The 60,948-nt window shown below is 40.4% G+C and overlaps 2 protein-coding genes across 5 annotated transcripts; one reads left to right on the top strand and one right to left on the bottom strand.

The window, feature by feature from the left end:
• The first annotated feature begins 410 nt into the window (after positions 1-410).
• podxl (podocalyxin-like) lies at positions 411-23,284 on the top strand. The gene is made up of 8 exons (XM_084346305.1): positions 411-933; positions 15,901-16,434; positions 16,600-16,970; positions 17,115-17,138; positions 18,709-18,838; positions 18,947-18,996; positions 19,079-19,198; positions 20,136-23,284. Exons 1-8 carry the CDS (start codon positions 891-893, stop codon positions 20,328-20,330), a joined length of 1,467 nt encoding a protein of 488 aa, XP_084202431.1. The 5' UTR covers positions 411-890; the 3' UTR covers positions 20,331-23,284.
• An 86-nt stretch (positions 23,285-23,370) lies between these two features.
• Positions 23,371-52,897, bottom strand: mkln1 (muskelin 1, intracellular mediator containing kelch motifs). Of its 4 annotated transcripts, none has more exons than XM_084346444.1 (18): positions 52,798-52,897; positions 51,548-51,617; positions 48,874-49,016; positions 46,649-46,737; positions 46,431-46,540; positions 45,166-45,385; positions 44,923-45,039; positions 44,603-44,668; positions 41,839-41,951; positions 40,901-41,113; positions 39,395-39,616; positions 39,107-39,236; positions 34,206-34,353; positions 33,231-33,345; positions 30,625-30,764; positions 29,619-29,721; positions 29,110-29,164; positions 23,371-28,435 (listed from the first exon to the last, which is right to left on the bottom strand). In XM_084346444.1, exons 1-18 carry the CDS (start codon positions 52,875-52,877, stop codon positions 28,314-28,316), a joined length of 2,256 nt encoding a protein of 751 aa, XP_084202570.1. In that variant the 5' UTR covers positions 52,878-52,897; the 3' UTR covers positions 23,371-28,313. The 4 variants fall into 4 exon arrangements, with proteins under 4 accessions (XP_084202570.1, XP_084202572.1, XP_084202571.1 ...); XM_084346446.1 differs by having other exon boundaries at positions 44,962-45,039; XM_084346445.1 differs by having other exon boundaries at positions 45,193-45,385.
• Positions 52,898-60,948: the final 8,051 nt, after the last annotated feature.

Genomic DNA, 60,948 nt, shown 5'->3' with positions numbered 1-60,948 from the left:
AATTCCCATCGTTACTGAGCAACACGAGGGAGATAAGTCCTCCTTTCTGCTACAGGTGCTAGGTCTAAAGCTCTGCAGGCGCTCGACAGCCACATGTTACACTTCTGCCTGTATTTGTGTGACAATGTTTGGAGGAGGTTAACATGAAGACAGCTGACTCTGGGACTGTGAACAGACCTTTCCTTTGATCAAACAACATCAGTGCTGATGTGACTTCACCCCGCGTCCTTGAGCAATGGACCATTTTAGGAAAGAATCAAAACCAGGGGAACACATTGTCTCACAGCTTCCTTTGTTATTCAAAATGTCCAGCAGAGAGTCCAGAGCTCTGGGATTGGACCAGACTGGGTCTGCCCTTGGTTCCTCATGATAAGGGAGGCAGGGACAGTTCGGGGGGAATGGGCAGTGCTCCTGGTCTGCCAAACTGGCTGCTAACAGCTGAACATACTGAGGACTGACTGAGCACAATACAGCACCAAGCTACTGTGTGTGTGTGTGAGAGAGAGAGAGGGAGAGCGAGAGAGAGAGAGAGAGAGAGAGAGAGAGAGGGAGAGACCAACAACAGTACCGCCAAGGAGACGCAGAAATACTCTCTCCCCCCCAAATCCCAAACTCTGCAGAGAGAGGAGAGAAAGAAGCAGCAGAGACAAACAAAAGCATTCTTGGCTTTCAGTTTAAAAGAAGAAGAAGAAAAAAGTGAACAATAGGCTGGGCGAGATCATTTACTTGAGATACAAATTCAAGGAGAAAGGCGTGACAGGACTCAGGACTCAGGACTCAGGACTCAGGACTCATCATCCCTAAAACGGCTCCAGATCCAAAGTGAGGATCGTAGAACAGCACTGCATGAAGGATACATACATCTGGGAGAAGAAACGAGCTGAAACAGGATGAGAGCGACTATGAGGATCACGTGGCTGCTGCTGTCTCTCAGTGAGTAGAGTTTAATTCGAAGTGCATGTACACCTGTGACGGTTCTCACAGTGCGTCAGGCTGCTTTTTATTCTGCTGGGACGCGCCGTTCCCCCTGGTTTTTGTGGGCTTTAGCATGCCTCTAAAATACACAATACACAAGGATGTATGGTTGTCTTTGGGGAGGGAAATCTTGAACAGCAGCAGCATCAGGGCTTAACTGATGCTTTCAAGGCAGAAATCAAGACAATGTGAGCGTCGGCTGTGTGATGCAGCAACAGGTGCCAGCAGAGTTCCCTTAGGGTAATTGGACTTTTTAAAAATCACAGATGGAAGAAGTTTTCAAATCTTTAACTGAGTGAAAGTAGGAATACCTTAATGTTAAAATACTTAATTATGAGTAAAGTTATGTATTTAAAATGTTGTTTTAATAGGAATGTATTAAAGCAGTGTGAGGCTGCTTCTTAAACTACCAAAAGTACTCATTATGCAGTTGTGGAGGGAGTATTAAGATCTTTTATTCAGTAAAATGACTAATAAAGCAATGTATAAATACTCCATTACATGTCATAGCCCTTCATTCAAAATCCAACTTAGTAATTAGTACACAAGTAATACATGTAAAGTAATGAAATTAATTAAAAATATTCTACTTTGGCTTTAATACAGCATGCAGTCTGCAAAGTAACTAGTAACTTAAGTTATCAAAGTGCAATATAATGTAATGTAGTTGAGTGGAAGTATAAAGTAACAGAAAATGGAATACAAGTAGGCTACCTTCAAACTGGTCCAGTACAGTACTCGAGTAAATGTAATCCTTTACATTCCATCACTGAGCAGAAGTGTGAAGGAGCATATGAAACATAAGAAGAATAAATATTACATGAAAAAGTTGGCATGTAAAAGATACAAAGAAAGTTTGTACATTTCATATAGAATATAAGCCGTTTATTGCAAAAAAAAGATTTTCAGATTTTTGACTACATTTGTGGACTAATTCAGGCCGTAAGAAGCAACAAGAAGACGAAAAAGCATCTGCAGATGCTTTCTGAGGAACAGCGCCAAACTTGAGACGTGCTTCAACCGGGACCGCCAGTCCAAGCCTCTTTGTCTTCCTCTTGTTTCTTAGTGCCTTCATTTGTGCACAAACTGAGGAGAGCAGAATCCTCTGCATTGATGAGCTCCACTACTTTTTTCTCCGAGTTACTGTTGACCTGTGTGAGAAGCTTACGCTCTCGCTGCTGCTGTGTGGACTGTATGAAGTCTGTATGAAACATCTGCGCCTCCACCCCCACAACCCCACAGTGAAGGAGTCCCCAATTCTCCCTTTTCTCCACACACACACACACACACACACACACACACACACACACTCACACAGAGTCCTCCAATAGCTGTGTGTGAGGACAGAAGGAGCCTGAATAATGAAGTGACCCTGACCTCCCTCCCTGGCAGAGAGGCGAGGAAAGTGTTTTTCTTTAATTATGCACCTGCCGCTCTCTCACCACTGCAGTAGGTGGATTCAGAGGGGAGGCTTTTATTTTTTTTGAGCGTGTGAAAAAAAACGCGTGACACAGCCCCAAAACTCAGCTTGATGGCTGTCAGCACTTTTTCTAAAAATAAAAGCCTGACACGTTTGTGTGTGTGTGTGTGTGTGTGTGTGTGTGTGAACGTGCATCTGTGTTTGTGTGTCTAATGCCCTGTTATCACAAGAAGGGTGGAAAGCCTCAACATGAATACAATATAGGAACTAAAGTGAGTCATTCTGATTCCTCTTAATTAATCATACTTGATAACTTCAGTCTGCAGTTTGGTGCCGTGGCTAAAAAACATCGATTTCAGGTTTTTTTTTAATCTCCTCTCTGTCACAGCGTCGTATATGAGAGACCTTTCTGATAGCAAAAGAAGTGACGCTGAAGGGGTAACGACAGTGTCAAACACTGAGGTGTCGGGCCACTGACCAGGCTGCTGTATTTGATGCAATGGGTGTGAGAGCGAGCAGCTTTTACTCACACAGCCTAGATATGAAAGCTCAAATAAATGTCTGTGTCATCACAGGGTCAAGAAAGGTGGATAAAGTGAGCAGTTTAAAGATATGATATGTAACATTTCTGCATCGAAATATCTAACAAACAACCGGACCTTTGTTATATCCGCAAGTTGACCCAAGGTAACGGTGCGTTTCAAGTGGGTGCCTGTGGATATAACTTCCTGGAGAGAGCCAGACAGTGAGGAAGGAAGTCAGAGAATGTGACTAAATGTAAAAAACATGACCTCATATGTAAACATTTCTCTATGAGTCACCTCAGATGGTGGCTGTTTAACGATGACGACAACAATCTCCATAATCCTACGCTACTTGTGTCTTTTGTAACCCCAGTGGCAGAAATGACATACTGTGCTTGGGGTGTTGCAATATTGCGATATTCACTATATTCACAATAACTGTGATATTTCATCTAGATATTGCGTGATGAAATCGTATGAATAATCCAGTGAAGATTTAGGCTCTGTGCATCTTTTGTTAATGAGTTCATCAGGTCACCTTTTCACTGGCAATTCAGTGCAATTGTTCTTTTTGTGTGCTTTGCTTTTTTTTTTAAGTTCTGGTTATAGACTCTATCTCCACCTCACCACACTCGTATTTTGAGGGTATTTTTGCCAAAAAGGAGACAAAACACACGGTAAACAAAGTTAAATAGATCTGGAGACAAAATCACAACTATGTTAGGCCAAGATAATCATGAAGTGAAAGTCTGATATCATGACAACATATACTGTGCTTTAAATTTTTGAAAAAGCCAGACACAAAGTTCTTAGGCCTAAACAAACTAAATAAACAAACCATATTAAGTTGAACATGCTGAATCCATTGTCCATACTTGTGGTGGTTGGGTGCATTCTTCTATTCTTCATAAAGACCACTGCCTAGTTTGGATGCCATTTAACTTTTTCCAACTCAAGCTCTTTTCTCATGTCACTTCAGATGCTGGCTGAAGTGACATGATAGTGATATGTCACCTGCAAGTGACGCTGAGTGTAGAAAAGACTGAAAAAAACGTAGCCGAGATGCTCAAATTAAAGTTTGACAATGTTTAGCTGAAGTAAATCATCAAATGCTTGAAGATAATTTCAGCATTTCAATAAATCGTATGATTCCTGGACTATAGGTAGAAGGCAGCATCATCAGTTATCAGTCCTCTCCAGGACTTCCTAACCCCTGTGGAGACCATCTGTCTTGTGCGTTGTGGGTTCATGACTTGTCCGTTTCCTATAAGATAACAGGCGGTCAGGGGCTCCGTCCGGACACCAGCAGCCCGGGGAGACGCTGCTTGCTTGGCACACTCGTGTGTTGTCTGCACTGGCTAGCGTACATGGGAGAGAACGGAGAACAATAGATGGGAAAAATCTTTATCAACATCCCAGTTCCCAAGGAGGGTGTGGCGGCAGGAGACGGCCTTGAGCCACCCTCTCCCACTCAGCCACAGGGAGGCTTTTCATCCAGCTGAATGAGAATCAGGCTGTTTGAACCACAGGCAGATTTTCTCATCATTTGAAGAGATTGTTTTCAGCTTCAGGAATAAAGAACTATAGCGAAGATATTTTTGCAATTTAATAAAAAAAAACATTTTGAAAGTACACCATCAATTTCTAGAGTAGTTTTTTTTTAATTCCCAGTCAGCCATTGGTTTCATACCATAAATGTATCAATTAGCAGAGACGTCAGTGTAAAACATCTCGATTCATGCTGTAAGTTATACAAAACGATTTTGAGCATTTGTTTTAAAACTGTCCATAATGAGTCCAACAGTGCAACACATATTTTGCAATACTGTTTTGAAATGTACACGGTCTTTACAAGGTACACAGTGTTTTATTTATCATTTAATATTACACAGGTTTGCATAACAAAATTAACCTTTGCAAACTCTGTAAAGATATTGTGGTGGAGACGGGTCTGGGCACGACAGACTCTGATATCACATTGTTTTGAGTCCCATTTTGTCCATTTCCTTTTCCTGCGATCAAACACAACCAGGGGCAACCTTGAACCCAGCTGGATTAGCATGGCTCTTGTTCTGACTCTCTTCCTCCTGGGGTAGGTCCAAATGGCCAGGCTGGATAGTCGAAAGACACCGTGGGCCGCGATGGTCTCAAAGTTCGCCGCTCTTAATCCAAAACACCCGGCTTCTTCTCCAGGGGTGATGACAGGGACGTTTAGCATGAGATGGTTAAAGGGGAGGAAGAGGAGAAGGACAGGGGTCTTTGCAGCTCTATGTTAAAACCAGATGTAAATAAAACGTGAAATGTACTGGCATGGTGTCCTTTTTATGTTTGTTTGGTAATTTAATCAAAATGAATGCTAGTGCTAGCAACAAATTGGAACAAGATTGTAATTTCAAGTAGTTCAAACAACAAAGCTGAATTTTGTTGCTAAAGTTTTTGTCATTCATTAAGTACAAACATTTTATTTCAATGAAAGGAAAATAAATTGAATGGAAATATTATCATTCATCCATAAATGTATGTGGCGTTCAAATAACACAATCAAGATCGGCTGACTTTACTTGATTTGTTTAGATTGAATATAAGTGGCTGATCAAATTACGTTGATCCAGTGAATTATTGTTCAGAGTGAGTCCAGATGCTGCAGATCTGGTTTTTAAAGGCATGGCTGGCATGTGGACGCAGGCTTCCTTCAGGGAGGAACCGCTGCTCTCTGTAAAGCCGAACGTTTCATCACTGTCTGATGCTCCAGATAAAGAGCCACTCGCCTTCACCTCTACTGTAACCCCACACTCCCTCCACTTACCCAGCATGCCACACCGCACAGCCAGGTGTCCATTAATCATGCCCGCGGCTGGTACCGTCATGGACTTTCACTCTCCTCCTCCTCCGCCTCCTCCTCCTCTCCCTCATCCAAAGCCTCATTCCTTTCCTCCCTTCATCTTTTCCTCCTCACTTTCTCAGCACTCTTTTCATCTGCCTCGACACTTTGTGTGAACTCCCCTCACGTCTCAGGTTTTAGGAAAACAGAAGACGGCCACTGCTCCATTATCTGAGAGCAAAGTTAATGTGAGTCTGTGCGTGTGTGTGACATGATACATGCCAACACCCTGAGCCTCTACTAATCTTCTCGATAGATTGGCTCTCCCAAAGTGCAAAATGTTTTTCACTTACCTTTAATGCTATCTAGCTGTGCAGATAGTTTATTGTCTTTTCGGTTATAGTCCAGGTTTTTCCTCCCATTGAGTTTTCTGCTTTTACTTGTCCAGAAAATAATGTTGTGGCTATAATTTCACTGATATATAGCCGATAATATACATTTTTTATTGTGCATTACTAATAATGACTTAAACTATCATTAAACAAGATTAACACATACATAAACCATTTGCTAAATCATGTACTGTTCATGGTATTTTATTTAATACATTATGAATATGCCTGTGTATCTCTAAATGATCACAGTAAGTAAGGAGCATGTCATACCACATTTCAGTGGACTTGACTGGAGACCCACTTCATTTAAAGGGTAACACCACCAATTTTACACATTGAAGTGTGTTAACAGGTCTTGGGGAATACTACGGCATATGTGAAAACAGTAGCATGAAGCCCTTTGTGGCTCCAGAGGGAGCTGCATGTAATCTGACAAACTGCCTCCAGTGATGTCACTCAGGGGCTTAATTGCAATGTGGGTCATTTAAGAGGTGTGAAATGAGTAAAGGCAGTCTCTGGTTGTGTTGTATGGATTTTGATCAATGTTTTCAAACTGTCTGAGTGCAATGCTAGACCACTGGACTGCTTTTCAAATCGCCCATTACCCACAATGCAACTTAGCCACAGAGTGACATTTCATGCAGCTTCCTCTGGAGCCACATAAGGCTTTATACTACCTTTTTTCCCTTTTGCATTAATACTTGCAAAAACTAGTAAACACAGTTTAATGTGTAAAATAGTTTACTTCTGCCACAGGACAGAGGTAACTATTGTGTACTGTAAAATGCATTATACAAGGTTGCAGTGATCATAGACAAAAACAGGCAGTTTGAAATGTTAATTTTTACTCTTGTTAATGTGTGATATGACAAAAAAACCAAAAAACAACCCACACATTTTCAATAATGAAGTGCAGGTTCCTATGATCTACTGTTTATATCTAAGTGGGATGATTAATGTCCTAAATCTGACCACAGATAAAATCCAACAACTGAAATTTCCAGATATCCTGTGTGTGTGTGTGTGTGTGTGTGTGTGTGTGTGTGTGTGTGTGTGTGTGTGTTGGGGGGTGATGGAGCACTAACATTGAACTTTTACCATTAGCGCACCCCACAGCTCGTATAAACACACATACCAGCCTGGTTTCCAAGGACAGGGAGTGTGTTGTTTGTGAATAATGTGCGCAAGGGTGCGAGTGTTTTTCTTTGTGTGTGTGTGTGTGTGTGTGTGTTTGTGTGTATGTGTGTGGTCAGTCATTTCCATGTGGCCGTTAGATTTACTGTGTCCCAGACCCCTCTTCACTTTCTCTCCTCTCACCCCCCTCCCTCTCTCCTCCCTTTCACTTGTCTCGCTTTTATTCCCGCCGAGTGTTTTTACATTCACAGCTCCTCACCTCCCTCCATTGGAGCACACAATGTAAAGCAAAGACCCCTCCCTTCCCTTCCTCACTCCCACACCCACACCCACCAGCTCCCTCCGTCTCACAGAGATGAATTACCTCTCTTAATGGGACAAGGATGGGGGCAGCTGAGCCCTAAAAGGCCCCGGCTGCAGCAGGGGTCTGCAGTGAGGCAGTAGTCCATGCTTGCATGGCCGCACGTGGGGCCAGAGGGGCCTTTGTGTGGGCTGTCACCAAGCTAACGGGGCAGCTTTGTACTGCCACCGCTCTGGAGCGACAGCTACATTTATTTATTTACTCTAGTCCGTTTGGCACGCATAGTGCAAATTCACGCTCAGACGCACATCAATCCAGGGTTACAGTCGGTGCCTGGCAAGCTGGATGGATAACTGGCTGGATAGCTGGCATGCACACACACACTCACACACAGTTGTGTATGCATCACTTCAGAGGACATAACATGGACTAGGATTGCATGGAGATTTACCCTAACCAGAACCCTGACCCTGACCCTCAACCTAAACCTTCAAGGAACTTCCCTTTTTTTGTTGATTCTGGCGACCCCCTTGGACGGAAGATGACGGGTGAAACAAAGTAAACTTTGTGTTTTGTCCCCAAACATAAGTCTAGTCTCAACACTGTCTGTCACAACATGAGTAATAAACATCCACATAATGCAAATCCAAAACAAAAAGCCCTCAATAAATACTGCCATTGTGTTGCTTACATTCGATTTCTGACATAATCCCAAACGGTTTGGCTTTTGTCCTGGATTGCATTATATTGTCTGGTGTTCCTGTTAATTTGTCCACCTCCTGAAGATATTTTTAGTGCACCTATTTGGAGTTTTATGACAAAAAACACTCTCATGTCTGTACCTTTGTTTTGAAGCTAGAGCCAGTTGGTGATGACAGACTTTCTACTGATATGGGTAACTTTTTACACAACTGGGCAGTAACAAATTGTTTTAGGTGGGCTGTGATAATTTCACCTACGCTTTTACACTTTTTTTTTTTTGCATGTTTCCAGCAATGAACAGTTAGGCTATATTCTGTTAATAATGCATTCAGTGTTTGCACAAAATGAATTTGAAGTCTGGACTTATCCAAAGTATGCAACAGCTTTGTAAGTCACAAGTGTTGGGCGCTGGATAAAAAGTTGTGTGCTAAGAAATAGTTTGTCACAAAACTCCTCCCAAAAACACAAATAGTCATTTCTACATGGTTTGTAAATGAAGTACTCAGTGAGCTTTACAGGTTCTGGTGGGCAGATTTTTTAAATTTGGAAAGAGTCAGGCCAACTCTCTCATTCTTTATGCTAAGCTAGGCTAATTGTCTCCTGCCTCCAGCTCCATACTTAATTCACAGACATGTCAGTGGTATCGATCTTCTCATCTAATTCTCTACTCCTATAATGTCACATCATACTGTGATATCTTAGACTATTTGGGTTTGTTCCCTTTCTGTTTCAATATGACAGCATCCCTATGCACAAAGCCAGCTCCATATAATGGGTTTCCTCAAGCCCCACCCGACCCCTTCAAGCCAGACCTTATCACCCAACATCAGTTGAACCTCACTAATGCTCTTGGGGCTGAATTTGACCAAATGATACCAATAGACAGAGCAATAAAAATGTCTCCTCTGTCCTTCTCTCCCTACACCCTTTCCCTCTCCATGTTTAAGTGTGTGTGGGGCCTTGTTCAGGGGGGCATTTATTTACAGCATGGTAGTCAGGAAGCAAAGACAATTCAGCCAGACTCCACCCTCTGGCTACACTGTCATTCTCCTTAATGTGTGCTCACACTGAACAGGATGGGGTTGACGCCTGCAGGAACCAAACAGTGGGACCTCCTGAAGGGAGTGTAGGCAGACAGAGAGCACCCTCTGACCTCCTCTGGACCTCCACTTAGTCTCAGTGAATACAGGCTAAACACTGTCACGCTCCACAGGTTCACTTTGGGAGCAGCTTCAAAGGCTTATCAGGTCACTAGGGACAGACTTTTGGCACAAATAGTATTTCCCTCTCAAGAAATCAGTAAAGCCTACTTCTTTATAACTGTACCGTTCAAACTTTATTCATTTCATTATTTTTATCAATGATTTCATCAGTCTGGTATCTTTTTAATCACCTTATTTTGGTTTTATTTTGGATACTATTTCAGCCCACTCAAATCAAGCATAATGTAAAAAGAAGGTAATAAAAGCATTCATTGTTATATATGTCATGAATATAATTTGACAAGCAGATGGTAACACTTTATATTAAGGTCCTTGTAGTGGTAGTTTATATGTTATAAGTCCCTTATAAGTCCTTATAAGATGCCTATTAATATTAATAAGACATAACATTAATTAGTGTTAATAATGGCATAATAAACATGTTTACTGTTGATCATAAGACATAACACATAAGTGACTAACACTTATGTAGTCTTATTGATGTTAACACAAATCTTAGAAGGACTTATAAGGGCTTATTACTATTACTTATTACTTTTTAACAGGTTATAGACTATGTAAGTCATTAAGGCTTAAATAGTCCGTCTTATAAGTGCTTATAAGGGTCTTATTACTTATTTACTAACGCTTATTACGAGGACCTTAATATACAGTATAGCATTACACATCCAGACACAGAGCAACATTACCATTCATCTGAAATCATGTTTGTGTCCACCTGATGAACATTAGTCCAATATTCAGTCTCCCTTTAGCTCTGGTTTGGTCTCCACCAGCTCCTGAGAAAAACGACTATTTAACTGCTGAACATTCGGCTGTGTTCACCAGCTAGTCGCCGAAACAGCTGTATTTGTGAACAAGGCTGATGACAGAGGTGAGATTACAACAAAACAGAAAAGTTGTTCAGACAAAAATGACAGAGATCACGCTTACCTTTTGACATTATAGGGCAATACATGTTCCCTCAGCCTAAAATGCTGTGATTATCTGCTATTTGTCTTGATAATAAGATGTCAGTTTTTCTTCTCTCTGTCTCTGTCTTACATAACGGCAATATTTAAAAAAATATATAATTTAAGAAAGATTTAGCATTTGTTGTTATCAACTTGCTGACTGTTGAGAGGTTCTCACGCAAATTCTCTCTTTCACAGGAAATAAGACATTTTAGGTTTCTGTTGACGTTGGGAAAAACTGATAATCCTGCTGAGTTCTTGTCGGATTAATGTTTTTGTTGAGCCAACCGTACCACAGCAATCAGTTTCTGATTTAGAAATACTGGTCGTGCCAACATCAACAGTACAACTGGAAATGTTTTTACCAACACTTAGCCATCAGACAAAAACAGAAGCACCACCTATATACGCTTAAAGTTCGTCAACGCGATATCTAAGGAAAGGATGTCTCACCAATGCCGTTTGATTGACAGGTTACATGTGGCACCTCACAGCATTTCACGAGGTTGTTCATGTTCATTCTTTTGCACCAGTTTCCTCCCGACACAACAATATATATGTTATGTATTAGGAACACTGCTGCGTGGAAGCGAGGAATATGATTAAATTGACGTTGAAAGGCTTGATTAGCGTCGGTCAAATCCTGGGACAAACGTTAACGGCACGTAATGGCTCAAATAATGTATACACAACCCCAAGTGAGAACAATGAAATCAAAAAAGTCTGCGTAGTTAAGGTGCAGTATAGTAAAAATTAGAATGACACATGCCCAAATCAGCAGAGCTGTTTCCTGTTACGAAGTGAGCCAAACAGTTGAAAGAAGAGCCAGGGAAAGGACAGAAAGTCAGTTCTCACACACTCTCACACGCGCTGTCTGACCCTCATACCTTCCAGTGGAGCAGGTCACACCCTGAGACAAACAGTATGACCATTACAGTGTCTACACTCTGCTGTATAGAAGACAGTCAGCTGGCAGGATGAGCTCCATACAGTCTGACTGATGGAGGTGATGGGCAGGCTGACATGAGTTTTGTTTTTGTTTTTTTGGTGCCTTTGCGTCCATGTTAGAGAGGTCATAAAGTTGTAGAATAGGTTGAAATAAAAAAGTTCCACTGTGTTCACTAGCTTTATTAACTTTTCTTTTGTTTGGTGATTGATGGGTACCGTGCAGTGGGAATATATTGATATTTTATCATCGTCATGTTGTCTCTAAGTGGTTTTAAAGGAAGGAAGAAAGGATTACAGAAAAGTCATGTAGGTTGTTTAAACTTAACAGGCTGTTCTACTTGTTTTAATACTTGCCTTTATCCACTTAGTCATTATATCCACATTACTGATGATTATTTTTTTATTATATCAATACAGAGGTATTTGGTCAAAAACATTGTGATGTTAGTTTTAGTCACCCAGTCGTAGCATTTATAAAGTGCTGTTGTATATACAATATACACATCATAGCCTAAAAATACTGCAGTATCATTTTAAGGCCATATCGCCCAGCACTACAGTGGGTTTATCAGAGCCTTAATGTTCAAAACAGCTTCTGCCGGAAGGAGGTTGTTGAGAACAATCAGAATTAACCAAAACATTAAAGCTGCAGTCGATGAAAAGAAATCAATTAGCGAATGCTGAACTCACATGGATCAGGCAAAAAGAAACAAACATGACAATGTGCTACCATGGTGATATGCACTGTAATGGTAACAAAGAATGGAATCAAATATTATTTATTTTATTTTATATAAAGGCATGTAGATAGAAAACGCAGATGTGTCTTAAAAAAATTAAGATGAATGTTAATATCCCTCCAAAACATAAAGCCATTCATTCATGTCCAACACGTATAGTAAAAGAATAACTGAAAAACACTAAATGATCAGCTTCTCTTTACTGAGTCCCATGTTTTCTCCTTGCTTGCATAACATCTGGTTGTTATATTCTGCCACAGAGGACGGCAAAAAGTTTAAATATTTTAACTTTTGTCTCACCATTACTGCTGACATCATCCTCTACCTGCCTCACCTCATTTTTACTGTCCTGCCACCGACTATCTGCCTGAATCCTGATGAATGCAACATGAAAGATGTTAAATCGCTCCATAGAGCTAAATGGCACTGTAATTCTAAAAAGAGTTACATTATTCTAAAAAGTTATTAACTATTACAGGAAGTCTCCTTAAGTAAACAAACTAGGACAAAATGGTTTATGTTGTGTTGAAATGATAGCGAGGCCAGGCAAGTAGATTTGACGGACTAAGTGTTGGTGTGTGTGTGTGTGTGTGTGTGTGTGTGTGTGTGTGTGTGTGTGTGTGTGTGAGGAATGTGTGGGTGAGGTAAAAACAGCCTTGGTGCTGATAGCAGCGGGATCAGCGGGTGCTGTCGCCCGCTAAGAAACAGATGCAACATTGACAGCTCGGGTCAGCGGAGGTCACGCTGAACAAGAGTACACACCTGGGGGAGGGAGAGCAAGAGAGACAGCAGGGTGGAAGGTGGAAAAGACGGATCGAGTTTGAAGACGTCTTGCTTGTTTCTTGTGTAACAGAAAAATACGATCACTGGAACAACTTGCTGCGTCAATCGCACGGCAGTCATTCATCATCTTTGGAAAAATATACTGAACCCCCGCCTATCAGCTAAATTCCACATAGATGATGTAATGTTGGAAAAGTTTCCAGTTCCATAAATCTACCAGTATCAACGTACTTTCAACAGCTTTTTTCAGATGTTAGATCCTGGATGCATTTCTGATACTGATACATGTAGTTGCAGAAAGCACCCCAGCATCCAAGCAGCTGTAGCACACCTTTCCCAAACTCCAATATGTTTCTTAACAGGTTGAACACAGCAGGTTCAGGGTCTCTACGCGTTATTCTGAGGAAAAAGCCCTCATGAAGCAGATGTTACATGCTGTCGAACAGCCTCAGAGCAGCACGCAGCACATGTACTGCAGAGAGAGCACTCAGCTCAATCAAAGGACTCCAGAACTTTGACAGTCTTCCTCTCTTAGTAACAGTGTTTATGGCAGCAGGCTACAGGCTGATAAGTGATGTGTCTGTGCTCTACAGAGACAGGACAGGCTTGGCTCTACCAGCCTCCACTTGACCAGAACAGACTCTTATCTGCTAGCCCCTGACACCATCCTGATGCTGTTTTCAAATGCCATGGGAAGGATGGTTAGAGAAAGCCATGAAAAGATCCCAAATGGTCTGACTTTAGTCGGTTTGCAAGAAACTTTTTTTATGTTGTCCAATATCTGAGCAAAAAGAAAGAAATTACTTTCAACCGTGCTGAGTGGGTGAACCTTTGATGCTTTAAGTCTTTCAGAGATTTGTTTTAATACAGATAAAAAAAGAGCGAGTTGGAGATATCAATTCATTTCTAGTGGATAGTCTAGATTTTGAAATCTAAAATAACAGTGTGGTTTACAAAATGACTGGTCATAAGGTAACATATATGTGATTTGCACTAAATAAGCTCCAGTATGTTAAAACACCATCACGGTGCTCTGAGAAAATATTACATAATGTACATGTCATGCAGAAGGGCTACGTGTAAGTGTCACCACACACGTATGCTGAAAATCCAGTGACTGTGTCTGGATGTGGGTGGAGGTCAGAAAGTGCTGGGGTGGGGGCGTAGTTAGGACCATTGTTTTCTGGCCGCGGAGTCTGGCAAGGATTGTTCACTGGGCACTCCAAACAGTCCGTGGCCGCTGGGTGTGGTGCTTCCAAGTTTATTGTGTGCAGCATCCTGTCCTGCTCACTATAAATAGAGGAACAGAAGAAGATGGAGCGCTGTGGCTGAGGCTTACAGCTGTCCGACCCACAGGAACTCCAGGAGCAGAGGTCAACGTAGCTCAGACTTCAGAGAGCTCCGTTCGCCTCAACTTTGAAAGAGACCATTATTTTAAATTCAAACGGCATTATTTTTATATTGACAATGATCAAGAAGACTATGTGTGATATGAAAAGTGGTCTTTGTAATGAGCGACCCACACAGACTTATCACCCAACTCTGCAGCTCACTCAAAGCATTGTAGCGTCCTTCAAGCTCAATTTTTTGGTTTATGACCTGCACCTTTACTATTATTGTCACTCTCACTGCTCTCATCAACCTCATTTCCAGCAGCAGAAAGCAAAAAAGCTGCAAATAAGCAGACATTTTTCTCAGAAGTTGATGTAAACCAAAAACAGAGCTAATAAACATCTATCAGATGACACAGACGCTTTGAATGCTAATGCTGCGTGTCTTCTGGATGTGTAAAAAGACGCTTGCTAACGTATTCATATCAACCTAATAAGGTGATCATGTCAGTGTTGTGTTTTCAGCTTGTCGTGCTGCCCCCAAGTGGCAAAGGAAAGTCATTTAAAGGAGCATTTCACCAAAAAATGAAAATGCAGCCATTATCTACCCCACATGGAAAACCGGGTGTAGTCTGTAGAACATTTCTGTAGCTTCACAGCCAAACAGCGCTGTAGCATTATTCTCAACAACTGACCTTTTTTTTAAAACATAAAAAGAAAAAATGCTTCCAAGAGATCCCAAATTGATTTGAAAAGATGTTACTTACAACCTTTTTCAAAGCTGAAAGCTTCACTATAGCTGCTAAACTAAAATCATTAGCATGCGCCCCGCCTGAGGTCAATCAATCAATCATAGATCAGTCAATATTTATTTGTATGGCACCAATTCACAATAAAAGTCATGACTCTTTCTAAATTGAGCAGGTCCAGACCATACTCCTTGATTAATGTATAATACAGAGCCCCAACATTTCCCCCATGAGCAAGCACTTGGCGACAGTGGTGAGAAAAACCTGCCTTTTAACAGGCAGAAACCTCGGAGCAGAACCGGACTCAGTGGTGGGCGGTCATCTGTCTCGACCGGTTGGGTTGAGAGAGAGAGGGAGGAAGGGAGAGAGAGATGTAGAGGGAGAGAGGGAGAGAGAGAGGAAGGGCGGTGAGGGAGGGAGTGCGAGAGGGGGGAGAAGCAGTGGGAGAGACGGGCGAAGGGGGATACAGCAGCCACAGCAGTAATAACAGCTTTGCTAATTGAGAGATGAATATTAAAAATCCTAAAAGTATCATAGTAATAATAATAATAACAATAATAATAACAGAAGTATAGAAGTGGGTGCACAAGCTCGACTGTACGTTGAGGGTGTGAACAACGTATTTTTAAAATCAATTTGGTATCTCTGACCTTGCTGTATGGAGCCATCTTGTGTTTTTTCTGTTGTTTTTTACATTACAAGTCCCCATCTACTTCAATTGTTTAGCAGAATGCTACAATACTGTTCGACATCAGGGAAGATAATGACTAAATTAAAATGTTTGGGTGAACTGTTCCTTTAATGCAGGTTTAGGTAAATCTTTGCCACCGGTGGGTTTGTTTTCATGGTACTTATTTAGCAGCATGATGTATGTAATAATGTGTGTTTTTCCCCTCCTTAGGCTTCCTATTTCACCGCGTCTGTTCAGATGATGCTGGGAGTGAAGCATCAAAGACTCAGCCGACTACTAACAGTAACCTTCTTACAACCGGAGCACCAACAACTGGTGACGATGGTAAGAAAGATTCAACTACACAAGCACCAACAACCGCAAAACCAACTGCTGTAGTCACCACAGCTCAAATCTCAACGGTTGCTACATCCGAGCCCACAGATAAGCCAGTCACCAGTCAACCACAAGTAACCAGTAACTCAGCAACTCCCAATGTCATCTCTTACACTGGCTCTGCTGAAAAGAATGATGTCAGCAAACAAGAGACCACAGCTCCAACACCAAACAGTAGTGGCACTTCAGCAGCTGCCAGTCCTGCTACTGCACAGACATCTGAAACCTCTGGATCCACGTCTGGGACTGAGGCGCCTGCTGTTTCGCCAAGAAATACTATCAATGATTCAACCAAGTTGCCAGACACCTCCACAGATGGGAAACCGTCCACGGCTCAGACCAACACCATGAGCCAGGAGGGCAACAAAGGCAAGTTCCCCTGTGAATCTCCTGTATATTAACATGGAAATAATATACCTGTTGGGGGACTTAATGATTGAGGGCTAATTTCAAACTTTGTCAAATAAAAACAAAAACAACCCCAAATGTTCTGGGGACAATATGTTCACTGTTGTCATATTATTTATGTTTCAGGAACCACCAGCACCAGCTCCAAACTGACCAAGGATGGATCTCCTGTAACAGTTCCTCCTGCAACCACATCCCTGCAAAACACCTCCACCCCCAACCCCGCCAAAGCTACCACCAACCCCGCAGCCACGGCTACCACCACCCCCGCAGCCATGGTTACCACCACCCCCGCAGCCACGGCTACCACCAACCCCGCAGCCATGGTTACCACCACCCCCGCAGCCACGGCTACCACCACCACCACCACAGCTACCACCAACCCCACAGCCACAGCTACCACCACCACCACCAACCCCACAGCCACAGCTACCACCACCACCACCACCAGCAGCAGCACCACAGCCACAACAGCTGCTCAGCCAAAGACGTTGTTGGTAAGACTTAACGTAGTGAAGCAGATAGTTTGCTTGCCTGTACTTTACATTAACATACAACACAAATGAATGTCACACTTTTACAGACTCAATGGTCACTGATGCTTTTTTGACTGACATTTATTTCCTGACTTTTGTCTGCAGTACTCCCTGAACAATGGACATAAGGTAAGATTTTACTTTATTTTGAGATTTGTATCTTTAAATCTGTCCTGGCATCAGACTGTTTCTATTCACACAAACAACACGTGTGATAATAAACACAGTTCATACACTGACTCCCATCACGCCTCTGCTATTGTCCTGTCAATGGGAGGCAGGACCACACCCTTTCTACTCCTTTCTTCACTGGCATTTACTCTCAAAGGTCCCTTTAGTTCAAAAATGTTGAATGATTGTGCAACATCCCGCAGGAAGAACAAGAATAAGACATGTTTTTGTTTAAATACTGTGCCATCATGTCCTCTTAGGGTTTCTACGGCTTTGACACAAGTCAGTACATGCCAATGCCTGCAGTGACTTTTACTGAACTTCTGCTTCAGTGTGAATTTGTTCACCTTAAGGAACAGCTCACCAACAAGTGAAAGTCATTATCTACTCGCCCCCATGGGGATGTAAAGTTGGGTGAAGTTTGGCAGTCCTCATTTCTGGAGCTTCACAGCAAAACAGCATTGCAGCGTTCTCCTCAAAAACTGAAGTAGTCTGGACTTTTACAAAATAAAAAACAACTGTAAAATCATGAAATGGCTCCATACAGCTCCACTGGCATGATCCAAATCTCTGGAAGCAGAAGCTTAAAAAAAGGGTGTAACAAATGTCTTCTCAAGTCAATTTGGGATCTCTGGGCTGATCTTTTTCATGTTTTTTCTTTTATGTTTTTTTAACAGTTTAAAACAAGTCGCCATCTACTTCAGCTGTTCAGGAGAAGGCTTGCCTGCTTGCTTTAATGCACTAGACTGCTGCATGGTAGATTTCAGAGATGAGTAAAATGTGACGGTATCTGATCGGAAAGACAACTAATAATAACGAAAACTGCAAAGACCATATTTTCCAGTTGACCATCTAAGATTGAGCTGATGATAAATGGTTTACATTTGTCCAAAAAGAAAATATTAAAGTTCTGTTCATAACTTTTATCAATGTTGGTATAGTTTGGGTGCAAAATCTTAATATTTAAACAAATCAAGGAAACGTTTTTGTTAAGACTGTAATAGAGTCAAAGAGCAAAATCTTCAAAAATGACAACTGTAAAAAAAAAAAAAAAAACGGAAAAGAATAAGAAAAATAAACAGAACCACTTCCCACCCCTGGAGGGGCTCTGGGTGGATCTCTGAGCCGTTTCCAGCAACAGACAGGACACAGCGAAGCACACTATGAAAAAATAGGATTTCCAATCACTGGGTGGAAAAAGTGTCTTATGGGAACCCTTCCTGCCTTTCACTAGTTTCCTACGTTCCCACACCGCTTCCATACACTCACCCTCTCTCTCTCCGACTGCCTACGCAGCTGTGCTGTTCCATAACACACCGAAAATAATCCACACATCACAGCACAGGAAGATATGACTTCAACGTTCACCTCTGACCTTCCTGTCCAAACTCTGACAGCATAGTATGGTAAAAGACTTGTCGACGGCTCATCAGCTCATGGATTATTTATAGAAAAGTAGAAATACGATGTTAGATTGATTGATTTAATATCTATATAGATGTTTACAGACGTGTTATTTCACCTTTAGAACGAGGAGAACGACCTGGTGGAGTTGTGCAAACAGCTGATGGACAAATTGAAAGAAGGAAACTGCAGCCTGACATGGACAAACAGCAGTGGCACCATAAAGTTTCACCGTGTGGAGATAAATGGAATGGGTAAAGCACTGTCCTCCCTTTATAGAAGCCTGATTTGCCAAAAATGAAAGTTAAACAGAATTTTCTATAAACCATCTGCAAACAAATGATTTGAAATGTATCTTACAGTGAAAACCGACGTGGCCTCCCAGCGTTTTGAAGAAATCACCAAGTTAAAGGTGAATGCACGGATGCTTTTATCAGTACACGTAAGCACCTGCAGTGGTTCAAAGTAATTATTTTGTTGTTTTCTACTTAAAGAAAGCGACAGATAGCACAACCCTGATAGCCATCCTGGCCTCCTGCGGAGCTCTACTCATCATGATCGTCATCCTCGCTGTTTGTGCCTCCCACCACCGCAAGCCGTACAATGAGAACCAGGTAGGTGGAAAGTTTTCCCACTCGGACACGATAAAGGGTCCCACAGGGGCTGATCCTTGAGGTGCCAAAGTGTTTTCTGTCAAGTAACCCCTTATTTTTACTTTTGGGGCCTGTGGGGACAGCAAGTGTTCCCCTGTACCATCAACGCTTGGTTCCTATATGATTGATATTTTTATCCATACTAGTGTAACATTATGAGCAAAGTCATTAAATGCCCCAAGCTAATATCAACCCAATAATATCAAACAGTTGTAATACTTCTCTTGTTCGTTAAGATCATTCCAATCAATCAAGGTTGACCTCAATCTATGTGGCCTTGCTGCCTTGATACTGGGACATACCGCATCAACAAATACCACGCTCAAAAATCTCACCTCCCACCTCTATCAGACGTTACAGCCGTCCTCTCCTTAACTGACACGACCTTGGAATACAGCTCAGAACAGTGGTCTGAGTCTCCTCCTGTTTCCTGTTTTAATAAGAATTACTTCACATTGCACAATAAAGAAATGTTTCATTGGCATTTAAGCTTAAACAAATCATGTTTTCACTACAAAAAGCACCTTCAAAACTTGATTTCACCTTCCAACTCTTAGTTTTAATATTCTCAATGGTAACAGTGATTTTACTTTAAACATAATATGTCACATTTCTGCTATAAAGTCTCTTTCAAACAACTAGACCACTGTTATTTTGTTAAGATGTGTACTTACATTATCCCAAATGTTTCCATGTTTAACCCAGAGGAGTCTTAATTTAATCCAAGTTAAAGGTGTGTTTCACCTAAACATGATGTTGGTCGTTTAACAGTCCCATGCTTCTTGTATCTTTTGTTTATTGGAGAGAACTCTGGTCGGGTTACATACTAAGCTTTTAAAAAAGGAAAATAGACGAAAAAGAGCTGTTTTGAGAGATTCTGTCCTTTTAATCTCTACAGCAACACCTGACGGAGGAGCTGCACACGGTGGAGAATGGTTACCATGACAACCCCACACTGGAGGTGATGGAGGTGCAGCCGGAGATGCAGGAGAAGAAGATGGTGCTGAACGGAGAGTTCAACGACAGCTGGATCGTCCCCATCGACAACCTGTTGAAGGAGGACATGCCCGACGAGGAGGACACTCACCTGTAGAGACGACCAGGGACAGAGAAGAAGAAGACAGCGATGGGACCTGGCTCTCACCAAAACAAAGAAAAGCATTCACACTTCTTGCTCCATGCCAGCCCTGCTCACCCACCTTATACTCCTGACCTTAGGATTCTGAGCCAGAGAAGACTTCCCCACAAAGAAATACATCCTGCAGAACAAACAAGATCCCTTTCTACTGTACGTTGGTATGAAAAAGTCAGAAGGAAAAAATGAGACGTTGGGGTTGAATGACACAGGAGAATGAAATTGTACGCAGTGGCCTTGGAAACGTGTTTAAAGTCCACTTAATCAATCACTGTTGTGCCTATACAGCTTTTTATATATACGTATTTGATAAGTGTGACTTCCTACAGAGCACAATTAGAAATTTCTCACTCTAAAAACTCAGAAAGTGCCCCAGATCCCAAGAGGATTGTGCCCTTTCTCTGATTTGTACACAAGCACCTGTAAATAGACTATTGTAATGTTATTTTCTGCAAACGAGAAAGAGCCGGGTGATGATGTTCACTGATCACTTTGCTCTGGAGGCCTGATAGGAAGAAGATCAGAGAGGTAGCAGCAACGTCAGCTGCCTCGGCAGTTCTAGAGTTACTTACTTAGATAGATGACCTCAGGATACTTCAGCGCATCCTGGTGATTTTCCACGAGTGCCTTTTGGCGATGAGGGAGCTGCCAGTAAGTAGTGCAACTGAGCATTAATCCTGTTCATAAAAGAAGGGAATGTCCACAAAGACCCTGCTTGAGGCAGATGGGTCAAATCAAATCAAATCAAATCAAATTTTATTTGTATAGCCCAAATTCACAAATCACAGTTTGCCTCAGAGGGCTTTACAATCTATACAGAGACGACACCCTCTGTCCTTCGACCCTCGATTCGAGTGAGGAAAAACTTGCCCCAAAAAAAGGCCTTTTATATAAAGGGTCTATATAAGGTCTATATAAGGTCTATAGTAATAAGACAAATGAAGGGTTTTAATCTGTAATGCTCATATTGACTCAAGGTTGTATGGAAAGCCCGAGGGGACATATAACAAGCATATTTTTTTATAGCCTTTTAGTTTTGCCTCTTGATATGTGACCTTGGCTTCAAGTTGTTTTCATGTGATTTTACAGCAATCAAGGGAAAAGCTCCAGCAAGATCTTATCATTTGAAGAAAAGCCAACCGTCCCCTTTGGCTTTTCATACTTGGCTCATGCTCAATATTCTTAAAAGAAAACTCAACTGATCACATATCTTAGTGAGCTGTTCCATCTTAAATTCAAAAAATAAAGTCACGTTATTTAAAATGCCTCGTTTTGATCAGTTTACTTCATCTTACATGTCATTTTTTAGTGCTTTCCATTATTTCTATCGGTTATAAAAACACTGTTCTCAGAAAAGTCATTACTAATATCTGGGAACACAATAACATGACTGAGCTGTAGTCTGATGGGGCAAGACATACAAGCAGTCAGGCAACAGTTTTGCCGGATGATCTCAACCTCTTTATTTCGTGGTGAAACTGAATGGCATCCATCCTATTTGCCTCCGATAATCCCTGATTGCAAAGCAAAACTCAATGGAGTCCATTTCAGACCGAGACCCATCCTCTAATCAAATTTTGTGGAAATCGTTCAGTAGTTTTTGTGTAATTCTGCTGAGAAACCAACAAATAAACAAACGGATGAAAAGCGGAAGTAATAACATATCCTTGATTACTACGGATTTTCCTGCTTTCCTTGCACATGCGGTTGCGACCAGCAGCACTGTGTGGCTAACTACCATTTTATGGTTTTATAACAAAAGTAAAACAGTAAGTAAATGCTGTGTAAGTCACCGGGAGATGTGTCCTTGTTGTGGTCAAATTCATCTCACTCCCAGCAAGTCACCTAATGAACTGTCTTTAAAGCAACATACTCAAGGGAATCTTGGGAAATGAAGGAAAACTTATTGGTTCATTATCCTGTAATTATCACTTGCCACCACCTCGACTGTGTGCACAAAGTCACAGAGTCTCATATCTTTAACTATGATGGACCTTGACAACAGAGAGTTTGCCTTTGTTGTCCGTATTAGTGTGGCTGAGCTGTCTGGTTGCACTGGACAATGTAATTATTATTATAATTATTATAATTATTATTATAGGAGTGATGACAAAAACACTAAAATAACACAGGTTGTAATAACATGGAGTCATCCTGAACTATTTTCTGATTCTATTTGTCTTATTGGATGCTACAATCATGTATTTTTATGGGTCAAGCTGCAAAACAAGTTGATATTTTCCAGTTTTTCAGGACCATGATGTGTATACTTCTTATACTTTTATTTTGACAACTGCATCGACTGTCTGTCCTTGGGAAAAAAGCACAAAAATTCTCCACAATTAAATTTTGGTAATAATACTGGACGGATGCTGACTTTGGCTTTTAAAGCTGATATTGCTGAAGATGGATTTGTCATTAAGTAACTTGGTGCACCTCTGAAGTAAAACACTGTAAATAGTTGTTGTTTTTGTCACTGTTGCTGGAGGGGTGGAGTCATCTAACATTTAAAGATGTCTTGACTTGATATTTAAACCCTCCCAGCAGAACCTGAGCACGTTTTTTTTTTTTTTTTCCCAGTTTGGATTTTGTTCAGTTTAATATTTTACTCCCCTTTGAACCAATTAAGAAGATAATATATATTTACCTATATACAAGTGACACCACCACCTTGGGCACTCCAATCCAACTTTCGTTTCTTTTTTGTTTATTGTTTGTGTCTATAATTTCACTTTTATTATAGCTGTGCCATTTTCACCAAAGTTCGTTACCAGTATTTTATGTATTTATGGATTGTTTGCTGCTGAGGGCAAAAAACAGGGGTCTGACACACTGGAAGCTGTAAATTGTCAACCGTCTTGGCGGTCATGTTGTTGTACCTGTTCAAATAAAGGAAGCCTTTTTCCACTTTGCTTTTGTAGTTTGCCCATGTTGTGTTCAGCTGCCTGTAATGTCTATAAATGGCCACTAGGGGGCAGAAACACCACAAAGAGAGGAGTTAGGAAAACCTCAACAAAATACAATCTTTATTCATTATATACATTACATACAATGCAATACTACAAGGCTTTCTACACATTCACTGTATCCACAGAGTAGTGCTCACTGATCTGAGAGTACCAGCCTTTAAACTCGAGTCCCACCCAGGGGTCGAGAGAAGGGCAAGATGGAAAGAAAAAAAAAGAGAAAATGAAAAAAATAACATTTCATCCAGCAAACATTGTCACATGGAGGATGTTTACCCTAAAAACGCAAAAAGAAAAGTAGTATTTGGCATTGTGTATTCTTTTTCTTTACAAAGGTGCTTTCAATTAGTCTTTAAAACACAGTTTTCTTCTGGCACAAAACAAAAATAGATGCTACAGCAAGCATGATGAGCCCTTAATGTTGTCAAATATCATAAATAATCCCCCGCAAAGCATCGTCATTACCTAAGATAGTTTCATTCTTTTTGGCCCTGGTGTCTTTTTTCGTTTAAAACACTGATCTGATTTAGTTTTAGTCAGTATCAGGGCAGCAGAATTACGGGCAAAATAAACATGAACAGACATATAACACACGCGCCTTGATCTGCCTCCAACAAACCAACATTAACGTGCAAAATGACCAAATACTCGAGATGATCAGCAACATCTCTCTCAAGTAAATTGTTACAGGTTTGACTATCCTTAATTGATGAATTTAGAGAATGAAATGTCTCTTAACTTGAATTTGGAGGGATGGAAACGGGCAGATTGCAGAAAAGCCAGCAAGATTATTTACAGTGATGATAGGTACAGTAGCAGAGCACCCATGATCACAGTAAACCACATCCTGAGGAGGTCCACATCCTTTCGAGATCAGACATTTTATAAAATAGTGCATTTAATGGAAAGATCTCTTTCGCATCAATAAGCACATTATTAATTTAAAGCCACATCAAAGCAAGTGACGAAGTGAGGCTCCCGGCTCAATTGACATTGCATTCAATAAAAAGCAGCAGACGTTTCCACACTCAAAGGACCACACCAGTGTGTTTCTGCTCAGCAAATTCCAGCACATTTGCTACAAATCATGTATCTTTGAAGGAATAATTAACAAAAAGCAAATATGTATATTTTTTTCCAAATTTCCAAGTCGGATTTGAAGGTTGACATCACTGTCATGTCTGTACGCTATATAGCTATTTCCAACAGGTGTTTAGCTTAGCATTAAGACTGGAACAAGGGGTAAAAAGCTAGCCTGGCTCAGTCCAAAGGTAACAAACTAATTAACACCGTATATGTTGTTTGTTCAATTTGTACAAAAATGTAAGTGTAAAATTGTCAAGTTGTGGTTTTACAGGAGTTTATGTATCGGACTGTATATTGGCCAGGCACATAAACTTCCTGAGGCCTTGTTATTCAATCAGATCATCATCACAGACTGTGTTTATTAATGAGCTTTAGAAGGGTCAGAAGGCAGGTTCTGTTGCCTTTTGTCAGAGCGAGTCTGTATGTTTCCCTGTTAATAGTCTTGATGCTAAGCTAAGCTAAGCTAACTGGCTGTTGGTGGTAGCTTAATAATTAGACACAGACATGTTCAGACATGAGTGGTACAGCCCTCCTCAGCCAACTCTCAGCAGGAAAGCAAAACTGTGCATCTATTTCTGACATGACTGCCAGCCTTTCTCCAAAGCATACTTTTGCTGTTCCCTTGCGTTCCACACAGCAGCTGGTTTCACTTCACTTCAGCACCATTTCACACATTCATTCTTAGAAGTGAACTAGGCAGCACATCAGAGTAAATGTGATTATGATTATTATTTATACTATCATTAACTGAAGCTGAAATCAACTGAAACTAACAGCAGTATGCCAGGCAGCCAACACTTAAACTAACACGTTCTTTCTTTTGTGAATTTTCGTTTACAGAATGATCCTGTAATGTAGCTCAGCGTTAACCCATTTGATCTTTAACCTGAACACACCAGTATGGTCCTTTAATGTCAAAGCAAGTGCATTAGCTGTAAAGCATCATCGCTAAAATGCCACTGAACAGGGAATCATTTCTCAACTAGTTTGTCTGATTTTAAAGTCTCAGCAAACACTGAGTTTCATTCTGATTACAGATGTGACCCCTCAGTCAATATAAAGTTAAATATGAGATATAAAGATTAGATTTTTTAAATTTGCCATTAAGGCACACAAGAAACGAACCATCTTTTAAACCCAATTCTGCCCTCTCGTCAAACTGAACTCGTGATGTCCTTTGTCCTCAATGTTCTTCAAGCTCACAGATAGAAAACGCACTGATCCTGTACATTACACACTAATTCTGTACAAATTGAGTTTAACAGTCATAGCAGATTTGCCAGGGATGTCAAGTCACGCAGTGCTCTGATGTATCACAGTTGTTATAAATGTAGGACTGGGAGAGACAATCATTTGTTTCTTTACCCTGACCAGTGACCACTGAGTTTTATCGATGGGACGATAGTGATCATATGTCCACTAATAGACAATCCGTTAGTATCTCACTGAGAGTCATGGAAGACAATAAAGAAAACTGACAGTGTGACTTTGAGTAACCAGTAAGCACCAATAAAACATAATGATTTGGTGACAGCAGAGGTAATCTTTCCAACTGTGAGCAGAGAGGTGGTCATGCAGCCAGACCCACAAACTTCTTAAGTATCCTTGAGTAAGAAACAAATCCTTCCCGGCTCTCTTATGTGGCTGAGCCTGACTCTCCACCTCTGTATGAAGATCTGAACAATGTCTGCCATCAGCCCAGCTCTCTCAGCAAACCCCCTGCCCAAAATTATGTTTTTTGTTTTAGTGATGTTAGTATGACAGGGCTTTTTCCTACAACTGTGAAAGACATTCCAAAGTTAGTGTTGATGGGAACCTTTGTAGGGGGTATCCCTTCCTCATTTACCACAGACAGTTGAACCAGTGTTTCCCACACATAGACATTAATTGGGCGGGCTGCCTAGGTATATTTGACAACCTATTTTATAATATTTTACTTTCATTTTTTTTATCTGTCGGAGACACCATCCACAATATATTAACTAATAGACCATCTGCAGTCACTGCTCCCATCCAGTCTACTGTCAGTCACACATGCTCTGCAGAGAAACACAGAGAGGTAGAGATGTTCCAGTACATCCCTCCTGTAAGCGCACTGATTATAATGTTAAGCGCAGGTTACTGGGTTGCTGGCTCGGGTCTGATACAACCTCCCACCCACCACCACAGGTACACAGTCAGTCTGTGGGAAACACTGAACTACAAACCAGCAGTTTCACACACTCAAGTATCTCGTTATCAGGAATAATAAATAAGATTTTCAGTGATTAACATCCCAATCACTGACACTGAATAGTGTTCCTCATGTTCCACTAGCGTTCACTCTGTGTAGGATGAGTAAAGACTTGACAGGCAGGCAGTTGTGTGTCAAAAAATCTTCTGTGTCAACTAAGACCAACTCACGTCTCCTAGACTTGATGCCAGCTGGCCATGGTATAAGTGGTATAATACCTGACAAGTGTGTTCATTACATAACTTTAATGGATGAGGCAGAAGCTAGGCTCATTCTACTCAACGCTGCTGTCTACAAAACAAAACAAAACTATTAAGGGGCCCAACTTGGGATTTTTAGAAAGAACAAAAGAAAGATATTTCACTAATTCATAACACTAGAGGAACATTCTGTCAACACACCATGACAAACGGACCTAAAATGCCTTTTCCCACTCTAATTGTCAAACTGGATTACTGGCACCCGCACTTCACACACACCCACACAAGCACGCACGCACACACACCGATTGCTTTCAATTCTTCCCAATAAGTAATAATAAGTATTAAAAGTAGAGCCAGAAAGTTACTGTACCTGACTTTTTGATGAAACGGGGCAAGAAAGAACAAGATCCAGCACAGAATCTGTTCAATCAAAAAAGTCCTATATGTATATTTACATATCCTGTACAGCAATGAAGTTAAAGTCCATTATTAGCAGATGAAATCATCTCTCGTGTCTTCTGTAGTAAATCCAAATGTACTCACCAGTTTTACAGGGATAACAACCAAAACCAAGATAAGTTATAGTTAGATATATATTAAACTTCATCTCATAGAATTGTTCCTTATTGTTCATACAACACTATTACATTGTTTTTTTTTTTACTCTTTTTGCCTTTGTGTGGGCGTCACAATGATAAATAGGGGCATGTGCTATAGAAAAGCAAGCTAAGCAAATCATCAAAATCAATGTTTTGCAGGAGAGATGTTCGTATTTTACCAATCGAACCATACGCTGGTAGCTGTGGAGTGAAGTGGTTTCCTGGATCATGATCACATCGTCCTGTCGTCAAAAAATTAACAACCATTGAATTTGAACTTCACTTCCACAACAATTGGTCTGAACAGACATATGCTCCTCATCTGTTTTACTCCAAACATGTAGTCGGACATCTGTGGTCGACTGTGGAAGTTTGCGTGGGTACAAAGCAGAAATCCAACACTTAAAAAAGGGAAAATCTATGAAAAAAGATTGTAAACAAATGCTTACAAATCCTCTTTTTGGCTTTAACTTTTCGGAGAAATAAAATCAAGTGAAGATGAAAAACATAAGTGATGTCTGGCAGAGTTCAGAGGGGCTTTGCATGTGCCAAGAAATTTTCATCAGCACGAAAACCAAAGGGATAAGCAAACACACCTCAGGTTTAGGAGTTGCGCCCATATCCAAATACCAGTGTTGTTTAAGTGTGTGTTTACGACCCTCACCATCTGCTAACACAGACTGTTGCAGCAGGAGGCTCCAGATTAAGAATAATCCCACCAGCAGGGTTCAGGAATAGAAAAATAACTGGTCTCTGTCTCCTCTGTCCCATCAGGTGTGTGGATGGGTAGGTGTTCACTCAGTCCAGTGGGTGAGGCGATGGAGGAGGGGTGGGTGTGTCAAGGGTCGGAGAGGCTAGAGCGTGATGAGGTCTACCAGGTTGCCCTTGGGCGGGGTCATGCTGTCAGGGAAGAAGTTGACGAGCGTGTCGAAGAGCTGCGTCCGCTGAGCGTATGTCTGGTCTACGTCTGAGAAACCTAAGAGAGGAGAGGTTGGGGAGAGAAAGAGGTCGAAACAAAAACATTCATCAAGTTCATCATGTTTATGCTGATTTATTTCAGTTTAGATGCTGGGACTAATGATTTGTTTTAACCTGTGTAAACGTGTCATATTTGAACTGCAACAGTCATACGTTAATGGAGAACAAGGAAAGAAAACTAACTTGCCTCCGCACAAAAGTCCATGTCTCAGCAGGCTCATATAAGCAGTACTTGTTGGTGAAATAAAGGTATCACTATATTGACATGAGTGATTAGTTAAGGCTGATAATTAAGGCTAATAATATCACAATATTTTTAGGCCATATCGCAATATACGATATATATCTTGATATTTTAAAATCTTCTCAAAGGCACTTTATTAATGTTAGCACTTCAAAATATTTTTGACCAAATGGGCTCGACTTTAATATCGATGTTGCAACAATATTGTAGGAATGACTATTGGTACTTCCACAAATTATTAAAACAATGAGATTTCTGAACTCTAAACTGAAGCAGCCTCCATCAGACTTAGGTGACTTCCATGCTTAAAATCAAGTGAAGCAGCTCTTGGTTCATTTATAGGACTCACAATACTGAACTTCATCTAAATCGTGGTCATGTCTGAACATAAATGTGGTGTTTTGTGTGATCAGAGACCAGGTTCTTACCCAGAGGGATGAAGTCAGAGCTAGACTTAAAGAGAGCCGAGGGCAGGAGCTGGAACTGAAGCACAAAGCAAATGTCTGAGATCCTTTTACATTAAAGAGTATTGAACAAACAGCCGCAGCAGATGAAGCTCATGCTGCAGCAGCTGCTGTAACCCTCAGCATACAAATGAGGGCAGAATACACTTTCTCATTACACATCCAACTGGACAGATGGAGATTACAAATTACAGCTCCCGTTCTAATGTAAATGGGACATCTGCATAAATCACAAACCAAGAGGTTCAACATTCAAGTCTTTAATCCAAATTTTCTCTTCTTCTAAACTGTAACATTTACATTTCAACCTCCATCTCGTATACACACATTCTTATGCTTTTTCTTTCCTCCACATGTATGCGGTTTCCTCTTTTGGTCTCTCTCACATGGTCGTTTATTTTAGCTTTTTTCTCTAGCCAAAAAATATTTTTAGTGAAACTTCCACTGAAAACCAAACTACTAATGTTTAATACCTCTTTGGTCTCATCAGGGTCTGTGTGGTCCACCGTCAGTGACAGGTCGTTCTGCAGGTATTTTAGTGCACTCAACGGCTCCGACTGGGCTTTCTCCTCAAACCTGGCCAAACAAAACACACTCAAGGTAAACATGCTGCAGTTACAACAGAAAGACACTAGATGGCAACAGACACAAAGCAGAGATAACCCCACAGCTCAGTAACTCAGGTTTCCCATCATCACCTGGATGGAAGATTCCATTACCTTTCTTTGACTTTCCATTACCTTATCACATTATATTACCAAGTCAAAGGTCTTTTCTTGACATATAAATAAATAAATAAAATAAATAAATGGTATTTTTCATTTTAAAGAATCAGCTCCTCTACAGTGGCTACTGCTGTGAACAAATTGAACAAAACAAACACCAAATGGTAAATAATTGGAATGTGAAAACAACATGAACATCCTCATGACATTTAGTTGCATCATTTTGTTCTACTCCTACATGAAATGTCTGGCAATTAACCAAGAACCATTATCTCATCCATCTAACGTTAAAGGTACAATGGTTTCGACTGGGACTGACCTCATAATGTCCCAAATATTTGTCAACACTATTTTTTTTCCTCGGAACTCGACATCAAAAAGGCTGAGGACACATTGATTTCACCACTTGTTTTTCTTGTTTTCAGTATCTCGATACCGGCCAATACAAATGACTGATCTGATACCAGAGCTTTCATTTATTTGAATTTTGGACACCTCAGTGCACGACATTGCTTGGGATTGTTTTTTAGTGTTAAAGGTCCAGACCAACACTGTTTTTAATTACTATACTGTTGGGGTATTGTGACTCATCATTTAAATGTATATTAGTCAGTCCTTGACAATACCCCATCTGTTTAAGAACATCAGTAGGGATGCTGATAATGAGTATCAGTGTATGATATTGGTGCACCAATTAAAGACAAAGCACATGTTATGATGTGGTGTTAAGGCTGTAATCTAAAAAGCTACACACCTGTATTTCCTGATGAGGTATCTGCAGTGGCGGAGCAGGTACTCCTTGGAGGGCCGACACAGTTTGAGGGACCAGAAGTCATCCAGACGCATCTTGGGAGAACAAGACTTCCCAGGGTTTCCACCAAACAGGTAATGAACCTGGAAATACACATTGATGAAATATACATACAAACCTATAAACCCCAAATTAAATATATATTAAAAACTTAAGAAAACTAAATCTAAGATTATAGCTGCTGCGCAGCGATGGGTCGGGTCCGGGCTATTTTTGGCAATTCTGAGCAACAAACAGGAGAATAGGAAGACAAGACAGTTGACAACAATGCTCATTTTGGACCACTTGAGGATTGAACCCACAACTTCTGGAACCAAAGACTGTCATCTATCGCTCTGAGCTAATTGGCAAGTGGCAACACAACAGTGGCTTCACAAATTGAGTAAGCCAGTCACTGTTGCGCAGGCAGATTTGAAACCACCGTAAAAAATTCAGTTATCAAGACAAAAATCTGAAAATACACATATTGCAGCATGGAGATGTTGGTAATTTTAAAAATGATTGATTTGCTCCATAAGTGAATAACTGGTGTTTAGCTATGTCATCATTGCATTGACTCCAATTGTTCACATGAAAGAAAAATTAAAAATGCTGTGAAAAATTCAGTTTTTGAGGCTCAATTTTTGATAAATCAAAGGAGGAGAGAGGAAATAGGTTTAAGAAGTTTTACAGTTTTTGAAAAAAAACTGAGTGATGTACTTCATAATTTTTAATAGGTTTAAATGTACAAAAGTTTCTTCAATATTGAGGCTACAGTTTGATGAAAGTTCTGAAGCTGTAGCAAGTATGGTTGATTTGTTATGAATTTTCAAAGTTTTGAACTTTAGACGCTTGCTGTAGCACCACCATCAGGACTATTGGCTTGGGTTTACAGCTGAGGTAATCTGGCATGAGACTGGACCTTTGTGCAAAAATTGGTTATCTTTCGTCCATGGTCCAGTCCAAGCTATTTGTTTTTATTTAATTTAGAGGCTTGCTGCGATGCCACCGTCAGGACAATGGTCTTGTTTTTCATGTTGAGGACATCTGACATTTTGATCTGTCATCATCATCATCCTTGCTGGGTCTTGAACCCACAACCCCTGATACCAAGCACCAGCTCCTAACTCACTGAGCTAATTGGCTGGAAGTGAGACCTGCTGTGTAGCTTGATTTGTCGACTCAGGGAGTCACTGTCCGGGCAGCTGTTGTCAAGGCAGATTTCAAAAATGGTCAAAATGTCAGAAATTCCTTGACTTAAAAAAAATCTGATAATACATAAATTGCATCTTGACAGCATGGAAATGTTGGTGATTTGTTTTTAACTTAAAGTGTTTTGCTTCATAAGAGAAAATTTGATGTTTAAAAATGCCACTCTTCCATTGACTCCAGTTGTTCCCATGAGAGCAGAATTCAAAATGTTCTCAAAAATTCAGTTTTTGAGATAAAATTCTGATATTTGCCAAACTCCATCAACCATGACTGCAAAATATTCTCAATTTTTTTCAGGAAGATTGAAAATGTATTTAGCAAGAATTTGATAGTATATGTTTACAGTACTGTTTACAGTCAAACATTTTGATGCACTGTAGGCTTAATTTTTGATAAATCAAAAATCCAAGAAACAAGTTTTGTGGAGGACGGTCTGAAGATGCTCTCTAGCAAGTTTGGTGACAATTGGGCAAAAATTGTGGGAGGAGATAGGTTTTATAAGTTTTACAGGTTTTGAAAAAAACTGAGTGATGGACTTCATAATTTGTAATGAGTTTAAGTGGACTAAAGTTTCAGCAGTATTGGGGCTACAGTTTGGTGAAAGTTTCAAAACTGTAGCATGTACTGTTGATTTTGTAGGTATTTTTAAAGTTTTTAAATTTAAACGCTTATTGTGCCCCCCCCAGGAGGAATATTGACATGTCCTTGGAATTAAGTAAATCTGGCATGGGGCCAGACATTTCTGTAAAGTTTGGTGAGTTTTCGCCCATGGGAAGTATGACTTCCTCGGAAGAAGAAAGAAAGAAAGAAAGAAAGAAAGAAAGAAAGAAAGAAAGAAAGAAAGAATTCCTAGGAATACAATAGGTTCCTGGCAGCTTAGCTGCCCGGACCCTAAAAATGTCTAAACTTACAAAACTGTTATCACTGTCTTTAGTTATACTGGATAGTCACATCCAGTATTACATAATGCGTGATCTTTTTCTTTCCTCAGTTAAAAATAAAACTATTTAATTCCCCAGAGTTTTGTTGTGACTAAGCAGCCAAAAGATTATCAAAAAAAAAAAAAAATAATAATAATTGTGCTAAAAGTGACAGGTTAGGAGAAAACAACCTTTAACAGTTATTCATTCATAGCTGAATTTGTGATTTTTCTTCTGATCTTTGAGAGAATTTGAAACACAACTGGGGTTATAATCCTCTCTATAATTCTGACTCTTAGCTCTTCACCAGTGTTATTTGCTGTTCGTGTAACAGAAGACAGCTGTGATCAAGCAGTGGAGCCAGGAAATGTCTTCACTGAATGCAACATGAATTCAAGTGAAAGTGTATGAAATAAGAGAGTGTGAACTGTGTGTTACCTTGTGCATCTCATCGTAGACCAGCTGGTGTGCAAAGCGTGGACACGGCTCCTCCTCCTGCAGAGCCTTGCTTGGGTTTTCTTTCACTGCCTGATCATTCTTATACACACATGACCTGCGCAGGAACACACACACACATTAAAAAAACGAGTAGGGAGAAAATTTACATTTGTAACGAGAAAAACACTAAAGCCCTCCTAAAGCCCTTAGGAAAAGATGTTCAACAAATTCAGTTTGTTATGCATGTACACCGCCCCTTCCTACATACAGACACACACACACAGACCCACACACACAGACATGCACGCATGCAGACAGACATGCACCCACACAGACCTAGGAGAGAGGAACAAGCACACGTCAACATAATTCTGCAAGTGTCTCATTGACTTATTTCACTGGACAGCGAGTACAAGAACAGCTACTGAAATCAATGTACTGGAACAGTAAGGGATGCAGCCTGTTCTTTCACAGCCACTGATCCAAAACATGACATGTGCAAATACAGAAAGTGGACGCACACGCAAACACACACACACACACACACACACACAGACACACACACGCACGCACACACACACAGACACACACACGCACACACACACACACACACACACACACACACACACGCACACACGCACACACGCACACACGCAGACACACACAGACACACACACACACACACACACATAATCACATAGACACTGGGAACATGCAGTTCCCTGGTGGAGGGCTGAGAGGTCAGGAAAAGCTTTGAAATGTAACTCTCTGCAGTGGTGAAATCTGTATAAATATATTGATGAGTGAGCCAGAGTGTGTTGTTTTCATGCATTCTCTCTGTTATCTGTTGTGGTGACATCTTGGCTACAAAGAGCTGGTGTGTGTGAAAGGATTTCCTGTGTGTTTGTGTGTGTGTATGTGTGCTCGCTCCTTGTTGCTGCGGTGGTGGCGTGTGTGTGTTTATCTCTCTCCTACCAGTTGTTGCGTGCAATGTCATAGATCCAGAAGGAGTTGCGGACGTTCTCCTCGCGTTTGTCCTTGTCCTTGCTGAGGCCTGACAAGACGTGGATCTCATTGAGCTCGGGGTCGATGGTGGCTCTCTGGGTAAAGCCTGTCATCGGTACTGTGGAGGCAAAAAATAGCAACGATAAATGGGCAGGGAGGTCAGCTCAGAAATTAAAAACATTCACTCCTCCAGCAGATCTGATTTAGCACAGGTAAGAATATGACAGTGTTTGAATGAAGTTTACAGGTCAGTACATTTTTGTTAGCATGGAGGAAAAACTTCTTTCACCCCAAAATGGAGAGAAGAGTAAATGTAAAATAAAGCAGAGCTAAAGAAAACTACTTGATAACACAGCAATACGCCTCCATGGCAACAAGTCCCGGCAGAGAAGGAGTGAACAGCATGCAAATGAGGATGGGTGTGATGGAGACACGCCGACACACACTGTTGTTCTCCTGTTATTTCAGCAGGCCTGAGACCTGCTGTAGGTGCAGCAAGGCAGCAAAAGTCACATGAGTGAGGGTCAAGTTCCCTGTGCGGGTCAGCAATAAGAGCACTTCCAGCAGTCCCTGAAGTCAAAGCCTCGATCGAATGACCAAATGTAAACAATGTCTGTTAGGGCTGCATGCAGCACTCATATGGCAGTTAGTTTGTTCAATACTGCAAGCTGCAACATGATTTATGAAGATTTCTACTTAATGTATGTGTAATTGAATCATATATTGCTGTGTTTCAATACAATTACATTTTGTTAAATAGAAACTTAAATCTAGTTTAATCTTAATTAATACTGCATCAACAGTTCAGCACAGCACTGACATGTTAAAGACTGATTCCATTTTCCAGTCAAACTGAAGAACTTCTGCATTTTTTTCTATGGATTGTGCACAACAGCACAACAACCATGAAAATCATGATGATCACTCAACTGACTCAGACTCAGAGCTGAATATCTGCTGAGGTAACTGCCACAGACAAACAGGAATAATTCAACTAAAATGACTGTTTCATGCACAAATTATTAAATCACAAAGGGATACATTTTTTAAATGTTTGTTTTTAATCTTTAACAAGTGAACTTGTTAAAAGAGTTATGTAAATGTCTTCTGCAGCGGACACCACACATCAACAGTGTAACAAGTGATTCAGGAATAATACTTTTAAGTTTAATAATATTTTCTTGTAGATCTTATTTCTGTGACTGATACATACATCTGTTTACTCCAGTTAACATTGTGCACTAAAGAGTATATTCTGCCCATTGAAGCTATATTTCAATAAAATCTGAAGACTATTTAATATTTCTGTTTAATAAGTATGCATGTGTAAATTATGTGTTGCTAAACGTGTTGATTTTGAATGATTTTATTATAACTATCAAGCAGCATTTAGATTTTTACTGCAAACAAATTGAGATCATTTGTTAAATTCAATTATTAATGTTATTTTACTGACACTATATTGAATTAAGATGAAATGCAAAAACTCAATCTATCCATCTTCTGAAAAGGAATTCTGAGCAACACATTTTATTGCCACAAAGTAAACAGTTTGCTTCAACACAATCTCACCCATGAAGTCAATTGGAAAACTAAACACTCTGTGCTTGACTACAACACTCTGCAACTGGATATTGGACTTCCTCACAAGCAGACCCCAGAGAGTTCGGATTGGCAGTCACACATCTTCTACGTTAGTGCTCAACAACGAAGCCCCCCCAGGGCTGTGTGCTCAGCCCCCTCTTGTTCACACTGTACACCCATGACTACACTCTCAGACATCAAGAGAACTCTATTGTGAAGTAGGCGGACAACACCACCATCATCATCATTGGCCGTATCATAAACAATGATGAGAGATTCATATCGAGAGGAAATCAACAATCTTGCAGAGTGGTGCACAGAGACAATCAACGTCAGCAAAACCAAGGAGCTGATTGTTGATTTTAGAAGGAAGGAGGCAAAACACACCCCTGTCTACATCAGTGGAGCTGAGGTGCAGCAGGTAAACAGTTATAGGTTCCTTGGAATTATCATCACTGAGAACCTTCTTCATCTTCATCTTACATCACCACCCTGGTTTAAAAAGCACAGAAAAGGCTCTACTTCCTATAGAAACTTCAGAAAGTTAAATTCCAGAGCAAGATTCTGGTCACCTGTTAGAAAGAAGCAATAGAACGCATCCTGACTGGAAGCATCACAAACTGGCATGGTTCATGTACAGCCCAGGACAGGAAGGCTCTACGGCAGGTGATTAAAACTTCCCAGAACATAATTGGTACCATCTACAGAGCACCAGTGACATTGGTGAAGTAAGATGTTTGCACAGAGCCCAAAGGATACCAAAATATGACAGCCAACCCAGCCACAGTGTGTTCAACCTGCTGCTATCTGGCAGAAGATACAGAAGTATCCACTGCCAAACCACCAGACTACATTCCCCAGGCTGTGAGACTGAGACCTCAAAAACAACATTCAACACTCCATAAAATAGATGTAGCAGGACTCAAGGACTCTAACATTATTTTGCTTTTTTTAGCCTGTGTTTAAAAAATGTCAAATACATTTACCTTGTACCTTGTAAAAGCGAAACTGAGCAAAGCACTGCAAAGGCAGGCCTTATAGTTTCAAACATCATTAAAACAACAGAGGGGAAAAACACAACACGATGGTATTTTATCCAGGAAGCTTCATAGAACCAGAAAACATACAGCAACTGTGAATCATCAACAGTACTTTCCAATACACAGACACTATTTGTAGCGTAGAGGTAACTCTGAGACTCTCCAACTGTGCTACAACTGTGGGACAACACAGACGATATTTAATTTATTACAGTGATATCATCTAAATGGGCTTAATTTGACTGAAACTCCCAGCTGAGCTCAGACAGACAGGCAGGCAGACAGACAGCAGGCTGTGTAGCAGACGTAAGTTCTCCTGCACAGAGTTGGGGGTTACGGGTCAGCACGTGAAGACCAACAACACGAGATATTGCTGCAGTGCTGAGCCACAGCACACATCAACATGTGACACTGATTATGAGAAAGAGAGAACTGTTTGGGCTTGCTCCTTCCTTCCTGCCAAAAAACATTCTGTTCTTTCTTGCTCTGTTTCACTCGCACACCCATTTGAATTTTTCAATTTCTCTCTCCCTTATTATCACTATGTCAAGATTCTCTCTCCCTACTCGGCTCTGACAGAACAGAGGGTGAGACAAGGGTCTATTTATGCTGTGTTTGAGGTGGAGCCGAGAGTGCGGCAGAGAGTTCAGTCAATCTGTCTAACAGGGCAGGAAGTGTGTGACTGCTGTCGGAGCTTTTAAGGCAGGGAATCTGTCAAATCTGACAGAGGCAGAGAAGCCCACAAACACACAGAGCCCATTAGACTCTGAATGCAGCAGCAGAGATGATCACAGGTTGTTTACTTTGTGTGACGGAGCCACAGGTTTGTGTTAAACAATACCCCTGAGGCTACAGGGCAGCTACCCAAAAACCCTCAGCCACATGAGTCAGGTGGTGGCTTTGAAAATGACAGCGCAAGGAGTGCCCGATATAACAAGTATTTGGGGAATTTATATTGAATCACATTTTTTGAGTTCCAGCTCTGTTTCATCCTGCATGTGAACATGCAACGGAGTCAATATTCAAAGTAACACAACAGTTTTCCAGCTTCAATATGAATCTGTTTTTCTACAAAGACACAACATGGAAGCCAGTGTTGAGATTATATCACAGACACATTAAAATTTAAACCGTTAAACCAAAACGTGTTAGAATAGCATTCATAAAGCATTCTTCCACTACACTACACTTTTGGAAGAGGATTGTTATGCAACGTACTAGCTTAGAGACTTAGCCTGCTGCTGCCCTGTTAGGTTAACCTAGCTTAGCCTACCCAACCTCATAACCTGTATAATCATTCAATCAAGTTTGATAGTAACTTGTAATCCTATAAGGTACATAGCTAGTGTTCAGCATAGCGGCTGAGAGAAAACACAGTGCCGCTGTGGCTTTGCGCTACCCACGATAGTCTACGGCCAAGACCCCAACAACTGAGAGACAACTGAAAGTCTCAGAGCTCTCCGTCTTTAAGGGGAACTCTGGCATTTTTCAATCTGGACCCTATTTTCCTTGTTTTTGTGACTAATGGAGACAACAATTTTTGAAACTGGTCCAGTATTGAGCGCTTCAGTTGCTAGCCATGAAGGGCTGCAATGTGATCTCAGTGGGCAAATTGCACACTGTCAAAGTCGTCCACTGAAATTGGTTGTCTTTGCTACTGACAGGCTCAGATTTGTTATCGTAAGTGTCTGACAACTTATTGGAAAGAATCTCTACAGAGACAAAGCTCTTAAAAAATAAGACAAACTTTCTCATATTATAGCTTACTAGATTTACCGCACTGCGGTTGTATGCCTCTGTAATGCACATTTTTAATTTGGTCTGTGCAAAGCAGGGAATACAAGGAAGTAATTGTTTCAGTTGCTGATGGTTCAAAGTTACAGTTACAGTTTAGCCAGCTCCCAAAGGCTTGCTGTCATCCAAACTGTAGTGTCCTTGTTATTAAACTGGAGGAAACCAACACAAAGTCATTGATTACTGGGCTAACTGTGTGTTTTTCAGAGTTAAAATTTGACTTGATGCTGAATTTCCTTGCAAGTGACAAAATCTCCCACTGAGAATTCTTTGTAAAAGAACAATATCAGATTATTGACCAACCAGTGCGGCTTTATCAATCAATAACCCCTATCAATTTTGACAAGTTCTAAACTTATACTGTACAGCATTTCAAACTGTGTGATGGCATTGGCCTTGATGATTCCTCTTCCTAAGCAGAGAAAGAAGTGTACGACGGAGGACAAATCTTACCCATGCCTGAGTCTTTCTTCGTGCCGTCAGATATGATCTCAACATGGTCTCCATCCACATCGTAGCTGAAGAAATCATTGAGGTACGTCTTTGACCTCTGACCTCCAAACACGTACAGACAGCGGTTTCTCTATGATTGTAAGGTACAAGAAACAAAAAGGCAGAAACACAGAGATAATGATTAACATTAAAGCTGAAAGTATCTTATTAAAACAACCAAGCAGAATTGTCCTCAGAACAATAATAATAAACCTAAGACATGTCTTCAGAAGGGCAGAGTGGACTCACAGTGTGGAAGAGCATGCAGTGTCCAATGCGAGACTGGACATCTTCCGGCCCAGCGTTACACGAGTCTTCCCTCAAGAGGCTCCACGTTCCGGCCTGGCAGTGATAGGCGTACAAGCCGCTGAACTGAGGCTCTGATGTCCGACTGTCCTCCACGCTGCCGTTACATGTCAGGATGCGCCCACCAAAAGTGTAGATCATGTGCTTCTCCGAGTCCATGCACATCTGCAGGAAGAGGAGAGGTCAAAGAGGACAAGAGATGGGGAAACAGGAAGTGTGGGAGTTCAGAAAGAGGGTTTGCAAAGTACAGCAGGATGAGTCTCTGATTTCCACTATTTGTGTTCAAGAATTAAAGAGAGGACTGTTATATTACAATTCTTGGTTTCCATATATGAGCTTTTATTGAGATGATTAATAAATGCTTCAGCACTTTTCGAAAAAACTGGTTCTGCCTCTGAGCATGAAAATCTTCAGAAAAGGCTAATGAAGGCACATGTGACCCTAATATTCAATACTATGTTATGTTGTCTGATTCCGTTTCATTCATTTTTCTACTTTAGAACCCAAAGAGATTCCACTGAGATGTGTTCAAGCCAAGGACAGCTTTCTTTGACCAAAAAACGTCTTTCTTTAAAGTGACAAAACCTATAGCTATGACCTCAATATTATATGAAATTTCGCTTCAAGTATATTTTCTTCTGTTTTACACACTTAGCTATGCAGACTGTGCATTGAGATCTAAAGCTACCAAAACACAGGCGATCTCTAGTCAATACTGATGTGAATGCACCCCGTGTAGTCAAGGACAGAGCACTGAAGCTGCTGCTGCTCTGCTAATATGCTGCTCATGCTACACCTCCCCCGTAGACATGGTGTGAGGCGAGAGCTTGAAATTGCTTTTTTGTCCAAACCTGCAGGCTGACAACCAGATATATTCAGCTTACTATCACAGTAGACTGATTAATATTCCCATTTGATAAGCTAGATCAAGAGCACTTATGGGATTTCTGCTTTAAAAATTACCTTACCAATTAACTATTTATTAAAGATGTTGCTAGTTAGACCAATTGTTTCAGCTCTGAAAGGTTTTCTCTGTGCCATGAGGTGTACACATACTTTCTAAACAAGACATTAGACATTACACAAATTGTCTTAGATCTCAATGTACATACTTACACTTTGCCATACACTCAGTTACCAGTTTATAATGTTCACCCACCTTGAAATCAGTTCAGTCTAGGGAATTTTACCTACATGACAGTTATATATTTGAGTGGTGTGAGCTTTGTCATTTTGAAAGCTGCAATTTGTGGGACTGTTGCACTAATTTGCTTCATATTAAAAGGCGTTTCCTAAATTTTCTCCACGTTATTTATATCAATGATCGTAGACTAGACAAGCATATTTCACTAGTCAAATACAAGCGTAACCTAGCAAAGTGATCATCAGTACCAAAATGCTCAGCTGGTTTCGGTTTCCCAGCCAGTGTATACATGAAACAAGAGGTACCTGATGGTCAAACACCAACTTTGGCCCCCCATCAGCTGACGTGTCCTCGCTGAGTAGCGTCCAGGTGTTGGCGTCAATGTCGTAGCGGTAGAAGTCGCTCTTCAGAGACTTGCTGTTCCTGACACTGGAGTCCAGGTACCGGCCCAGGGTATAGATCTGACGCCGCTGGGAGTCAATACACATCTTGTGGCACGAGCGAGCACTTGGTCCACTCTGATAGGTGCACAGGAGCAGTAGTGGGAGGAGTATAAATATCTTTAAGTTTAGTAAAAGTAGCAATACATCAGTTTAGAAATACTTTAAAATTTTACTTGAGACCACTATTAACTTAAGCACCAAAAGTAAAAGTAGTGATTATGCAGAATAATTTAATTTTGAAATATATATAATATATATTGTTGGATTATAGTTATAAATGCATGAATATGCAAGCATCACTTATGTATTGACTAGTAAAGGTGGAGTTAATTTTAATTTCTTCACTGCCATAACCTATAATAATACATTATAATTTGTTAATTGATTGCTGTTGATATTAGTTAAAAGTTTTATAAATCTGAATTTCTACAGCCAACTACAGCTGAAAAAAATGTAGTGCAGTAGCAGTATAAAGTAGCATTAAATGAAAATACCCAAGTAAAGAACAAATAGGAAGAAAACCTAAACTTTGTCCTGAAGCCCATAAGACTAAAGCTAAAACCTTTTTCTCGTTAACACGTAATGTGCAATCTGGTTTTCTTAACAAGAAATATCCATGAAAATATAAAAACAATTTCATGCTCAAATCACTGGAACATGGTGAAAGTTTGAGGATTTTAAGAAGCAAACACTCCCACAACTTTTCACTCATAAAATGTTTCGAACATTTTTTGTACGTTTTGGTGTCTTTTGTCAATATATATCTGTGTTTGAACAAAATGTTTTCTGATCTCACGCACCTCTTTCTCAGTGTCTCTGGAGATGCAGGCCCACTGGTTCTCCTGAACGCTGTAAGCCCAGAAGTCAGCCAGGTCCTGTGTGCCGTCCCAGCCCCCGAACAGGTACACGGTCTCTGCAGAGACCAACAACAGAAACTGTCACACACTAAATATTCAGAGTTACTCTGAATAATCCAATTAAAGTTATGCTTTGATAAAGCATTAAATGTTCCCCGAGGTGAGCATGTAGTCAGTTGCAGACAAAGTTATCAACACGGAGAAACATCACATGGTAAGATCCAGCCTGCAGCAGTGAACGTGAACACATAGACAGGCAGAACACACACAGACAAACTGCATCACCTTCTCTTAGTCTTTCAAAAACATGAGTGAGTAAATCGGATCAGAGCATTCATTTTTGGATTCATTCTGGTTTGGAATGAGACGGTCCAACACATTATCATTTTAAAATATTCTTAAAACAAATCTGGGAATCACTAACATTTTGGAGCTACTCAGTCACAAGGCAACTTTTAACTGTGGCGTTAAAATGACACAACACATGATGTATTGTGATATACTACCTCTTTCCAACTCCAATACTTTCCCAATCTCTCCTATGAAAACATCATTGTTTAGGTCAAACACAGGCCATTGCAGCTCAGGCAGATGGCAGTTGTGGGAAGTTGCGATTGTATCAGAGACTTGTGTAGGAGGAAATAAGTTCAGCCATTGCGGCTACAATTCCAAAACTGAGTCTGGGCCAGAAAATGAGTTGTGAAGGCCAATAAGTATGCAATGAGTCACTGGTTATGATCAACAATAGGTTTGTTTTGGGCTGAGGATCAGTACTTTTAAATCAAAATTACATTTGTGTAAGGCTGTGAATATGCGCTTTGGTGTTTGAAAATGATCCTGGATCATGCCTCCTAATGTTAAGGATACTGTGACCATGTGTAGCTACCAGGCTTAGGAGGTAAAGGTCAACCTATACACCCTGTATGAGCTAACCACTGGATTAACAAGACAAGTATATGGCTGGACCGTGTCTGGTCAAGGTGCAAAAATGTGGCCAATTTGTCACTGGGGTATCAGTGGTAGAGTTTACCATTTTAATTCCTGGATATAAAATGCTCATGTGCAAAAAAAACCACAGCAGAATATTCCTTTGTCTGCGCGTGATAACTTAAGTTACATTCACAGATTTCTTGTGTTACTGATTTTATTCATTATCATGGCAGCTGTAGCCTAAAAATCTATTGCTGAGAGCTACTGATTATTTGCCCTTGATGTAAAGGAGAACACATTGTCATTTAAGCTTAACTATTCCCCATTTTGAGTTTCACACTTAATGTTTCCCTTGCCTTATTCTCATTGCCATTTAGAATTTCACCTTTGCAAGTGCTTTCAGTTTGAGCATTTCCAGGTCAGCTGTTGTGTTTCAAATTTTACTTCTTTAATTTTTTACTCACTTTACCCTTCATTTTAAGTTTTTTTTTCTATTTACTTTCTCTTTTTAAGTTTATTTATTAAAAGATTATTCCTAGTTGTGTAATAAAATAATAAAAAAAAAAATTTTAATTGGATTTATTTTAGGTTTTAATAATGTATTTGGACTTCACATTTTAATTATGGCCTAAAATATCCTCCATTCAGAGGATGCTCTAAGCGCTCTGAAACTGGAACAGTGAATTTCTGAACAACCATTTTTGATTGAATTTATGAATGTACCTGTTTATAGCTAAACAATCAGTGGACTAATGGTTATTTTAATCATTAACTCATGTTTGTATAGTTAATAACCTAACACACCGGAAGTGGATGAGGATGAAAGATGAACTCGAGCTCGGCAGTCTGTGCAGTTCTAAGTTTGTCTTTAGGCTGAAGTGATGTGCCTTCCCAGCAGCTCTTAGAACACAATGCTTTGACTGATTTAATCATCTACATTAAATATACAAAAGAAGACAACATTCTATTGATGGTTAGCATGTCAAATTTTACAAATACAGTAAACAGTAACCAATAGCCACTTCTTTGACTCCTGTGTCCCAAAAGTCCCCAAATTGGGGTTGGTTGATGAAGAATGTTAATAACAGGTTAAAATTGCAGTTATAATTTACTCAATATTTTCAGGACAATGTTTATTCTGTAAAGTTTTCTGACTGTTTTCTTTATTTAGACATGTCATAGTGTAAGTTGAATCGTCAGTTTAAACCCCAGGGAAATGAATCATTAGTGAGACACACACTGATCCTCTGTCTATATGTTCCAACATAAACAAAAGAGAAAACAAGAGAGTGAGTGAGAATGATCAGGATCAGGATGAGACAGAACCTTTGAATAAGAAATCATTGGGAATCTCCTGTATAAACTGCTCCGATCATCTACTGCGACCAAAACACAGAGGTCAGTGTGTGCAGCCTGAGACACAGACCAGAGGGATGCAATGCCTTCTCTCAGTCCTCACACACGTTGCAGACACTGCATCACTCTTTCTCACACACACACAATGCAGGCTTTTGTTTTTCAGATGCCCTTCGGTCAAATACGCCACCACCAACAAACAATAGTTGTGTGTCTCTGACAAAACAAAAGTCGTGATTTATCTGCTCCAAGAAGAGAAATGCCCTCTGGACTATTTTATTTTGGAGAAGGGCTGTAGTTGGAGGGAGGGTTAATTCGATTAAACAGTAATAGAGCTTTGCGTTCTGAGCGTGTGTAGGAGGGTATGAGTCATAGCGTTGATTAAACAGCCAAGTCATAACACTGGCTGCGTGGGTCTTACCAGTCTGGACGTCAATGACCATTTGATGTCCTCCCCTCATCCCCGGCCTGTTGTCGTCGCCATCACCTGCAAGGAGGGGAGGAAGGAGGACACAAGGATGGTACATGAGCGTGGGAGATGGAAGATGACGCAGAGGAAAGTGAGAGACAGGATGATGTGATGGGTGGAATAATGGGAGGAGCAGAGGGCGGAAGGGAAACGACAAACAAAAAGAGGGAGGGTGGCATCGCTTTAGCTACAAGGCCACAGAGCTTTCACAGTGTGCTGATATGTTTGATTGACGGATCGGGAACATTTCCCACTTGAATAGAGGGTCTCACTGTTCATGTCGTCTCGGTTGATTTCTTGGGCGCTTGTACCTTTGTTGCATTTCGGGATGATCTGACTCCACCTGGGCTTGTACTCCTGCTGGCTGATATACTGGTTAAACAAACCGTCTAGCAAGGAGAGAAGAGGATCAATTATGGCAAAATCAGCATTAACACAAACAAAAACCAAACATAAAGGCCTTGACTGAGTAGGAGTCAGAATTTAAAAAAACATTGAGGTAACTCAGCAGTAACCTGTGATGCTTTGCTCTGGTACGATACCTCTCACAGCTTTGTCTATGAGCTCCTCACAGGCATCAAAGTCTCCTTGCAGCACCAGCCTGTCATGCAGGTGGGTGAGCATTGGGTGCTCCAGTGCTATCCGAGTCTTCTTTTGCAGTGACTCGAAGGCCTCTGTGTAGTTATGCTGTCGGAAATGCTTGAGGCAAAGGCGGATGGCTTCCTGTTCTCTGTACTGCAAGAGCATAATGGAGAGGAAACCGATCTAGGCTCAGTCCACAACCACAACCCATAACTCTTATTGGAGCAGCTGACAAAGGGGACATCATAATTTGAGTGACCCTAAATATCTGGGTATTAAACCTCAACTCTTTCTAGTACCAACCACAAGATGTTGGCACCAAATGCTTGGTCTTTTTAGATGTGTTTACTTGCTCTTTATCAAGTGTATCATTATTTCAAATCATAATGTTGTCAGTTATTAACTTAAGTTAGGTCAAGTTCTTGTAGTCATTTTACTGTAGTTTGCGAGGCACCTGGATTTGTTAGACCACTCGATCATGTGAACTCACGCGGTGTAAGAACGACCAAAAACACAAGGGAGTTTAATGTCATGTGTCGCTTATACACAGTTTGGCCTTGTGTGCACCAGTTAAAAGAATGTATTTCATCTGTTCGACTGGGCCACCTATTTGGCGGTGTGTCTTAAAACAATGACGTGCTTGTCCTGATCCCCACAGTACTATCGAAGAATCACAGCTAACGAAGTGGCTCTGCTAATTCAGTTACAAACATGTTTAATTTCCTCTAACTTCTTCACAATAAAAGCCCCCTGTTATTTAGCTATTAAAACGCTTTTATTATGAAGCAGCACTGAAAGCGAACACGACAAACACTAACCCTAACCCAAACTCAGCACATGTTTGAAAGTACAAACAGATGCCAAAAATGGTATTTTACTCCCTCAGGAGGAGGGAGTAAAATTTATATTTATATTGAAATTTTAGGACAAACATATATACTATGATAAATACTGTCCGTGCATCAAATCACTGTTTTCATACTGGTCTGATCAAAGAAAGACTGACGGAGTGCTTTTATACGCAGGTGCCTTGCTAAAGAATGTTTGCTTTGTTAAAGGAGGCCTTTATTGCAGAAGTTAAGTTCTCCTGCTGTCTGATTAATCCATCTAATTACAGTCGCAGGCCTGCTGAATCTGTAATCTACTCTTTCAGTCCGAGCCTTTGTCGGTAACCCACAGTCTACCATTGACTGCTTACCTTGCTGTACCAGTTAAGGCAGGGCTGCACCACGTCAGGATCTTCGATACCATGCAACTCAATATACCAGATGCTGAAATTAAAACTAGGACCCCAAGACATCAGAGGCACTGAAACACAGCACACATGGAAAAGGGGATTTCAGTGTAAAAGACAGAAATATTCACTGTGTATCTTATCAACAGAGACAACAATTGATAAACCACATCAGCTCTCACCTATTTTGACAAATCTGCAGGGAAACATCTGCTCGTCAATCTTGTGCTTTAAGGTGAATGTTTCCTTGTTGTAGTCATTCTTAAGGCCACTGGAAGACAAGGAAAAATGTTTCATACATTTTTATCACCGAGTTGAGTTGCCAACTGCATCCATATGCTATGAAATGTTGGATAGTCATCCGAATCTGGCAGTTAACCAAACTCCATTTGTCGGTTTGGCAGCTGGCAGCTATGATGTGTCCTCTTCTTTAACAAATAGGCAGTCTGGTATATAGTGAAGCTGGAGGATTAACTGGATGGTGTAATCCACCAATTACTCAGAGAATGTTCCTGCACTGATTGCAAGTTTTTTCAGTTTCCACATACAGTATTAATGAAAAAATAAATGCAGTATCAATATCTACTACATCTACTGGTGTCCATGTATGAGCAAACCATATTCTATAACTGATCATGCATCACCAGAGCTCGCACACAGTGGGGTCGAAAAAGTCCAAAAGACCACACTAAAAATCTCTAATATACCCCTTTCACCCTGGACAAAAAAACACCAACAACCAGCTTCTGTCTTCAATATGAATGTGTGTCAAATGACTCTGCAGTAGTCTTGGGTATTTATCAGCTCCAGCTTCGATCTGCTGTGATGAAAACATCACCGCCTGGGTGAACATGCAAATTTTTGCCCCTTTTGAGGCACAATGCTATAACTTGTGTTGGACGCTGGCTTGTTTATACTTTTAAATCCTTCTTGGTTCGAGCAGGACTTGAACACTGTTTAGTCAACACTGAGTTTGAAAGAGAGACTGAAGTAAAAAATGTATTTAGAAATGTTTGTCATGGAAGCTTTGGAAAAAACTATGTGCCTTATTCGAAATGTTATTGATTGTCAGTAAAAGTTAAGTCCCTGGCGCTCCGTGACTGAATGATTGTAAGTAATAGTGAAAACCTTTAATTTCATTTTCACTGAAAAATAAACTGTATTTAATGTGGATAAATAGCATCTAATCAGTAGTCCATCCACTTCATATAGCCCAGGCCTAACAACCTGAAAGTCAACGTGTCTTTATTTTAACAAACTCTGCCTCCGTCTGCACTGTTCTCTGCCCAATTTGGGTTCCTTGATGATGAAGAGTTTCAAGTGGTGAGCTATTGAAATATTGATAAATATCAATACTGAATATCTGAAACTGTTTCAATACCGATAACAGCTGTGCTTTCTTGCTCTCCCTTCTCTCCGGCACCAAGTAGAGACACACACCGCTGCAGTGCCCACATATTCCCTCCTCCTCCCACTCTTTGGGCTGTGGTCAGAAGTAAATTCAAATGCTGTTGTTCATAACACACAGTACACAAGCCTTGTTATAATTGTCTTATAAAAAAAAAAAAAATTGTATGCCCTGAATATTGTGTCAATTATCCCTGTGGTATTGAACATATTATCGAATATCGACATTTTTTACAGGTACCGTATTGAAGTTAGAAATTCCAGTATCATGACACTACGCTAACATTAACAACACTAAGAAGTGGGGCAGTGCGACCAAATGCTATATGTCTATACATAACTCTTGAAGAAAAGAAAGAAAGGTAAAATGATTTCACCGCATCCTGCAGTCTGTTCCCCACCAATTTGTTCCCTTTGCTTCATTCCGTTAACCTCCTACTGCAGGTGGGGCTCCTCCATTAATTTACTTATACTGAGCTTTAATAGTCATTATATACAAACGTTAAGGGAAATATTAATAGCCACACTTTTTCGCCATTGTTGTCTGTCCCGCAACTGAACTCCAATCACCTACTAAACAGCACATTAAAATGATGTTTTTTCCCAGTGCCACCTTTCCAGTTATATCCAAAATGTCTCAGTTTGTAAAACATAGTGGAAACACAAAGCGGAACCTAGGGCAAACTCCTGAATGGGTTGTTAAGTTCCTGTAGTGAAAAAATGCCTTTAAGGTCAGTATTGGCGCCAATAACAAGCTCCTGGATACAGAACCTCTGCTAGAAGACAGGAGCAGGAACTTAATTTCCCCTTAAGTTACCTTCTGAGGCAGACCTTTCTCCAAGAATGTGCATCGCCCCCAACAAGCTATAAACATTCCCCATTCCTTTTACAAGAAAACAAAAAATGCTGCTAATGGAATGCTAAATGGAAGTTCACATTAAAGCTGCTGAAAATGAACAAAAAATAAGCAGTTGGACTGACACAAGCAGTGATGTCTCACCTGGACAAAAGCTCTGTCATGTTCTCTTCACTCATCCCACCAAACACTTTAAACTTCTTCAGGTTGCAGACGTGAGTCTTCTCATACTTCCCAAAGGTGATGCTCTGAACAATTGCCGGCCTTTCCAATTTCAAGATTAAAAACTGGAAATAAATAGAGAGAAAAGGTGAGAGGAGACATGAAGCAGACTGAAGGCAAAGAGCAGAGTTGTGGTGCCATTAGTGTGTGTGGAAGAGTGCAGGATATTGCCTGTGCTTATGGCAGGGCAACCACTGTGAAAAGATTTGCTCATTAGCTAAATGACTAGAGCAGGGTCAATCTACTGCGTCAGGTAAGTGGCATTACACACAATCTATGAGCAGCATCCACACGTCACTGGTGCTCTAACAAGCCAGCACATCTAATGACAAATCACCAGTGGCCAGTGGGCCAGAACGAGTGGAGACCACAGGCCAGAACATTGATTAAATGTGCTACTGGAAAACAGGCATTTAACGAACCCCAGGGACCGATGTTTTCACATCCACTCATAAAAGACAGATAGTCTACCAATCCACGTCCTGAGCCGTAATCATTATTCATCTAGGGTGAAACTTTTATAAACACTGATGTCATTCTCAGTCCTTCCACATGAATTTCAATCTTCATCAATAAAAAATAAAAGCAGTTCTACTGACTTTTGACTCTGCTGCCAGGCATTGCTCTTGTTCTTTGCCTCAATTTGTCATTGGTCAACAGTCTGATTCTACCATCAAGGTCATGACTTTTAGATTCTTGTCTGTGATGTGGCCCATACATTGCTTTAATTTTGCTGTCTGTTTCGAAATGTCTACATATCGAACATGTTAATGACTCAAGATTGATACCATTAGGACTCCAAATCTTATTAACTCATTCACATTTTTAATATCTTAATTTTAATTTATTATTATAAGTTTGATTATTGATCTATTACTTGTTCTATGAATTGTCCAAAAACAGTGAAAAATGTACATGGACATTTTCGTATCCCCAATGCAATTTCTTCAAACTGCTTATTTTGGCAAAGCAACAGTCCGAATACCAAACGGTCAACTTGCTAATCACAGGAGAAAAGTTTGCAGACAATTCTTACAATTTAGAAGCTGGGGGGAATGTTGTGTGTTGTTGTGGAATGTGGCATTTCTGCTTGAACATTGACTCAAATGAGTCATTTTCTGCAGATCAGCTTAATCACTTAATAAACTAATCACTTCAGCTCTCACACTAACATTGTTTTTTAAAAACTGATAGTGACAAATTAATATCAACAGACAGGCACAAATAATACTGCAATTAATTGGCTGAATAGTGGAAATGTGACTGAACTTATAATAAAATACATTATACTACGAATGCTGCCTTAACAATCACACTTATTTGCTTCTTGCTTATTTTGATAGCTTTCAGCCATACTTTACCACCCAGCTGCTTTACTAGACAGAAACATGTTGAGACTGGCGTGTTCAAGCAGACAGCTGAGTGGTTAACCATTGTTTTGAAATGCTTCATTTCCTCTCACCATACAACACAAACTTTCAGATTTAACCTCAAACTCCTTCTGGCACAGCGTAGCTGTACTCGGTCAATGGGTTCAAGAGGCACAATGGGAAACGACTTCTTCATTGTATGAAGACTGCAGACACTTCAGACCTGCATACTGCTGGGTGAGCACTTGAAGCACAGAGCAGAGAAGCCTCACTACCACTTAGGGAATATCATAATCAGTCCTACGCCCTTGCTTATTAAAAAACAGAAAATCTTCTTAAATGTTTTAATCGCACAGTTGACTGAGTAAATAAACTAATTAGTACAATAAATCAACATATTTTTATTATCTCAGTCGTAAATAAAAATAGATCATTTGACCATTAAAAATTGATGCGCCTCTTACATCACCAAAGTAAGTGCCAAATTGTACCATGTTGTTCTTATCTCACTTCAAATATCTTTGGCTGCATCCGCGGTAAGGTTGTTCCAATACCAAAACAAGGATTTGAAACGCCTCTGATACTGCCTAAAATGCTAAAATAGCTATTGGTGAGTACACACAAAACGATATACCGATCCAATACTACAATATTAATTTAGAAGGAACGGGACCCTGCTACTTCTCAGCAGCGTACTGTGTGCTTAAATGCACCTTAACAGATGTTTTGTCACTTCACAGATAGCCAGTATCCATTGATGGCAAGTGACTTATGTAACTTCAAACACATCCATAACATAACATCTGTACAGGGTTACTAGTATACAGGTGTAATTGGATTGGGACTGGCTATCGGCTGTGTGCAAAGTTTAGTTATCAGGAAAAAAAAATGTACTAGCACATCTCTAATCTGCAGCATGGGCTCTGATCCTGATTGCTTTACATTGGTGGTGACTTTGTTTCTGTTGATCAAATGCAAGAAGGTCGGTGATCTTATCGGCCACAGCCAGATGAAGCTTGTAAAGATACCAGGAAGATCTTGGGAAACCTGTTCCCACATCTTCCTCTGAGAAGATGTGATTATAATTATGATAGTATATTGTACACTGTTTTTTTAAACAAATGAACCACCACAGGCCTCCCTGAACCTCACAGTTTGTACTTAATGAACACTAAGTTTTCATGTCGACTGAAGTCTACAGTTTGTGTTTACAGCAGCAGACCTACCTGTGGAGGGTAGTTGCTCTCAGAAGACCACCTGGAAGACTGATCATTAGGTTTGTCCACCAAGATGTTCCTGAAAAACAAACAGGGAGAAAAGTAGTGTGTTTGTACCTGTGGGACATCACAGCAGGAGTAAACAGCAGACAATATTACATCAATGTTGTGACACAGGAGTCACAATTCACTACAGACCAGAATAAATATGGGTGTGTATGTCTGTGTCTGTATAAATTAGATGGAAAGGTAAGGGAATTATAATAATAATAATAATAATAATAATAATAATAATAATAATAATAAACTATTGCCTATTAAGTCCAGTTAGACTATGTCAGAAGGTGCTATGAGTCCATTTATTTGTAACTAACATTAATATAAGCTAGCATACTGTTGTTGTATGCAGGCTAATATTAAGCAGCTACAGCTAAACTGCACCTTTAGTGCTGAACCAGCAACAGGCGAATGCTCAAAAACTATGAGTGACTTCACACATAAATTATAACATTTAGGTGGGTCTGTTTGTTTATATCGACCATAAAGTGTGACAAGTCGTTTCATAACACCAGTTTCCAGTAGCTGGTAAACAAGCCGATTAGCTGTGGTTGCTAAAGCAAAGCTATTTGGTTAGATAACAGCAGCTAACGCTAGTCTCCTACTTTAGCCCTAGAGTGCAGTTAGCTAATGGGGACGTTCGTTTTTAACGTACAAGGGTACCGGGCTTCACGCTGCTGAATCAACTTCTTAAATTAATCACTGTTTTGACAACATATAAGTCTAAAGTTGCGACCAATTTGCTGAACTAGTGTCAGAAACTAAATATCGAGGGCTGCTGAATCAAAACAAGCTCATCTGAAGAGAATAAAATATAAGTTGACGTACACAAAGCACCTACAACGGATGATCCGTGCATAACGGACAAACAACTATCGCTTTAATGATGTCAGTGACACTGGCGAATAACTACAACATTCAAAGTAATGTCTGAATGCTGTCCTATTAAACACACAATCCGTCATATACTAATGTTAGCCACAAATGCTTCAATGGATCGCCAGCAACATCACTATCGGCACTTGGGTAAGCAAACCAAACGCCCCCTTCGCCCCTGACAAAGCTAACTGGTTCGGATCGCAATCGAGCTAGGCCAGTCGGGCCGGCTGGAAGAAACAGTGGTGCACTGAGGCGACGGAAGACCACATGTGGACACAAAACCTAGTGCATATGCCGGGCCAACTAACGTGTGCATTACTTACTCAGGTAAATATGTAGAGGAGTAAGAGCTCCATTTAAAAACGCTGAAAGTGAGGACTCTGCTCTCAGGAACGACAGCCATCTTGTTGCAGAAAATAACAAGCAGCGGGAGGCCAGCACGGAGCGAGCAGTGACAGCCCTTAAAGAGACAGTACACCCTGTTTTGGTTTGTTTGTATAAATTTAAACATGAAGTCATATATAAGAAATACATAATACATAATAATGCTATGCTACTTACCCAAATATACTCGAATAGAATTTTGTGGCACTTACAGCTTTTTAAAAATTACATTGGAACAATTAAATAGTAATATCAATTCCAAGAAACAATGTCCAGATATTTCAGACCATTCACAGACCATACAGACCTGTTTGAAAGGGTTATTTACATCCTTTTCAAGCCATTATCTTCACTGTAGCTGCAAGCTAAAAGTGTCTGAAGCGGTTGCACAAGCTCAGCTGCATGTCGAGTGTGTAAATGACTTACAGAGATTTGGATTACATTAGACAAGCTGTAGGCAGCCAATTTTTTCCTGTTGTTTTTTTACATTGTAAAACAAGTCCCCATCTACTTCAGTTGTTTAGGAGATACTGCAACGGTGTTTTGCTGTGAAGCTCCAGAAATATTTTGTGGAACACGAAACTTCACCCACCTTTCCATCGACATGGGGGTGAGAAGAGAATGACTGCATTTTAATTTTTGGGTGAACTTATCCTTTATGCCCCCTATAAATTGTCACAGGTGTATATTGAGTTTTGGGGGGCCCTGTTGCAAACCCAGCCTGATTGGTAATCCAGCCCCGTTATGACGCTTTTCTATCAAAATTAGTGGGTCCACACAGGTTTTTTTAAACACAGGTACACATGCCTATTGACCACATTCCCACTTCCCGCAGGCAAGGTTGTGATATTTATCTGAAGCGTTACGTTGTATGCCACTGACATCACAAATGTGCCAGAAGCAGTTGTAACAGAAGAGAAAACAACAATAGACCCATTGTGAAGGAAGCATCTGGAAAACTGTGGATAAATTATTTTGAGCGTCGAAAATGAAATAACTTGATTCATTATCATAATTTGAGCCATTCAGTCCAATAACATTTGGAAAGTCTAGAAGAGCCGCACGATTGAATTAACTCATCCCCCTTCAAGTTAGCCAGGCACTAAACCGGAAGTTAGCCGGCTCAGTCTATGATCCAGGCATTTTCATTGCTGGGAAGTCGAGCTTTTTTGGCTTCAAAACACCACAGCTTTCATAGGAATGAACGGGGCTCCACCTCCAACACTGTGTCCAGTAATAAAACGTCCTTAATAGACCGCATCATACCCATCATACACCGCCACCACCGGATGTTGATAAAGCATCAAAACTTTGCACGGCGTAATTTAGCGTCAAGATCAAAACTGAGCTGAGCCGAGGTGATGCAAACCTGGGTCTACTGCAGAGTCAATTGACCCGGGCGTAAATTCCGAGTTTACACATTCCCATTGCACAAAAAAAGTCTGATCTTAGCGGGTTGAAGTGCGATTTTTGACCAGTGGAAAAGGAATATTAGACAGTAGTTGGAAACTATTACTGAAGGGAGAAGATATTTAGACTCAACAGCAATAACTTTTAGTAACAGTTAACTCAAAAAGGGAGAAATGTTTGTATTATTTTTTAACTGAGTCTGCAAGAACAATACTTCAATTCAATGAATGTGTGTAGATACCACCTCTGAGCTCTATCTTTAAACATACATATATGTTTATATATAAAATGTACATACTTCAATGTGTTTGTTTTCTTTTCTGGTGTATACAGCCCTGACCTGTACTATTATGCCCCTTGTAACATTTACAATTCAGCTCAGGGATTATCAAGTGTCCTATTATGTCTTGACAAGCCCTGTCTTGCCTTGTTTTGTTTCTTCTTGCCCTGCCATGTCCTCTTGGATCCTATCAAGCCCTGTCTTGTCTGGTCTTAAAGTTGATTAATAGCTCATACTGTGGTCATTATTGAACTGTAGATTGTTGGGCTGTGTAACATTGCAGTGGTTCCTTTCTGAAACAAAGACAGCACAACTGCTGTTGTCTGTCTTTTAACAGCACCTCTCTGGTGATCTCAGTGTTTCACTCAATGTATAGTCATTGAGAGCAAACAGGGTGGATGAATCATCTGATGAGTAATGTGAGCGCAGCTTCCAGTTAACTGGACATCTTTTACCGACACTTTTACTTCCTCCATCCCTCAAACCCCACTGCCTTCACCCGCCCTCAGCTTGGGGGAATTATCGGCCTCTTCATTTGCAGTATATGAATGTAAAGATTTTTTTATGTTGAATTAAATTCCCTCATATTTCACTTGGTGACAGATGTGTAAACGTCACATACAAATTGTACATGTTTTTGTTGTTGTTGTTCTTGTTGTTTCATGGTAAGTTGTTGAGTTTTTGTGTAATATTGCTGACAAATCAACCAACCAACCAACAAACAGACACAGGTGAAAACATAACCTCTTTGGCCGAGGTATGATAGCCAGACAAGATAGGACGTTAGTTCCGTTATATAACTTATCCTCATGACGTCCTCAATAATTACTAATTTTTCAAATAATTGATTAGTAAACAATAAATAATCAAGTAAGATAATGACAAATAAGTAGTCATTATCAGTTAGGAAACATTTGGTGGCTTGATTTACTTTACTTAATATAATAAATCAAGGAGGAAACAGGAAACAGTAGTCGACAAAACAATCTCATCGTCACAAGGTCCAGTTAGTAGCTGCTCTAGACCTTTCAGTCGTATTACCTGATCACCATTGGTTGACGAAGCTTGATATGATATGATATGATTGAAAGCTTCAAAACAGCTGCTAAATGGACCATGTGGTGAGATTGCTTTGTCAATTATAAATTATATTGTGGTCTGGTCAATTTGTACTGAACGCTTTGGACTAACACTAACTCACTGCTTACCATCAGATAACATGTGATGGGCATGTTAAATTTGGCATTCTGTACACAAGATTAATTCATTAAAATAAAGTAACTGACAATGAAACTATATGTAATTAATAATAATAAACTATATTCTGTTTGTATAATACCCAGGCATGTGATTGATATCTGTTTTATACCCTCAGAATGGGATGGCAGCATAAAAGGATCCACTTTAGTTGGCAGTGTCACTTGGTCAGAGGAGCAGACAGCACAAAAAAAGTAGGTGGGGGAAGCTGAGAGGTGTCTTTTGTTGACGAGAGTTGTAATCCGCTCTAATTCAAACCACAGGCGGTCTGCAAGCCTCGGAGACCCCCCGACCTCTGGTATGTTCACACGGTCCAGACTAGCAGCGCAATGCTCTATCACGCTGAGGAACAAATCAACTAAAATAGTGTTCATGATGTATGTACGTGTTTATGTCTTTATGACAGCCTAAATGAAAGTCTGTATCTTTATTTGTAGTATATGTTGAGTAGCAATCTGCTTTCAAAAATGATTTATTTCAACTAAAATACACACTTTTCAGAGTTATTTCCAGTTTCTCTTGTTTCAGGCATTTTCTAATGTGATTAGGCAATTTGCTGTACTAGTATCTAAGATAACACAACATGAATTGTATTGGAAGCAACAGGATTCAAGAAAACTATGAAACAATTAAAAAATTATAGTTTGAGGACATAATAGTACATTAAATTAAAATAGAGATTAGTCGTGAAGGCACCCGGAGGATAGAGTGTGGAGAGGCACAGTGGCTGCCTGTTGCTACCCAGCATGCCTGAGCCTGCTTTGGAATGGATATTTTTGCAAAATTCTGTTGAAAGTGTTAGTTTTTGATGAATCATCTGCAAGTGGACCTCTTCCAGGCCTGGTGACGTGAAGTGAATGATAATGGTGTTTCTTCTCAGTGCACATCCAGTGCTTGGCAGGCCCTTGCTTCCACTTACTGCAATTGGAAGGCCACTGGTCAACTTTTAATTTGTATGGATGTGAACACAGACACAGAATACAAGTGGGAACCGTTTTATTGTGGAGTAGCACTGGCAAGTGTGGTTATGTCCTATAATGTAAATCTGAACAGGGTTTCATTGTATTTTTAAGCGTAGATTAGATTTTAGTTTTGGCCGTGTCATACTGTACTGATCTGTAAAGAACCCTACAGTTAGGCAACCCAGTTAGTAGCAGCTCTATTCACTGGGGAACTGCTTGTGGATGATACTTACAGTGCTTAAGTAACAAAGTATCATAATAACTGATGCACCAATGACACTTTCAAGGCTTTAGAAGCATTTGCTAAGTGGGCTAAGCAATAATAATAGTGTTAGTATTTTCTTGATAAAGTCGCTAACCTAGATATTAAATGTCGCCATTCCATCACAGGCAAGGAATTGACGAAATAGCTAAAAATGTTACTGTAGGTGATACAAGGCCACTGCTCCACTTCACGTTATCTTCCCTGGGTATAAGTATTCCTATTTTTAGACTTTTTGAGCTCTGTGAGGTTGTGTTCCCATATCATTAGCCAATTTGGCTAGCTAGATCTCCATGAATGAACTACACTGTGCCAATATCTGCCAGTGCAGTAAGATAATTTGACTTGACAAGGTATCTTAAGATAACTTGGGTCCAGTCCAGGAATAAGTAGGCCTCTGATAACTGTTCCAAGGTTTTTTAGCACAATCATCTTAAAATAGGATCTTAAAATAAAATTAGCAAGTGTTACCACTGGGATTTGAACCCACAGTCTTTGGGGAGTCAAGTACTATAAGGCTGGATTCAGACCAAATCAGGCGGCGTGGCAAAAACGCAGGTCTTCCCATTCATTTTTATGAGCGTAGACAGTTTTGGCTGCAGTGGTGCTGGCCGCAGGGGGTCCCGGAAAAAAACTGAGCCGGCTGGGGCAACAAAATTGAAACAGACTTTGGAGAAATCCAGACGCCACGTTGCGATGGCGAATCACATAAGCTGGCAAGCAGACTAGCAGCATGAATGACTACATCCACAGTGGATTGTAATGTAATGTGTCATGTGTATTCACTCCGTTTGGTATTGTGCACCAGTTTAAAACACATCCGTGGATGCTGGCGATCACTGTAGAACCGGCATGCTTAACTCCTCTGGCAGAGGCATGACCGGAGATCATAAGCAGAGAAGAACAGGTCTGTAGTGGGGTTTTCTAGTTAGCATGACTAAATGGTTCAGAGGGAATACACCGGACAAGTTTCACCACTGATCACTCAGTTTGGTCTTGTAGATTAGATTAGATAGATTGCCATGAAATTTAGTACAGGTATTTATGTCCCTCTGAGGAGGACACTCAGTGACATGGGTGATCCCCCGACTATGCCTCTAGCACTTAGTTCAAAATATAGTGCTTGAAATTACATGTTTTTGTCTTGACAAACTTGTTCTTAAAATAAGTCTTTAGACTTTTTGAAGGAAAGTGACATTTACTTGATTCAAGTCAAAGGATCTTTCCTAGTTCATTTAGTTATACTTATAACTGGGGAATATAAAATATAAAACAAGACAACTAGATTTTTAATCTATACTACAAGATTATTTCACATGCTTAGATGGTCACTTTTTGCAGTGTAGATCAAAACAGTATAAACAATGAGCTGCAAGACGCTAAAATGCTTGGTTGAGCTGAGAGGAATTGCAGAGTCTGGTGATAATTTTCTGTGTTTTTTGCTGTGAGTGAGCCTTTTCACAATACTCATTTGATCCAAGGTTAATATGAAAATATTGAGTAGAGCAGCTTTAATTGTTACACACGTTGTATGTAATAAGTTGCTGGGGATCATGGGACTATTCATTGTTAAACATAAACAACCACCACTGCCAATGAAAATCTAATTACATGATGTTCACAGACAAGGTAATGTATTAATGTATTATTCATGTTTGTTTAGTTTCGTTAACCGATTTCTTTCCTCACCCTCTGAGTCTTTCACAGAAGTTATATTGACAAGCAACCAAATGAAACGTACTGTTACCTTGAATAGAATTACAGATTTCTCTGGGTGTGAACATTGTTAAAAACATTTGGGATAATATAAATAGGCCTACACAATTCAACAAAATATATAACAGGTCTAGTCTTTTTATATTTTTCAATGCAGAAACGTTACATATTATATCTTTAAGTTCATTCCAGAATATCTTTAAAACGAATGACCAAATTCCAGTCATCCTCGCCTGTACTTTGAAATTGCTGCTATGATAGCATGCTAACATGCTTAATGTTAGATGCTAAACACCAGCACGTTAAAGATTTGAAAATATCTGACTTTGGTGACTCCTAGTGATCACAAAAAAGACACGGTGGCTGACAGCCATGCACGCAATTACATATGGAGGCTTAAATGTCCAATAGTAATTATTATAGCAGGTATTACCTTATTTTTCTGGGCCTCTAGCATGACTTTTAGTCTAGTACTGAAGTTTTTATTTAGTATCACTTCTGGCTGTTTTCCAAAGTATTAAATAGTTTTGAAGCAATGTTTTTTATGACGCAGGGAATGTCATATACATGTCTATTAAGCCTCTTGGACACACAGAGCATCTTCTGGAGGAGAAAGTGTTCAGCCAAACAAGAGGAAAACTCTACTGGCACCTGAAATACAGAGCACAAATGCTCAAAGTGGAGATGAGATGAACTCTTATATAGATAGAGTAGATCTGAATAGATTAATAATAATAATAATAATAACAACAACAACAACAACAACAACAACAACAACAACAACAATAATAATAATAGCAGATTTAGCACAGTATTGTCATTTAAGCCAGGTTAGCCTGGTCGTGTCTGCAGAATCATGAGAGGCAGTCATAGTTTCTGTGGATGTGAGAGGATGTACTACCAGAGGACTGGGGAGAAGGGGTGTCTGTGTCTGACTGTGTCTCAGATATGAGATCAGCTGTGTTTCCCCACAATGTTAGTCACCCTATGATGATGTCACACAGCATGACTTCATTCTGAAACAAAGAAATGGCAAAGATTAAAAGTGGCATCATCATCCTCATCTTCATCACCATCATCACAGCTCTCCTTATCCTCTTCATCATCAGCCGTCTTGGTTATCATCATCAAAACTACAAACAATAATCTTCATCAACATCACAATCATCATCATCATCATCACAGCCAGTATCTTTATCATCATCGTCGCCATCATCATCATAATCATCATCATCACAGCCAGTATCTCCATCATCTTCATTATCATCATCACAGCCAGTTTCTTCATCATCATCAGAATCATCACAGCCAGCATCTTCATCATCATCATCATCACAGCCAGTTTCTTCATCATCAGCAGCATCATCACAGCCAGTATCTTCATCATCATCAGAATCATCACAGCCAGTATCTTCATCATCATCATCACAGCCAGTATCTTCATCATCATCATCATCATCATCATCACAGCCAGTATCTTCATCTTCATCATCATCATCATCATCATCATCATCACAACAGCTCTCCTCATCCTCTTTATCATCAGCTTGCTTCAAAATCATCTTCATCATAACTAATAATTGTTATCATAATCATCATCATCATCATCATAAGAACTATCTTCATCCGCTCTATCATCATAACAGTTGTCTTCATCATCTTCATCACCGCTACTGACGTCATTATCCCAGCCACCACTAGCCCTCATCATCCTCCTCCCAGTATAAACAACGTGAAACCAGTCTGAGGTCTTCACGGCCTGCTGCTTTACTTTTATTAAGGGCGCAGCATCTTATTTCCCCGGGATGCGCGCTGCCCGCCGTGAGCGCGCACGAAGCGCCATCACGTGGGAGGTCCCTTTAAGTTTCCATTGACAGAGGCCTGAGCGTGTCACATGGACATGATATAATGAAAAGGCAGGAACAGAGAGGCAGAGTTCGCTGAGCTCTTGGCTGATGGAGCTGGGGCAGAAATGTACGCAGTCATGTGCCGCCAGCCAGCAGCCTGCGGGGAGAGAGACAACTGGGCCGAGCCGAGCCCAGCCGATCCCGGCCGGGGCGGGCCGAGCCGGACTCACTGCGCCTCATCGGACGGGACCTCTCTATTCGCAGTTGCACCTGCCAGCTATGACACGCACTTTAAAAAGAGGAGGAAAATTCGCCTTGGTCCCGGAGCAGGAGAGGAGCGCCTTTCTGCGTGAGTG

The sequence above is a fragment of the Pagrus pagrus genome, assembly GCF_965226575.1.
Source record: "Pagrus pagrus genome assembly, chromosome: 23".
Taxonomy (NCBI): Eukaryota; Metazoa; Chordata; class Actinopteri; order Spariformes; family Sparidae; genus Pagrus; species Pagrus pagrus.
Note: the sequence above shows the minus strand (reverse complement) of the source record. Positions and strands in the feature narration are given on the sequence as shown.

Excerpts from the sequence above, each read along its gene's own strand:
- podxl (XM_084346305.1), top strand. The coding sequence starts at position 891 with ATGAGAGCGACTATGAGGATCACGTGGCTGCTGCTGTCTCTCA. Across the intron at positions 17,139-18,708 it reads CCCTGAACAATGGACATAAG|AACGAGGAGAACGACCTGGT; the intron begins GTAAGATTTTAC and ends TTTCACCTTTAG. Across the intron at positions 18,997-19,078 it reads AAGAAATCACCAAGTTAAAG|AAAGCGACAGATAGCACAAC; the intron begins GTGAATGCACGG and ends TTCTACTTAAAG.
- mkln1 (XM_084346444.1), bottom strand. The coding sequence starts at position 52,877 with ATGGCTGTCGTTCCTGAGAGCAGAGTCCTCACTTTCAGCGTTTTTAAA. Across the intron at positions 45,386-46,430 it reads GCCTTAACTGGTACAGCAAG|TACAGAGAACAGGAAGCCAT; the intron begins GTAAGCAGTCAA and ends ATGCTCTTGCAG. Across the intron at positions 34,354-39,106 it reads GAAGAAAGACTCAGGCATGG|TACCGATGACAGGCTTTACC; the intron begins GTAAGATTTGTC and ends TTGCCTCCACAG.